This window comes from Macaca thibetana, chromosome 9 (genome assembly GCF_024542745.1).
Source record: "Macaca thibetana thibetana isolate TM-01 chromosome 9, ASM2454274v1, whole genome shotgun sequence".
Taxonomy (NCBI): Eukaryota; Metazoa; Chordata; class Mammalia; order Primates; family Cercopithecidae; genus Macaca; species Macaca thibetana.
In genome coordinates this window covers 3685239-3757327 of record NC_065586.1, presented here as the reverse complement: position 1 = coordinate 3757327, position 72089 = coordinate 3685239, and the positions used below count along the sequence as shown (strand labels likewise).

The 72089-nt window shown below is 44.2% G+C and overlaps 1 protein-coding gene and 2 long non-coding RNA genes across 3 annotated transcripts; 2 read left to right on the top strand and 1 right to left on the bottom strand.

Annotated features, from left to right (window-relative positions):
• Positions 1–24096: 24096 nt before the first annotated feature.
• Positions 24097–34669, bottom strand: LOC126963013 (uncharacterized). The gene is made up of 3 exons (XR_007728889.1): positions 33453–34669; positions 32334–32580; positions 24097–28073 (listed from the first exon to the last, which is right to left on the bottom strand). It is a non-coding gene; the product is annotated as an uncharacterized LOC126963013 (long non-coding RNA).
• A 510-nt stretch (positions 34670–35179) lies between these two features.
• KLF6 (KLF transcription factor 6) lies at positions 35180–43930 on the top strand. Its single transcript, XM_050804878.1, has 4 exons — positions 35180–35548; positions 38261–38834; positions 40250–40373; positions 40887–43930. The coding sequence occupies exons 1-4, from the start codon at positions 35447–35449 to the stop codon at positions 40936–40938; spliced, it is 852 nt and encodes a 283-aa protein (XP_050660835.1). The 5' UTR covers positions 35180–35446; the 3' UTR covers positions 40939–43930.
• An 18203-nt stretch (positions 43931–62133) lies between these two features.
• LOC126963017 (uncharacterized) lies at positions 62134–66739 on the top strand. Its single transcript, XR_007728893.1, has 3 exons — positions 62134–62217; positions 62585–62686; positions 66687–66739. It is a non-coding gene; the product is annotated as an uncharacterized LOC126963017 (long non-coding RNA).
• The last annotated feature ends 5350 nt before the right edge of the window (positions 66740–72089 follow it).

Below are 72089 nucleotides of genomic sequence, written 5' to 3'. Positions count from 1 at the left end.
ACAAGAGCTGAGAGGTAGAAGCAAGCCAAATGCCCTTCAAGAGATGAATGGATAAACAACATGTGGTACATATACACAGTGGAATATTATTTAGCCATGAAAAAAGAAAGGAAATTCTGACATATGCAACAACATGGATGAACCTTGGGGACATTCCAGTAAGTAAAATAAACCCATCACAAAAAGACAAACGCTGTATGATTCTGCTTATATGAGGTACCTAGAATAGTCAAATCATAGAGACAGAAAGCAGGATGGTGGTTGCCAGGGGAGAGGAAACGGGGCATTACTGTTTAATGATATGGAATTTCAATTTTTCAAGGTGAAAAGAGTTCAGCAGATGGAGGGTGGTGGTGGTTACACAACACTGTGAATGTATTAAATACCCCTGAACTGTACACTTAAAAACGGTAAGATCGTACATTTTGTGTCAGGTGTATGTTACCACAATAAAATATAGTATTTTTTATTTTAAAAAAAAAAAGCTTTTAAAAAAAAAACCCCAGAAACTCAAGTCAAAAACTGGACAAGTACCTGAGGCTTCAGGAATAAAATACGTATGGATGTATGCGCAAAAAGGAGTGAGGCTAGTAAATTCTACTTCAATGTTCATCTCCCAGTAGAAAAGTGACTCTAGGGCTGTCATGGAAATGTTCTCTAAAGCGAATCCATGAGACAAGTAATTTATGTTTACCGTCAAACGCCTCCTACATAAAACTGAATTGTAATTAGCAAATACTGACCCCCCCCAACCTGACACGTGTCATATCAAGAAGCAGTACCTACCAGTCCAACAGCCCCGAGTGGACAATTGCCATGGCTCATAACAACAGGCTCTGATTATTTCCGTTTTGGTATGCAGTGCTTATAGTCAGTTTCTGTACAGCAAGCGTTTGACAAAAGCTTAGGTCAAAAGTGTGCAAGGAATTCAGCTGAGTAGAAGTGGAAGTTGGTTCGCAGACAAGAGAGACCAGGCATCATGGAGCACTGGGCAGGTCATTGCACTTTTTGAGCTTCAGTGTCTGTTCGTTGGAAACAGAATAGTCTGTACAACCCTGAGTTGGAGTGAGAATCACAGAGATAACATAGTTTTCGCGTTCTTTGTAATCAATGAAGTGATATCAATGTCTCATTATTCTGTGAGCAGAATTTCGGTGGGTGGGCTGACATGAGAACACATCTCCACACACTAATGTCAAGTTGGTCACTTAAAAAAACACGTAGTTTACTTTGGAAAGTGCACAACATAATTTTCTTCACAACTGCTTAAAAAGTACCAAATTATTTGATAATTCTCCCACTGGCATATAGGGGTCTATGATTTTTTTTTGCTTTGACCCTGGCTGGATGTGTGACTGCTTCAAACAACAGACTATGTTGGATGTGACACCGTAGGACTTCCAATATGAGGTCAGAAAAAGCTGTGCAGCCCTTATCCCGCACATGATATGCTTGAGATGTTTGCTCTGGCAAAAGCTAGCAGTATATAATAAGTCCAATGACCTTGAGACCACCTTTCTGGGAGGCTGCTGTAGGTGCTCCAGTCAACAGTCCCAGCTGAGCTCCGGCCAACAGGCTGCATCAGATGCTCAGCCTGTGTCTGAGCCACTGTCCAGCCTTCGGATGACAACAGCCCTGAGAGACCCCAGCTAAGAACTATGCACTTGAGTCTTTCCCATGGTTCTGACCCACAAAATCATAAGAAAAAATAGAATTGTTGCTTTAAGTTACTAAAATTAAGGGATAACTTGTCATATGGTGTCTTTGTTTGGTCTGCTATAACAAAATATCATAAACCAGGTAGCTGATAGGCAGCAGAAATGTATTTATCCCAGTTCCAGAGGCTGAGGAGTCCAAGATGAAGACACTGGCAGGTTCTGTGTGGTGAGGGCCGAATTTCTGGTTCATACATGGTTCCTTCTCACTGTGTCCTCATATGGTGGAAGGGGTGAGGCTGTCCCCGTGACCAATGTTTCAGAAGGGCACTTATTCCATTCACAAGCACTCCACCCTCAAGTCCTCATCACCTTCCAAAGGCCCCACCTCCTAATACTATCACCTTGGAGGTTAGGATTTCAACATAAGAATTTTGGAGGGGACATAGACACTCAGGCCATACCTCAAAGCAATAGTGACTAGTATGGGTTAGCATCATAAACATAAAAAACCACAGGAGTGCAGCAAACATCTTTCCTTAACTTAGGTTTTTCCAGATGCCAGTGGGAGACGGGTACAGATACTATCCAACTTCTTGGGATTCCTTTTAAAGGATATGTGGAAATGTGGAAGAAAAAAATTAAAGGTAACAGATTCAGTGCTATTCCTAGAACGTGTTGCTATAACCCCGGCTTTAATTCCATATCCACATGTCTTAGAGCATCACCTTGGATGATGATGCCCTGAAAAAAAATAGAATAAAAAATATATATATCTTATGAATTGAACTACTTCTGGATCACCTTAGAGATCACCCGTCAAGGTGATCTGTTGAGGGGTTGGGTTTTCCTTCTTGTCACTCTGTTAGTTTTGGGCTGCATCCTGATGAAGGTGGAATAACACTAAGCCCTTTAAACTGAGTGTGTAGGAGCAGATGCCATGTCACTTACACAGCTGTGCCTTTCACCATGCATCTCGCACTGTGCTGATGTGAAGCAGCAAGAACTCAAAACACAGAGTAGTTGGTTTCAGGGAGTTGAGATCGTGCCACTGCACTCCAGCCTGGGCGACAGAAATGGACTCCATCTCTTAAAAAAAAAAAAAAAAAAAAAAACAGAGTAGTAGATTCTTTTCAAATAGCTTTGTTTTGTTTTGTTTTGTTTTGTTTTTGCTCTGTGTATTTGCATAGCCAAAAAATAAAGCAAAAGAAACACTTCTATTCACCGGTTGCACGTGTGACTATATTGCAACAATAGAAAAGATGTATAAGGGACTTCTCAGAGCACATCCCAGTATGCTAAAATATTCTACACCGAAAACCACATCAAAAAATATCCTATGGGCTGGGTGCAGTGGCTCACTCTCAGCACTTTGGGAGGCCGAGGCAGGTGGATCACTTGAGGTCAGAAGTTTGAGACCAGCCTGGTCAACAGGGTGAAACCCTGTCTCTACTAAAAATACAAAAATTATCCTGGCATGGTGGCAGATGCCTATAATCCCAGCTACTTGGGAGGCTGAGGCAGGAGAACCACCTGAACCCAGGAGGCAGGGGTTGCAGTGAGCCGAGATAACTTTGCTGCACTCCAGCCAGGGCAACAGAGCGAGACTCCATCTCCAAAAAAAAAAAAAAAGAATGAAAAGAATATGTATTATCCTATGGATTGAGCTATTTCTGGATCATCCAAGACTGTTTGCATGCAGGAGCCTCTAATGTTCTGTGCATTAAAAATGAATCTAGTCATTGTGTTTTAAGTGCTTAAGTGAATCTGGCCAACGGGACAAAGTCAAGTGGTCAGAGCTTGTGTTATTTAAGAAAAAGAAGGTGACCAAGGATCCCCCTCAAGATGCACCCCTTATGTCCTGGTGGAGCTGGAGGGGAGGGGAGGAAACCATCAGAGACAGAGACGACGGGCTGTGGAAACCAGGCCTTTGGCCTTGGGAGTCAACTCCCTGGAGCTTGAATTCTGATTTTGGACTTTACCAGCTACGTGACTTGGGGAAGATTTCCTAACTTCTCTTAAGTGTTGGTTTCCCTCACATATAAATCGGAAATAATAACAGATTAGAGAGGAACATATTTTAATTTCAACAGCAGTGATCCAACCTCATTTCTCTCCAACCTTCAGTGTCTATAATGAAGGTATGAGGCATGAGTGAATAAAATGGACACAAAACCACTGATCTAAAAGCCTCTGTTGAAAACTCTCCGGATAGTGACCTACACAATGGCCATGTGACCACACAAGAGAACCAGAGTGTTAACAAGCAGAACCCAGATACCAGTGTCCTTTGGGATCTAAGGTTATGCTGTTACCTTAACCTGCAATTTCCCTTAGAAGAGGAGTCAATGTACCTTCATTTGTATTAATAGCATTCATCAAGATACTTTGCACATTGTAAATACTTATATATTTATTGTCTAAAAAACAAAATCAGTCGCCTGCATTTTGAAGTTGCTTCAGAATTGTTCACGTCCTTTCTTGGTCTCCCTGACTTTCCACGACTGATACTCACTCAAAAATCCTCCGTACGTATTCACTGATACACCAGTATGACTGACTTTTTCTTTCCTCTCCAGCTAGGAAGAAACTGATAGGCTCACACAGGCTGAATATTGCTTATCTGAAATGCTGCGGACCAAAGGGTTTTGAATTTCAGATTTTATCAAATTTTGGAATATGTGCATTATAAAAAGGCCGTGTGAGCAACCCAAGCCTGAAAATCCACAACCTGAAATAGAGAATGGACACCTGCAAGGCCACGTGCTCTGAGCACTCACAGCGGTCATTGCATCCGCGGGTTCTGCAGATCACGTTGTCCATTAGGGAAAAGCATAATGTTTGTCTCCCCCGCCCCCGCCCCCCACCCCCAGGGAGCCTCGGCTTCACAGGAGTTCGTTCTGGCTCTCATCCCCTCGGCCAGGCGCTTTTCTCAGCGACCAGTTACATTTAGGTTGTGATTAGAGGTTAATTTGTAGGATCTTCTCTTTGTTCAGCTATATTTTCTAATTTTTCTATACCAAATAAATATCACGACCTAGTTTTTTTTTTTAATTGGGCCCTGAAATGCCCTTGTGCTATTTGTCAACCCCCGTCAGCACTGCCTCACTATCCCACAGAATCAGAGTTGTGATGTTAAGTCTGGGGTTGAGAGGGCTTGGCAAGGTCCCCTATGTGATCGCAGTCATGTGTTGCTACTGTGGGACCTGTCTGGCAAGTCGGTTGCTGTCTGTTAACGTGACCTGAACAGCACAGAATCGCGAGCTGGGTGGAAATCACCAATGGGCGGCTGCAAGCAATGAGAAAAGCAAGTCAGGAATGTACAGGACAAGTCCATTTCTTATTGACCAGGAGCATGGGCTGATCTGGATCTAAAGGAGGTGGCTCTGTCTTCCTCCAAATTCTTTCAAGCAAAAACAATACAATTTTGTTTCTTGCCTGGGTGTATGGCTAACAAGATATTAATAAATAGTCTTTTTGTCTTCAGCTACACGGGAAACAGTGTCTGGGGAAATTACCTAGACCACAAATATGCCTATCCCGCTGGAAATGTACACATGTAAAGTGACAAGATAAGATTCTGCATAGAGAGACGAGGTGGAAGAGCAGTGTCATGAGGGTGACACTCTCAGCTTTCCACGAAATGCTAATGTTAATTAATATGAGATCAACTCATGTGCAAGAATTCACCGTCAAATCAATGAGATAGCAAATTCCTGGGATTTCCATCTATGGTTCCGTATTGTGATGGCATCAGCCCTTTTCATCTGGCATAGCTACGACTGCATAACAAATTATCCCTCAATTCACTTAATGACTTAAAACAACAAATATTTATTATCTGGCAGTTTCTGTGGTTCAGGAATCGATATGCAAGTATATTTTTCTCCTATTTAACTGAAGAGAGTACAACCTTTTTTAGAGCCTTTAACAACGTAAGCGTACTCATTTGAACTGTCTGGACCTCAGATATTTTTCGGAAAGCAAGTGAATTTCAATCTGCTCCAAAACACACACACAGAAAGAAAGCTGGGTCACAGAGCCAAACCATGGTCGCAACTGAGTGTATGCTTCCTGCTGTCAATTATCTGTGACAATCTGTGGCCACCATCCCGGATGTTCGCCCTCTACCAAGAAACACGCCAGGAAGAGTTAAAGCCAGTTCAGAAAGACGGACTATGTAAGGACTTGTGAGATGCAGTGGCTACATTTAAAAGCAACATAAACTCATTTTATCACTCTGATATCCTCCTCCTTTTCTCTCGTACATGGGCTTCGAGGACTGGGGAGGCTATAAACACAGGTGGATGGGTTGTGTAGAGCAGGCCTGTAGTGCTCAGTGACAGCAGACCCCTGAAAGAGAGGCCAGAAACAATGATCAAAAAGAAGCTTCCCATGTGCAGAGTGACGGACTCCTCTTAGGCAGAGCTTGTTCTTTTTAGACATCTAGAGACATCATGATTGCCAGCACAGTTGAAACCTGGGAATTATAAAAGGCAGCAACAGGAGATAGATGTGTTTGGGGGGTACTATTCTGATGGCAGCATGATACGGTTTGGTTCCGTTTCTGCCCCAAATCTCAAGTCAAGCTGTAATCCTTATGTATCTGGAGGGAGGTGATGGAATCATGGTTTTTCCCCATGCTGTTCTGATAGTGAGCGAGTTCTCACGCAATCTGATGCTTTAAATGTGTGGCACATCAATTAAACTTCTCTTTATAAATGACCCAGTCTCAGGTAGTTCTTTATAGCCGTGTGAAAATGGACTAATACACAGCACCAATCCAAGAATAAGAGTGAAGAGCCACAGAATGAAAACCAACCCAGCACATGGGATCCTGAGTGCTTATGAAACTATCATTCTCATCTACAACAGTGAATCAATTGGCTTTCTGTAGTGCTCAGCGTAACTGCGAGGAGGGGGCAAACGAACTCAGGGGCCCAGATGACAGGTCAGCACACAAAACGTCTCTGGGCAAGATGTATCAACACAGGGCCCCTTCTGTAAATGAAGAGGTCCAGTTCTTACAACTTCTATGAAATGGAAGGAAATGTTAGTTCTTATGTATCTATAAGTTTTAGATTTATGGGAAAAGGGTTTTTAAAAATTAATTTGCACAAGTATGTTATCATTATGTGCAACAGTACTTCGTGTTCGAGGAGTCTGAAGTAATCTACATTGCAAGTGGTGTCCCAACGAGGCCAGAACTCGGGGAGGGCTGTTTTCTCAGATGAACTCTTTCTTTCCTCTCCAGCTAGAAAGAAGTTCATGTCGTTCTGCCCCATGAAGTGGTCCTTGGCCTTGGTGAAGAATTATTGCAGGAATGAGAAGTGTTACTAACGAAGATATGAGGCATGAGTGAATAAAATGAACACAGAACCACTGATCTAGAAGATTCCATTGATAAATTTCCTGGTAGTAACACAAAGGCCATGTGACCACACAAGAGAATCAGAGCATTTACAAGAGGAATCGAGTGTCTTTTGGGAGCTAAGATTATGCCATTACCTTAATCTGCAATTTCCCCAAGAAGAGGAGTCAATGTACCTTCATTCATATTAACAACATTTATCAAGATACTGTGCACATCATAAATACTTCCATATTTACTGTCTTTAAACAATCAGTTACCAAGCCAGGTGTGGTGGCTCATGCCTTTAATCTTAGCATTTTGAGAAGCCGAGACAGGAGAATCACTTGATCCCAGGGGTTCAAGTCCAGCCTGGGCAACATGGCAAGACCCAGTCTCGGAAAACAAAACAAAACAAAACAAAACCAGTTATCTGCATTTTGAGGGTGCTTCAGAATTGTTGATATCCTTTCTTGGTCTCTCTGACTTTCTACAACTTGTACTTACTCAGAAATGCTTGGTACATATTTGCTGATATATCAGTGTGGCTGACTTTTTCTTTCCTTTCCAGCTGGGAACAAATTGATAGGTGTATATAGGTTGAGCATTGCTTATCTGAAATGTTTGGCACCCAAGTGTCTCAGATTTCAGATTTTATTGGATTTTGGAATATTTACATCATAAACATACCATTCAAACATGCCAAATCTGAAAATTCAAAACCCGAAATGCTCCAATGAGCATTTCTTTTGAGCATCATGTTGGAACTCAAAACGTTTCAGACTTTGGAGCATTTTTTACTTCATAGTTTTGGATTTGAGATGCTTAATCTATACTATCTTCTAATTATTATCATAAACAGGTGAATGACGCTCTCAAAAGTCTGTCATAGATATTGACTAAGAAGGCCCAAGTCAATGGCCTTTGTGACTAGAATTTCAGCACGGGTTATTTCTACATTTCTACATTAAGGAGAAAAACTTGAATTAAGTCCTGCCTCCTTCTAGAATTTGAAGTATACAACGAGAGTTTCTTTCTTTCTTTCTTTCTTTTTTTACAAGGAAGCGTGTGGTCTGCAAGCTGCACTCTTTCAACAAGGGCTGAGCCTCAAGGAGCCCTTGGATGCATCCCACGTGATTTAGAGTAGGAAATTCATGGTGGTCTTTGGAGCAGCCACGCCTGTGAATCCCGGAGATGGGGGAAAATCACCTTTAGAGGGAGCAGCTCCCTGGCGGGCATGACCACCACAACTAGGGGAAATGTCAGCAGAGAACATGAGTTGAGGACTCAGTGGAGAACAGCTAGGGGGGAGCCAAGAAAGCTGTTGGTGGATGGCAGAGGGAAGGCTGTGGTCTTTGGGGGGCTTGGCTAAAGACTTAAATCCCCGAGATTTCCATAGGAACTATGGCCGAGCCATTTCCTCCAGTGCCTCACAATGCTGCCCGCACTGCACTTGGAAGCTTCTCCCCACTAGGCAAGCGGAGGTTGTCCTGAGTGAGAGGGTGTTGAGCTGAGTTAGGAAATTGACTTCTAAATACTCAGAGTCCACTCCTCTCTTCCACATAGGCATCTCTGAACAGATGATTTTTGACATTTGACAAAATTGATGGCAGAGAGACAGCAGCTGAGTGCTGAATGGTGCAGTGTTTCTCTGCACCCAAAATGTCACAGTATATGAGTCCCGAAATGTGTGGGCATCTCATCCGCAGGGAAACGTTCGACGTCACGGCTGCACCTATGCCTTTTATAGCACGACTTTCTACCCCAGCCCCTGCAGGTTAGCAAGCCATCTGGAAACTAACCGTGACTCAGCACCATTTTAGAGAATGTTTTTCACTTCTTAACAACAACAACAATAATAATAATAATAATAATAACTCCGCCATGGGGCCGTTCTCCGCACAGCTTTGCACGCCGAGTTCACTGACATTGTCTGGCTCTGTCACTGCTGGTCATGGTAATTTCCTGCTAGGAGTTTCGGTTTCTGTTACAGACCGCGTGTGCCTGAGGTTTGCTTCTCTTGGCTGCTCTTCCACAGTGGAATGTTCTTTTTGAAATTGATGACTTTCAAGGTGATCATTAAGTACCAGAGACCCCTGGAAGCTCCTTCAAAACACCAAACTTGGACTCTTCCCCAGCTCCTGAACTGGCTGTCAAGGGTGTAAGCTGACAGTTTAGATGACTAAGCCAACTGACAGCATGCCAGAAAATGCCACAGTTTAGAAATTCCTGTCAATGCCCACTCCTCATTCTATGAGGAAGGCCATGTGCAGTTTGCCAGAAATACTACTGAGAGGCACTAAACAGCATTGACGAGTCTCCATTAAAATGAGACAACTTGCTATACATTTCTTAACATATTTACGATTACACAGGAAAAGCAAAACCATTTGACATTAGTAAGACTTTAATTTTACTCTTTGAGCAAAGCAAGTTATGTAACTAAGCTAAGAGGAATGCAAAGACAATTTGCAAATATACAATTGCTTTAAAGAGTCAACGTAGAGAATGATGCTATTAAGCTTGTCATCAGAATTCAATTAAAATTTCACTAGTTTTTAGTTATGAAGAAAGAACACATCCAGAAGTGCTGTGCTCACCAACTGTTTAATATTAATTAGTGAAAGCAGTATTTCCTGATTTCGCCCTGAAAGTTAGTACAGCATTTCATTTCAAATAAATTTTTATTGAAAGCAAATTTTCAAACTACCTGGAGTTGTGTTCAGCAAGCCTTGGGAATTTGAACTTTTTCACATACAAAAGTTTAAACCCTTTTTTTTTTCCTGTTGTGTGCAAAAATCTCCTTTTCTTTGTCCTCCTGTGGAAATTGTTACTTTCACCCATATATTGCTCCAAAAATATAAACCGTCTTAGAGCGGCTGTTGAAATTATTCACTCTTGGCCTAGAGCTAATTGTGGCTTTTCAGTCCTAACAATATCTTATGAGAAAGTTGTAAGTGAAAATAGGGTCAAAATGCACATATGAAAGCTGTGTAGCATTCTCAGAAAAACCACACACGGAGCTGGTTTTTTTTGTTTTTTTGTTTTTTGGGGAATATCTGTTTATCAAAAAGCTGCCCGTCGTGATTCAGAGTCACATTATTCATCTGTGTGTATGTACTGGAGAACTTTGACCACGCTTGCTGATTTCAAAGCAAGGCAATATCTTTTCGATGACATCAGCTTCCACTCCCTGTACCGGGAACTCACCGTTCTCTGAACTGAAAGTTGGGAGCTGGTGCCAAAGGTTGTCTCACCTGTGAGTGCATTTCCTGTAAGCCCAGTTCACCCCGGCGTGGGCCTGGCCGATTCCGATAGTGACACACACCTCTCCAGTTCTCACAAGCAACAGCCCCAAGACTAACTCTTCAATCATCTCCAGACTATGACCGAGGCCATGGAGGGCAGCCACACCTGGAGAGAAGCCTGCCCTTGCTCTCCTGGGCTGTCCTGTCACTGGCAGTGAGAGTAGAGCTGTTTTCCCTTCAGAATCACCGATTGATCAATAAATACACTGATCCTTGTGGGCGGGAAGTGAGCCTTGTAGGTTAACATGTGCGTGCCGCAGCCAGAAGCCCCCGCGCCAGCCCCTCTTCGTGACATGGTTGGGGTTGCAGCTCCTAGGGACACACACACATGAGATTCGGGGCCACAGGAGACCCCTGCAGTGACATGACAAAATGCCTCCTTGTGCAGTTCAGGCAGCGGACACAGTGTGATAACGAAGAAATGGAAATAAAATGACTGTGGTTTTTTTTTTTCTGTCCCGTAGCAGGAGAGTAGATGCCCGCAAGGCAGTGCATTTCAGAAAGGGTGAACGACAGTGGATTAAAATTATCTCAAGGTGTTAATCCCCACATTTACATTGTGCTTATACTGTATTGACAAACTTCTTTAGTAAGTATAAGGAAAAATTCTCCCCTGGGATTCAAAGGACCAGCCTGCTCAGAAAACAGAGGAGTAGATAAAGAATTACACACAGACACAAGACACACATACACACACACACAGACCATACACACATACACACACGCAGATATGCAACAGACACACAGAGACACCTACAGAGAGACTCACACACATGCATACACACAGACACACAGACACACATACACACACACACAGACCATACACACATGCAGATATGCAGCAGACACACAGAGAGATGCCTACAGAGACACTCAGAGACACACAAACATATACAAACACACACAGAGCATACACACACACACGCAGATATGCAGGCAGTCACACAGACTCACAGACACACATGTATACATACCGACACACATATAGACATACGTGCACACAGACACACAGATACACAGACATACACATATATACACATGTACATACACAGATATACATACTTACATGCAGACATACAGGCAGACACACGGAGACACACACACACATAACATACACAGCCATAAACACATGTACACACAGACACTGGGATATATAAGTACATATAGACACTGTAGAATGATCTTAACAATTCCTCTCTTCCTCCAATAATTCACATTTCTAGGTGACTGATTTTCTTTAGCTTTAAATGAAAAGCAAAATGCTTTCTATTATACCTCTTTGTTTGAAAGTATATTTTTAAAAAGATTCTGAATGGAAGATTTTTTTTTTTCAAGTCCTCTCATCTTTTACTTTTCCGCTAGTGATATCCTCACGGAGTCCATTTGGACAAAGACTGTGGACAAGCCATTGGGCGTGACACCCGGCTTGGAGCCTGCCCTTTCAGAGCAGGTCAGCGCCAAAATAGACAGCAAAGGAGAACTAAATCCAGGTTGAACAATGCCGGCCCAAAAATAGCAACAGGGTTTATGAGCACAGCAGCAGGAAAGGCAGCTAATCACTTGCCAGGATCTTTTATTTGGATTTGTCACTATTGAGCGACACTGGGGACTTGAGGCCCCTGTTGAGCACACAAGTCCAGAATTCCAAATATGAGACTCTAATAATAATATCTGGTGCAGAACCGTCCTTCCATAGAGAACTAAGGAGCCAGCGCCTCCCGTGATCCCCAGAAGCTGGCGGGAGGGTTTCCTGAGCATCCGCTCTGCAGGGGCATCCCACCATGCTCTGGTATGAATCCTCCATTCACCCTCACAGCTCCCGTTGGGAGCTTTCAGTGCTCCATGCTACCAATGAGGAAACTGAGGCCCAGAGAGTAGGACGGCCCAAGGCCACACAGCTGGAAAGCTCTTTCTGTCACATCTCGGATCTCGAGTGTTCTGTGCAGTAGGGAAACAGTCACCTTAGACACTCTTAACTGCAGAGGGTGGTGCAGCCGAAAATGCAGATCGCAGGGTAACTCTTCAAGAGCACAGCCACGGAGTGCAGGAGGCAAGTAGAAGGGACAGAGATGCATCCCCTCAGGGACGGGTGGACGGAAGTGGCTCTCCCTGGTGGCCTGAGCTCTGTGGAAGGGAGCACCCTCAGCAAAGGCAGCCAGCAGGACAGTCAGTCCACATAACAAACAGATGCAGACCGATATGGCTGGAGCTATGGGATGCTATAGGGAGGCAGAGCTAAGTGAGCCTGGAGGGGGCTTGAGGTTTGGCAATTCACAACCAAGATTCCGAACCAAGGGATGCTGCCTGGAGGGATGAGATCTTAAAATGGGAAGTGAAAGCAGTGTGCAGGCATCGATCAATCTATGGAAGGAGGATTATTCTCCTGAAACACAGAGCAGACTGGCAGAAAGGGGGCCTGGAAAGGAGGACCAGCTGGAGACAACTGCGAAACTCAATTATCGGTCTGATTTGAACTGAAGCAGGAAATGGCCAACCCTAGTTGATATCTAGCCACAGACACTTCATGAAACCAAGCAATTCAGGAGTAGACGCTGCATTTCTTGCGGTCTTCATGGGACCCAGAGACCCTAATTGGTTCTAATTGGTAGGGAAGGATGAAGACCCTAATTGGTAGGAAGGATCAAGACCCTAATTGGTAGGAAGGATCAAGTCATTCTGAACTGATGGAAACCCCGACGTCAGCTTGGGTCCTCTCCGGCATCCTCGCATTGGGACTGACCCGTGGTTGTGGAGAAGCAGACTGCAGGCTCATTCCCTGAGGCAGGTGCTTCCTCCAATACTTGCAACTCTCTCCTTGGGAACATCAGCTTGAGCAGCAAACAGGGCATTTGGAAAGCTGTCAGTGGTCACATAGCAGGATTATCTTCAACAGGTTTATGTAATTGAGTTTCAAGTAAAGCAAGGTGACCAGGCGGGAGTGTTGGAACTACTCACAGGTCCACAGGACCGTGATGCATGAGGCCGGTGGCGATGGCTTCACTGATTCAGCTGCAGTCACACATAGTTTATAGAGAAGGCAACCCTGGGCTACGACAACAGGAAAACAGGGCCGTGCCCATCTTATTCATTCTTTATAACCAACGGCAAATATTTACTTAGCAATCATATGACGCCCATCACCAGATTAGACACTTATATAGAACTTAGAATTGTACTGAATGCAAATAAGATGTTAATTATTACAACTGAATGATGCCTTTATCGTTAAGACTCTAGATGCATTTTTAAGATACACTTGAGGGAGAAACATGGCCATAATGTCATTCATTATGAGGATTTTCAAAGAGAAATTGTTGGGACCCATATGCTTCCATATAAGCAACAGGATTTTAAAATTAGGGCAAAACCATGACTTGGTTTTGCTCTAAGATTCCTTTTCACGGCAGGAAATTCCCCTTCCTTCTGATAGGATGTTGTTTCCTTCTGGCTCTAAAGGGAATGTGACACCCAATTATTCGCCCAGTGGCTTCCTTCAGGACCCGGAAGATCCCTGAAATGCCTCTGGTTCTACTGAGAATCTGACCCAAACCACACAAACCTCAGAGACAGTGTGGGATGGTGTTTCAGAGGTGGTCAGACCGGAGGCCCCAGCCCCCTTCCTCCCAAGCTCTCCCTCCAGGTGTGTCTGCAGAGAGCCAGCTGATGTCTTCCGGCCGCTGTTACCAGGTGCAGGGTCTGGAGTCTGCAGCTGCTGAGCTGGAGCTATTTGTAAAAAATGGTAGCAACAAGACAATAGATAGACATCTTGTCCTGAAAGCAGCAGGACAATGACTCACACGGATGAATCATTTTAAATTAGTCCAGTGGGTCTCAGGGGAACCAAGTTCTAAATTCAGGAAACATCAGGCTCTGACCAAGTGAAGACTGCCAACTCAATTTCATAATCCTACAACAAGAATTAAGAGAGTTTTTCGCTAGAAGCAAGCATAGAGAACATGTTATTATTCAATGGCATAATTCTGTAGATGTGAAAACAGAAGTCCAAGATCCAAAAGTCACTTAGCAAAGCCCGACAACACTGCAGGTCTTCTGATTCTCGGCTTGGGTGTTCTCTCTGCCATGCCATTGGGGCGCACTGCTCATGCTTTGGAAAACCACTGCACAAGCGTGTGAGAGCTTTGGGGTGACATGAGCAAATTATGAATTCCCCAGAGAAAACTGAGGCATTATTTTATGTAGCCAGGCAAGCATTACCCTGCCACTGGAGAAGCATCGGTTACAGCATAATCAACGAAGCCACAGCCATAGCCAGAACTGCTCACCGAAAGTTTCTTTTTTGGTATGAAAACTATGAGTGTATTTTCCCTAAGAACTTTCTGGCAACATGTACAAATAAAGCCACATCCACAATGACAAACTGTGCTGGTTAGAGTTTAGCAGATGACACTCTTGTTATTGAAACAGGAACTGACTCAGCCTCAGCAGCTACAGATCATATATTTTATTCCGTTGTGTTGTCTCATTTGAAAAAAAACCTATCACATGGCAACACTGTTTGTTTTCTAAATAATACATTTTCTTCAGAGAAACATGTAAAAGAGAGATAAAGCCTTTGAGATTTTAATTAATGTTTTCGAGGAACCAGGAGATAGTTTCTCAGTTAATACGTCAATATTTAAATACTGCAAAATATGTTTTCACAAATATAATAAAATCAAATGAGTATTTTTCAATGAAAGTAAATACATGTTTAATGTTTTTGAAGGACATAGATTCTAGTGTTTGAATCTGACTGTAGAACCTTTTATAACACTGAATAGTAGTAGTATTGCTATTAACTAAAAATGGATTTTTTAAACACATTATAAATTTTAAAGATTTTATTAACTTCAGAAATTTTGTTCATTATGACCAGGGCTGGGCTGAAGTTTGTCCATTAAGCCTTGACATCTACACAGTGCAAACTGATAATCTAAAAAACGTATCTCAGGACAAGTGCTTAAAACACTGAAATTTTTCGGTATACACCGAAGGCAATCTGCCTGGTGAATACTGAGAATCTGTTTACAGTTCACGGGCTACTCCAGAACAATGCCTCTGCTGCTGAAAACTGCTGAAATAAATAGAAAAAGATTCTTTAAATTCTATGAGTAGATGTTCGCTAGTACACCCACCCAGACTTCAGTGATTCAAACAGAAAAGCTTTCCTGTCTCCGCAGTGAGACGTGTGACATTTCTTGCAAATCATGGGCTTCCCTGGTGAGATAAGTCTCTGCCTGACGTACCATTTATTTTGTAAGGGGGTCTCCCACTGCTGGAAACTATTGCAAGACCACAAAAGATCAGAGACCCAGGGAGGTGATGGCTGTGACCTCTACGCACAGAAGCCAAGAGGCCTCCCTGAGGCTAGACTGGGTCAGAACCAGGCCCAAACCCACGGCACATCTTCCATGCCCGCCGGCTTCTCTCTGTAAACACCAGCTCCCTTTCTGTGGCTCAGTTATCTGCAGCCATTAGAAAGACATGGACTTTTTTTTTTTCTGCTTTTCCCTCCATAAATCTCAGAATGAATAGTTTCCATCTGTAATTGTTGGTTTTATATTTTTAAATAGTGAACTAAGAAACATAATGTCTCATTATCTCTGAAATGATTCGAGCATTTGCTGCGTGCAACTCTGTCGATAACAGCACAATACAGTCATTTTACTTTGTCTGGGGGGAGGGGAGATGCTTCAAGAAAGTTCCCTTTTTTTTCCTCTACTAACTCTGTATTGCTAGTTATCTGCTGTTTCCACACTCTGCATAGATCTAATTTAGGTATTAAAAAAAAAAAAGAGATACTCCAGACATTATCCTGGATTGGCAGTTCAGAAAACACATGTGGCTTCAAGCCTCCGTTGCAGATCTGAAGCAAATTATTTCTGTAAATGTGTGAAAATCTGACTTTCCTAAAAAATGGCTTGTGGTGCATATGTGCTCAAATCTATTCAGAAAAACCACAGCGCCTGACATTTCTTCATTATTTCCCTTGAGACATGAAGAGTCTTGTATAATTTTAGTTTTGTGAAATGACAGGTTCCGTCAATTTGCTTTTTGGAGTAACATGTTTTCTTGTGCTCTGTCATGTAAGATTTTACCTGAAAGCACTGAGAAAGCAGCTATCTGCCCTGCCATCTCGGGAGGGCCTCTCGACTCATGACAGTGACTCGGGATTTCTCACCACGGAGGCTGGAGTCATTGTGGGAATGTGCTTATTTCATATAGGGCCAGTCACACCTTAACATTTTCACGGTACTATGACAACATGCTACTTTAAAGCACCTTTTTTTTCTCCCTTGGTCAGGCAGTTCTGGGATTTAACTCCTAAGCACACGCTGCATTTGAACAAGATAACCTTTTAAAATAGTGTTATAAATAGCACATCACCAAGCGGATTTTCTTTCAATCGCACGGTATCTGAGGACAGGAAATTCTAGCCAAATGTTTACTGTCTACTCAGTCCTGAAAGTTAATCGTTAAAACTTAAGACCTGGCATGTTTTTATTAATCTGTTAATCACAACAATACTTTATTTGAAAATAAGTCTAAAGCTATCAGGTTGGCGCAAAAGTATTTCAGGTTTTTGCATTAAAAGTAATGGCAAAAACCGCAGTTACTTTTGTAACAACCTGATAACTCACTCAGGATGTAATTTGCCTTCATCCAGCTGAAAAACTCCAGCGTCTCATGAACCAGTGGCCACAGTAGCCACGAGGCCCTCTTGGGTGTGAACAAGTGTGCTTGTGTTTGTGCCTGTGTCTGTGTCTGTGTCTGTGACTCTGTATGTTAGTGTGTGTGTGTGTCTGTGTGTCTCTGTGTCAATGTGTGTGTGTCTATGTATATATGTGAACATGTGTATGTGTGCCACTATGTGTATGTGTTAGTGTGTCTCTGTGTGGGTAAGTTTGTGTGTGTTGTGTCTGTTGTGTGTTGTGTCTGTGTATGTGTGTGAACATGTACATGTGTGAATCTGTGTCAGCGTGTCTGTGTGTCTCTGTGTAAGTCTGTGTATGTTGTATGTGTTGTGTCTGTTGTGTGTTGTGTCCATGTATATGAACATGCGTATGTATGCCTCTCTGTGTGTTAGTGTATGTTTCTGTGTGTGTCTGTGTAAGTTTGTGTGTGTTGTGTCTGTGTATCTGTGTAAACATGTATATGTTTGTCTCTGTGTGTGTCAGTGTGTGTGTCTTTGTGTGATTGTGTGTTGTGTCTGTTGTGGGTCTGTGTGAGTGTGTGTCTCCACTCCCAACCAAGACGTGTTCTAGGGGAGGGGGAAACCAAGCACAGAAGTCTGTGAAGATAGCCTATGTTTGAGACCAGGTGGGAAGAACAAGTGCCGAGTCAGAAGGAGGCATTGAGTGGAACTTCGGGGACACGATCCTGCTAACTGACCCCAACCCAAGACCAGGAAGTCACTGCTGTTGAGAGGGACATTTTGGTAGATCCCTGGGGCTTGTGGGCATCTCAAGGACAATATGTGACCCGGTGGATCAATAATCCAGTAGAGATAGAAATACAGAAAACAGAACCAAACCAAGTGCCCGTCCTCCAAGTACTCACCCCAGCTCTTCACCCTTATGCCACCCAAGGGAAGAAAAACCCACCGCTGTCAGCGGGTGACACCTCCACCCAGTTTCACATCTGCAGGATCTTCCAGAGGAGAATTTGTCACCATGCTGTAAGAAAGCAGCAAAAAAGCAGCATTTGTATTTAGTAGAGCTTCTATTATGATCTGACCATACATCATCTCACTTAATCCTAAACCAATCCTGTCAGGTCAGCGTGTCCTTAGAAGAAATTCAAGAGTTGGGAAGCATGTCTGCCCTTGGGCGGCTGGTCAAATGGCAAAGATCAGGCTCAAGGCCGGGCTGGTCTTCAAAAGCAGGTCCTGTTTTGATGGCACTGAATGACACTGAATAATGACATCAGTTTAATGCCTGTTATGAGAGGTGATGGATCCCAGGCCCCATAGGCGAGCTTCCAAGTTCTATAACAGTCAATAGGGAATAGCAAAAACTCCTCAAGCCCTTTACTGTCAATTATATTTCTGGGTCATGATGCCTGCAACTCTCATCTCAGGCTATCTTTCCTCCAGAGCCCTTCAAACATGTCAAGGGATCCTGGAGGTGGGAAGGAGACACATGATTCCCCATCAGCTTCAACTTTGCAACTCAAACGTCGCTTTGAGATTTGGAAATGACCATGTGGACATCAGGGTGTTCTGGGCTTTTGTGAGACCCACTGGACTCCAAACTGTGAGGGTTTCCGTGTTTGTGTCCAGTCACAATGAGACAAGGGAGGATCACGAGTGAATCAGAAAAGACCCGAGCATACACTTCCACAGAACCTGCACCAGCCTAGCTTGTGTTTGGTCCAAGCACCAGAGCTTTGGCGCCACACAGGCAAACCCTGGGGGAAGTTCTGGGAGGAGGTACTGGCCTCTCTGGAATTCTGTTTCTAGGAGAGCTTCCAACAGGACTTGGGGTGTTCTAGGCTCTTTATCTGATCAACAAAACTGTAAAACGGGGATGTTGTAGTGGCTGTAGGATTGTAAAGTATACAAGAGCTGAAGGGGCTTTTGAAGTGGTAGAAACTGCTCTGAGCAGTGGCTGACCCGCTCTCCTCCATCAGAGTCAAGTACTCTTTCAAAGCACTGGAATAGAAGGCCCTTCCCATGCACGCACGAATGCTGTGTTTTAGAAAACTTATTTCTTCCAAGAAGTTCTACATAGGTCCTCATGACCTCCTGCAGTTTATATTTGAGGCTACCTACAAACAAATGTTACCCAATAAAAAAATTGCGATGTGTACATAAAGAAATACCTCAATGGTTATAAAACCTCTAAATATCTTTTAAAATTAAGACTAAAAAAGAAACTGTTTATCATGTTGATAACTACATCCTGCACACGCTTCCTGGCAGATAACACTACACCTCACTTTCAGCCATGGCTTCACTTTTCACTTTTCATTTTTAACTAAAAAAAAAAATCTGATCGGGCCGGGCGCCGTGTCTCATGCCTGTAATCCCAGCACTTTGGGAGGCCGAGGCGGGTGGATCACGAGGTCAGGAGATCGAGACCATCCTGGCTAACATGGTGAAACCCCATTTTCTACTAAAAATACAAAAAAATTAGTTGGGTGTGGTGGCGGGCGCCTGTAGTCCCAACTATTCGGGAGGTTGAGGCAGGAGAATGGCATGAACCCGGGAGGCGGAGCTTGCAGTGAGCCGAGATTGCGCCACTGCACTCCAGCCTGGGCAACAGAGTAAGACTCCATCTCAAAAGAATAAATAAATAAAATCTGATTGACACCTAATAATTGCATATATTTGTGGGGCACACAGTGATGTTTTCATACATATGATGTAAGGTGAGCGTATCAGGATAATTCGCATAGCCATCATCTCAGACTTTTATCATGTATTTGTGTTGAGAATATTCACTGTCCTCCTCCTAGCTATTTGAAACTTTAGAATATATAGCTGTATAGTTTCAAATCCTCCTTCTAGCTATTTGAAACTAATGTGTACTTATATAGTTAACTATGTATAGTTATTATATAACAATAACTATATCATATGTGATTAACTATAGTCATCTAGGACAGAACACTAAAACTTATCTAGCTGTAATTTCATATCTTTTAACAAACCCTTCCTTGTCCTTCCCCTCCCCCTCCCTTCTCAGCTTCTAACATTCTCTTTTCTTCTTACTTCAATGAGACCAACTTTTATTTAGCTTCCACATATGAAGGAGACTATGTGGTGTTTAACTTTCTGTTTCTGGCTTATTTCACTTAACATAATGTCCTCTAGTTCCATCCATGCTGCCATGAATGACAGGATTTAATTCTTTTTTATGGTTGCATAATATTCCTTTGTGCATATGTACTACATTTTCTTTATCCACTCATCTGTTGTCAGATACCTCAGTTGATTCCATATCTTGGCTGTTATGAATATTGCTACAACAAACATAGAAGATTCAGGTGTCTCTTAGACATGCTGATTTTCTTTCCTTTAGATAAATGCCCAGTATTGGGTCATATTTCTATTTGTGTTTCTGAGGAACCTTCATACTGTTCTCCACAGTGGCTGTACTAGTTTACATTCTCATCAGTAGTGTACGAGAGTTCCCTTTTCTCTGCATCCTAGCCAGTATTTGTGATTTTTGTCTTTTTGATAATAGCCATCCTAACCAGGGTGAGATGATATGTCACTGTGGTTTTGATTCGCCTTTTCCTGATTATTAGTGATGAGCATTTTTTTTCATATATTTCTTGTTCATATGTGTTTTCCTTTGAGAAATGTCTGTTCAGGTCATTTGCTCATTTTTTAACTGGATTGTTTACTCTTTTGCTGTTGAGTTCCTTGTATATGCTGGATATTACGCCCCTAGCAGATGAATAGTTTGCAATTGTTTTCCCATTTTCTTTAGGTTGTTTTTTCACTCTGCTGATTGTTTTCTTTGCTGTGTGGAAGCTTTGTGGTTTGATGTAATCCCAGTTGTTTATTTTTGCTTTTGTTGTCAATGCTTTTGAGATTCATAAAAATCTTACGATCATAAAAATTTATAAGATCTTTCCCTAGAACAATGTCTTGAAGCATTTCCTCTGTTTTCTTCTATTAGTTTTACAGGTTTGGGTCTTACATTTAGGTCTTTGATTCACTTTGAGCTGATTTTTGTACAGGGTGAGAGGTGGGGATATAGTTTCATTCTCCAACACCTCTTCATGATAAAAACTCTCAATAAATTAATTGAAGGACAGTACCTCAACATAACAAAAACCATGTATGTCAGACCCACAGCTAATATCACACTGAACAAGAAAGAGATAAAAGCTTTTTCTCTAAGAGCTGGGAAATGACAAGGATACCCACTCTCACACTCTTATTGACCATAGTCCTGGAAGTCCTGGCCAGATCAATCAGGCAAGAGAAATTAATAAAGCAAATTCAAATTGGAAAGAGGAAAGTTAAAATCGTTTCTGTCTGCAGACGATATAATCTTACACAGAGAAAAACCTAAAGATGTCACAAAAATAAAACTGTTAGAACTGACAAATTAAATAATGTTGCAGGATACAAAATTAATACACAAAAATCTGCAGTATTTCTATATAGGAAAAATAGACTAGCTGAAAAAGAAATTAAAAAGGCAGTATCATTTGCAATAGCTACCAAAAAAATACCTATGAATAAATTTAACCAAGGAGGTAAAAGACCTCTACAAGGAGATTTATAAAACACTGCTGAAAGAAATTGAAGAGAATACAAACAAATGGAAAGACATCTTATGCTCGTGGATGAGAAGAATTAATATTGTTAAAATGCCCATATTACTCAAGCAATCAGATTCAATGTGCTCCCTATCAAAAAATACCAATGACCTTCTTCACAGAAGTAGGAAAAAAATTCTAAAATCTGTATGGAACCATGAAAGATGCCATATAACCAAAACCATCTTGAGGAACTAAAACAAACAAATGAACAAAAGAACACAAAGCTCGAGGTATCACACTACCAGACTTCAAAATAGACTACAAAGTTACAGTAATCAAATCAGCATGATACTGGCATGAAAAAAGACACACAGACCAATGGAAGAAAACTGAGAATCTAGAAATTAATCCAAGTATCTATAGCTAACTTAGATTTTACAAAACTGTCAAGAACACTCATTGGGGAAAGGAGAGTCTCTTCAATAAATGGTGCTGAGAAAACTGGATATTAATTCTTCTTTCTAGACAAATGTCACCTTATCAGGGAGGCCCTCCATAACCATCGTATTTGCTAAGTCCCCTTGCCCACCACTTTCCATCCCATCCCCTTCATAGCATTTGTCCTCACCTGAGACATTATGTGCTTACCTGTTCCTTATTTTTCCCTCCACCAGAACATGAACTGTGTGTGAGGAGGGACTTTGTTTTGATCACTGCTGCTTCCGGAAGACACAGACAATGGCCAATGCATAGTAAGTGCTCAAAACAAAATATGCATTTCTTTAAACACATTGAAGTCTTTGTAGAAGAAGAGCAAAGTATTGACTGGCCGAAAAGTGCTACCAGATGACAGATAGAGATTTCTGACTCATCTGGGTGTGCTGATGGAAATGAGAAAGTTGCATGGAAGAAGATGAGATCTTCTGCATTGATCTAAGTGGGATATCTCTTTTATTCAGGAGGGGATTTCAGTTTTCAAGAAAAGCACCACAGAAATTGGGGCCCTGTACAAATTTGTCAGAATCTCTATGTGGGTCCTCTGGTGAAAGGATTCTCATTTAGGGTTCCTCTTGAAATACTAAGAAAGGTTAGAACTTTGCCTTCTCATTTCATCCTTTCTTTCTCTCACTCTTTCTCTCATCCCTCTGTGTTTAAATGTCTTAGGCTTATCAGGCTTTGTAAAGCTCAGTACATTAAAATGGAAATAAAATATATATATATCTATTTTATATGCTAAGATAAAAGCATAACCATGAACACAAGTTTAATTAGATCATTTTGGAGTTCTTGAACTTAGTTGTTGATGACATTCAGGGCCTCTGGTTTAAGTTAAAGAACCAGGACTATAATTGTGTCCCCATTCTCTCCAGATCCCACTGAAATAAAAATATAGCATTACAAGAAGAACCATATAACAGGAATTGAATAGGGAGTCACTACCATATACAAGAATTCAACAAGGTTCTAGAAAACAGAAGGTGGGTGGCAGAGGGTTACACAAGGTTAGCAGGCCAAGAAGTCTGCAGCCTGGGGGACACCGTAAGTGGCTTTCAGAAGAGGTAGGCCTCAGTCCACCCAGGAAGCCCAGAAATTTCTGTGCTCAGATCAGCACACAGACTGGAGTATAGGAGGTGGAAAGGGCTGAAGACAGAAGGGCAATTGAAATTCTATCTGTGGGGCAATTGTACCTGTCAAAACCTCACCCTCTTTCCCATTTTCTACCCATCACTCATGATGCTCAGGCATTTATGTTCCAGCAAAACACTCCTCCCAAAAACACTCTCCCCCAAAGAAACTAGAGAAAATGTTGGAGACAATATCTTTCATTGGTTAAATTTGCAGCCTGTGGCCAGCTACCTGCACACATACTCTAAATGATTTGCCCTTTACAGAGTCCTGGATAGAATTCCTACCATGAAGAGATCAGTCAGGACAAAGCCTAGGAAACCATAGACACCCAGGTATCACCAGCATAAAAGAACCAGAAATGAGGAAAACTAACCAGAAAGCCAAGTAAAACACAAAACTGAATCTGATCACAGTGGAATTATCTTCAAAGGCCCAAGAGAAATTTATACCAAAATTTCTATATTCAGTGAAATTATTAATCAAGCGTATGAGAAGATTAAAAAAAAACTGAGAGTCAAAGACTCAGAAAGGCGACCTTCCACACATTCCTCAGGAAGTTACTACAGGATATATTCCAGAAAAACGAAGAAATAAATCTAGAAAATATGAAAATGAAATCCACAAAAAGTGGGGCACCTAGGGTCAACCTTGACACATGAGCTAAGCAAGCTTTGACTGGTTATTTGTAGTCTAGAGGCCTCTGTTCAACAGTCCAGTAGATTTTCCTTCAACTTCTTCACATGCAATGAAATACAAAATATCTGACATTTCTGAGTTGGCATATAATTTATCCCATGGATATGTATTTACTCAGGACCACATCACACATGCTGAGTTTCCTAAGTACAGACATTTAGAATGTGAAATTAAATCAGCTGTGACTTATGAAGGATAAAAGAGTCAATGTTTATTTAAATTTTTGTATGGGAACAAAAGAGAATGAAAATGAAGCAAAATCATTAATGGATTAAAAAAATTGTGTCACAACCGACAATAATTAGACAATACTTTGAAGTTCCATTTTTAACTCATGGATAAATTCTGTATTCATGCATATCGTCATTCAAGGATTCACTCACTCAGTTAAGTATTTATTGAATAGCTGGGAGAGTCCAGACATTATACTAAACACTGGTTTTAAGAAGGAATACGTACCCTCTTGTGTTCAGGCTGACAGAGGAGACAAGGACATAAAGCAATAACTAAAGCCAGAACTGCAAGAAGGTAGACACACCATGGAAATATGAGTAGGGTTCATTTGTTTATTTAAATAGTGTATTACATACTTGCAGGTGCTTCAAACCTGAAGACCATCTACCAGTTTCCCGTCCTTGTGAAATTTCCTTGGAAAATTTTTAGTGATTGCTAAGTTTTTAGAAGGCATTACTGGTAGCTCATTTTATTTAGAATACAGTTGACCAAAGTAAGATTAAAAGTATTCAGAAGCAAATATAACCATAACTTATTTAATTTACAGGGGTAAACTGTAATCTTACTTGCAATTGTCAGCTTCAATTCTTTTAACCCAGCTGTAATTTTTTTCATGTTCCCTACTTTTTTTTTTTTTTTTTTAACAACTTAATACTCAATGACGGGTTTTAGATTTATACCAAATGTATCAATCACCAATCTTTGGCAATCTTCCCTTTTCTTTTTGCCTTCTTATAAAGTCTAACAGTTCTGAATCTTAATTTCTAAAGGCTGCTTTATAGACTAATAGATAACACTAGTACTTTTTAAAACTCTTAAGGTGAGTGCTTGCTGACATTTGCAAAGGGAAGAAAGATGCTGAAGACTCAATTACTATTTCCTAGCAACTGAGTCTAGGAGGGAAGAGAAATATTCACAAACAGCTGTAATACAAGACATAAAAGACAACAGTACCCCTATAGAGAGGCAAAAACTCAGGGAGTTTACCTCCCAAGCACCGTTCTGCAGGAAGTTAAATGAGTTGCATTTCCGACTCAAGCTATCAACTCTGTCCACTTCTGCACGTCCCATAGTGGCAATGGGATGTGGAGATGGAAGTCAATCCCTTCCCTTAGAAGCTCACAGACCTAGGAGGAAGGCAGAGCAATCCACCAAGACTGCAGGATCCATAGCGCCCAGGGAGACCAGTGCAGAATCCTCAGGATCCGCAATGAGAGCACCACGTGGTTGCTGCAGAAAGTGAGGGAGGACAGCAAGGGGGGTGCTGCTCAGGGCACTGGGGAAGTCCAAGGGACAGGTGCACAGGCTCTCAGTGAATACAAGGGAAGACACACTCCTGGCTAACTTAGAAGGGCATGGAGGAAGCAGCGGCATTCGGATGAGTGACCATCCCCATAGGGGTACCACAGCACTTCCTAGTGCCAAGGGCATCTGGCCCGAGAGCACAGTGAAGCACTAAAGTGTCCTCTGCAGGACTCGCAGCCCACTGCGGCCTCCTTGGAGACAGGACCATGGCTCACCTCATCTCCCTGGTACCAAGTTCTCATGATAATCCTTGGAAACAAGTCTGCAACCTTCTCTTTCAATTCTCTTGGTTACTATTACACAGCAGTGGCTGTGCCTCAGCCTCTGGGCTCAGAATCCCGGGTTCAAATCCCTGCCCGTTACTCTGTCCAAGGCTGCAGAGCTGCCCTGTGAGCTCCTGGACTCCCTCCTCCTCTACCGGCCACCTGACAGTCAGTGACCTCTGGCATGTTAGTTCCTCTCCCCAACCTCAGTTTCCAGGTCTATACAGCAGAGATTATGGTGGCATTTATCTCAGAGGGTTGCAATGTGGAACACCCACTGAGTGTCACCTTTCCTTATGACCTTTCCTTAACAAGGCTGGGTGGCTGAGCCAGATAAATACTTCCTGTGCCTCGGTTTCCTCGTTACTCACAATGGAGGTGGTGGGGCCATCCTGAGGATTACATTAAATAATCCATATCAAGTTACTGGGAAATGCTGTAGTCTTCACACTTGTTTCCACTGAGTCTGGCTTTATGATATCAGCTTAAGATTTACTGTGATTGTCCACAGTCTTCTTACCTCTTGCCTATAATATCTTGCAATATTTAATCCATTATTCTACTGCTAAGCACTATTGAACACACGTTAATTTATATGGTTTTGTTGAGTGTGGCAGAACAAAGAGATGGCCTCCCCAAAGACATCCATGTTAAGTCACTGGAATCTGTGGACGTGGCTTGACTTGGAAAACAGATCTTTGCAGATGTAATTAAATCAGCAGGTTGACAGGGGCGTATCCTGCATTATCCAAGTGGCCCTATGTCCGATGACAAGTGTTCTTATAAGGGAAGTGAGAGATACATTTGACACCTATAGAAGGGGAGGCAGCAACATGACCAGAGGAGAGACTGCAGTAATGCGGCCACGAGAAGCTGAAAGTGGCAAGGAACCGATTCTCCTCTGGAGCCTCCAGAAAGAGCATGGTCCTGCCCATGACTCAGTGTAGATTTCTGGCCCCCAGACTCTGAGAGAATTCATTTCAGTTGTTTTGAGCCACTAAGTTTGTGGTGTTTGTTACAGCAGCCACATGAGACTAATACACTCAAGTACGAACTTTCTACTCTGACTCATTAGATGCCTTAAATCTGCATGCTATAGCTATAATTAGTTACAAAGACAGGGATTCTAAAGTTAACTCCAAAATAACCTGGCTTTAAGTCTTCCTCTCAACATCAACATAGGTTTCAACAAAATGGTTCAGTCGAAATTATGAGGCCCTGAGCATGGTGAGCAAAAATGCCAAGCCTGGAACCAAAGGTACCCCAGACAAATCCTGGCTCCTCTCTTCATCTCCCTTTCAGCTTCAGTCTCATCTGTACAGCAGGGTGTTCAATAGAAATGGCCTCCATGGTATGCTGTTAGGAGGAATAACTTAGTACCAAAGAAGGGCCTGTAGAGTGCCTAGAGAGCAGGTACAGGCAGCAGGCATAATTTTTAGCCTATCTTATAGGCTAGGAAACTGAGGTTTAGATGTGCTGGATAACTTACCCAAGTCCCATGGCTATTACGTTTCAGAATTTGGAGCCAGATCTCATTAACCAAGGTGCACTGCAGCAGGGCACCTAATGTTTCCTGCTCTAGCATATTTCCCCCCAACTTTTTATCAGAAACGTTTTCAAATATAAAGAGAAGTTTAAAGGATCAGTGAACACCCAAACACCCTCCACTGGGATTCGAAAATTACCATTTTACTATATTTGCTTTGTGGCATGTAAATCCATCCACCCATGCATCAATCACGGATCCATCCTTCAAGCCATCTGCCCCTCCCTCCTCCTCCTCCTCTTCCTTCCCCTTTTTCTCTCTCTCTCTCAATTTCTTGAAGTTTCAAAGCATACAGTATGCCTTAGCATGCTTCCCCTCTGAACACTGCAGCTTGCATGTTATTACTGTGAGTTCAATATTTGTCTATGGCTCTCTTCTTTTTGGTGGGGAAGAGGGAGGTAAATTTGCAGAAAGTTAAATGCACAAATCTTAAGTATCAGCCAATCAGTTTGGGAAAAATCTAATCTCCTGTGTAACCCAAACCTTTATCCAGACATTAAACATGCCCACCAGGTCAAGAGAGCCCCCTCATGCCCTTTCAAGTCAATCTCCACCCCTGCTCACCATGGCAACTGACATGCTGGTTCTTTTCTCTAAACATCAGTTGTGCATCTTCTAAAATGTAATCAAAATGAATCTTGCAGTAGGCATTCTTGCATTTGAGGCCAAATGTGTCTGAGACACACTCGTGTTGCTGCAGGCTCTTCTGTTGATGAGCAGCCACACATCGTACAATTCACCACATCTTCCGGTCATTGACTCCTGGACAGGCTCCAGTTTTTGACTATTGCGGATAAACTGCTATGAATGAGGTTGACCAAATCTCTTTATGGCCATATTCTTTTAATTCTTTTAGTTAAATGCCTGGAAAATGGAAGAACTGAGTCAGAGGATAGGTGAATGTTTAGTTTTATTAAAAACAGCCAGACTTTTTTCCAGAGTTGGTGGCATTTTGCCCTCCGACCAACAGTTGAGGAAAGTTCTGCTGGCTCATGACATGTCCTTGTCAACACTTGGTATTGTCGAAGTTCTTAATTTTAGCCACTCCAGTGACTTTTATTTCACATGTCCCTGAGAACAACAAATGTTGAACAGTTTTAAGTGCTTATGAGTCATCTGCATATCTTTTTTTGTGATGTGTCTGTTCAAATACTTTGCTTATTTTTAATTTTTTCAAAATATGTTTATTATTGACTTCTATATGTCATTTATATATTCTGGATACTTGTTCAATACTAGATGGATGTTTTTTGAAATTTTCTCTCAGTCTGTGACTTATTTATTCATGTTCTTAGTGTTGCCTTTTGATAAAGTTTTAAATTTGATGAAATCTAATTAATCACTTTTTAAAAATTTTTGCTTTGTGTTTCCCAAGAACCCCCCGTCATTATTTTCTCCCTTTTTTTCTTTTCTGAAACTTTTGTAGTTCTGCTTTTTTATGTACTCTATCATCTGTCTTTACTTACTTGTATGTATAATGTGAGGGGGTAGGGCTGAGTTTCTCTCTCTCTTTCCCTCCCTCCCTTCCTTTCTCCTTCCCTTCCTTTCTTCCTTTCCTTCCTCCCTCCCTTTCTCCCTCCCTCTTTCCCCCTTTCTTTTCTGTTTTCTTCTTTCTTTTCTCTCTCTTTCTTTCCTTCCTTTCTGCGTGTCTGTATGCCTCCTTTTTTCCCAGGTGTCCCAGCATCATTTGTTGAAGACTTTCCTCTCCCCATTGGATTTCTCTGGAACTCCACTTCTGATGTATGGAAAAAAGCCACAAGAGAACATTGCTTCCACCTCATTAACAAGAAAAACTCAGCTACTCTACAAAATCTTATTTTTCTTTAGCCTATTAAAGAGTAAAGGCCACAGGCACCCAAAACATGTGAAGGGAAATGGTGCCACAGATTGTTTTGCCTTTGGAAAAGTAGGAGGAGGAAGCAGCTTCCATTCTAATAATCTGTTAATGGGTAAGCCTGGGCTGGACCACAGTTTGGAATAAATGGGATCCCATTCTCACCTACAAGTTCTTCTCCACAGGCTTCTACCAGGTGCTCACGGGGAAGATCAGTAGGTAAGGCAGTAGGCCCCAGAGCCCCCACCTGCATCTCTAGAATCCTCCTCTAACAAAGACAAGCTTCTCAGTGCAGAACAGCAGGATGCTCCCTCAGGCCCAGGTCCTACATACCAAGAAGCAAGGGTCTTCTCTTCCCAGGAGAGGGGCAGGAAACTCCCTCCCACCTACCGCCTGTCCTCTGACAGATACAGACAGTTTGGCTTGGTGAAGGAGAGGAGGCAGGGACACTGAGAAAGCTCTAGCCCCAAAGCACAAAGGCACAGGGCCATCCTCAGATCAGAACTGAAAACCCACCCTGCCCTCTCCAGGAACCCATCTCCTTCCCCACACACTTCCATCACAACAGGTGTGCAGCAATGGCCAAAGCAGGTGTGCAACAGGAGCACTGAGGGGCACCCAGGCACCCCAGTCTCCATGTTAATCGCAAGGCAGCAGCAGCCCAGTGCTGGAGAGTTTTAACAAGTCTCTCACGCATGGAAAGGAACTACAATGACAAAACCAAAACCTAGCTCAACTACTGACTGACCAGGTGGACCCAATCCCTACACCAGGGATTGGCAAATTATAATCAGCCAGCCACATTTGGCTTGTCACTTGTTTTTGTAAATAAAGTTTTAACGGCAGACAACCATGGCTATTCACTTACTTGTTGTCTGTGACCAGCTTAGGGCTACACTGGCAGAATCTACAAGTTACAACAGAGACCCTGTGGGCCACAAAGCCTGAAGTATTTACTTATGTGGCCCTTTACAGACAAAAGTTTGCCAGTTCCTACTCTATAAAGACAGCTAGAGAGAAGGGATGTGCCCATTTTCAGGAGAAATTTCTACTTACGTAAGTCTCTACTATTCTGCTCAACATATGTTCAATTTAATCAAATGTTAAGAGCCACACAAAAAGCAAGGCAAACAACACATTGTTAAGAGACAATCAATAAAATTCGGCCCAGAGATTAACAAGATACCGAAACTATCAACGAAGGACTTTAAAATGGCTATGATTAAAAGATTAAAATAATCTAGTGGGGAAAATGTAGACAATAAAAAGATGGGGAACTGCAGCAGAAAGAAACTATGAGAAAGAATAAAATGGAAATATAAGCAATATAACAAAATACTATCGCATCTAAGGAATCCCTTCAACGGTCTCATCAGCAGACAGGATTCAGCATAGGAAAGAATCAGTGAATTTGAAGGCAGGTCAATAGAAATTATAAAAAAGAAACATATTCAGGAAAAAAAATGAAAAAATGAAATGGAGCATCTGAAATCTGTGGCACAATATATCCAACTGTTAAGCACATGTGCAACTGGAGTTCCAGAAGGAGAAGAGAAGCAGAATGGGACAGAAGACATATTTGAAGTTGCAGTGATCAAGAACTTTCCAAGATTTAATGAAATACAACAAACCACAGATACAAGACCTCAGTAAACCACACAGGGATTGCTTTAGTACCTTTTTGAATTTTTTTTTTAAAGTGTGTAAGAATGATGGTATTTCTGAGCTCCATATTCTGTTATATTGATTTAACTGTATCTACGCCAGTGTCACACAATCATGTTCAATTTTGCTTTAAGTCTCGAAACACATAATATAAAACCTTCAGCCTTCAGGACTGGTTTAGATATAGCTCTCTTCAGCATTTTCTATACATTTTTAAATCAGCAGGACAACTTCAACAAAAAAGCCTGCTGGGATTTTGACGGGAAGTGTGTGGAATGCACAGACCAACTTGTAAAGAATGGATATCTTAACCACACACGTGGTATAGCTTGTACCTGTGGATATTTCACAGGGAGCTCCTTCTGGAGCCACTATTGTGAGGTGAACTTTACAGCTCTCCCATTTTACAATTATATTTTTAGAGAGGGCTACTAAAACTAAGGTCTTAGATAGAAGTTCTCCCCGACCAATGCCCTAGAGGTATCCTGTCCTTGTATTTATTATCTTGCATATGTTGATAGTAAAGTTCAACATCTTTTGAAAACTATCAATAGGGCATTTTCCTTCATTATTCTCAGCACAAATTGTTAAAGAGTGAATCCACTACACCTTACACGTTATGTAGTAACCCTTTTTTTTTTAAGTAAAAAATTCATCTACCTCCTAAAAAACGCTACAGAGAGAAAAGGCAACTCACTATTTAAACAGAGCTACCTGCAAATGAGACAATTAAGAAATGAACATCATGGGGCCAGGTACAGTGGCTCATGACTGTAATCCAGCACTTTGAGAGGCCAAGGCAGCAGATCACTTGAGGTCAGGAGTTCAAGACCAGCATGGCCAACATGGTAAAACCCCATCTCCACTAAAAATACAAAAATTAGCTGGGCGTGGTGGTGCATTCCTGGAATCCCAGCTACTTGGGAGGCTGAGGAAGGAGAATTACTTGAACCCAGGAGGCAGAGCTTGCAGTGAGCCAAAATTGTGCCACTACACTCTAGCCTGGGCAACAGAGGGAGACTCCATCTCAATAAAAAAGGAACATTTTACACTTACATAGGACCTATCATGTAAACAGAAATACTTTCTTAACAATTGTATTTTGCACACCCAAAATAAACAGATGAAATAAAAGGTTAGTTTGCTCCAGAATAGGCAATATACTGATACAGGCAGACACCAAAACCAAAACAAAAAAAAAAACCAACAAAACTGGCTTCTTGCCCCAAAGTTGGAACATTCTCTGTCAGTATAATTAGGGGGCATTATTTGGAATTATCCTCAGAACAGATTTGTAAGACTTCCCCTAAGAGTCCATCTTGAATGACCTAGAGCAGGAAAATCAAATGTACTCAATACCAACATGTCATCCCATTAATTTTTAAATTACATTTAAAATTAGGTTTCAAATGTATACTTTTATTTTTGAGAGGCAGCAAAGAGAGCTTCCTGGTATGAAATAAATGAGTGCAGCCCGGAGGCGTAGGAGGAAAGGGAAAGACAGTGAAGGAGGGCAGGGACGTGTAAGCGGGGACTGAGGAAGTAACACCGGGGTGCAAGGGGGGTGAAGTGGCCCCCAGGAATGTGTAAAGGAGCCACCGACTGTCACCCAGAAGAATCTTTACCTTTTGAAGACAGTGGCAGAGACTGGAGCGGCTCAAGGTGAGCAGAGAACGAGGGTCACGCCCAAGAAATGGAGCTGACTATGTTCTCTCCAAGACTGCGAGAGTGAAAACAGAGCAAGGATCTTCAGCCAGGAGCAGGAGGAGGAAGCACCTGGGGGGTTACTGGACAACTCGAGGTCCAACTCTGTCTCTGATTTGCTTTGTGGCCTGCAAAGTTGATTTCATTTTTCTGTCTGCATTCACTCATCTGTTAAAAAAGGGGCGAGGGATTATCAAATAATTATCAAGAGCAAACTTAGAAATGGCTAAATGTTGATCAAGTAAACATTGCCTTCAATTTATTGAATGACTATTATTTGCTACCAAGCAGGGATTTTAATCCATTAATTCTTCTGATTATACCAAACTCATTCTAACGGCCATTTTAATCTCCTATTTAAATAACGTGACCAGGGACATGCGCACAGGGTGGATAACTAGAGGGTAAAGTTCATCATCTTTTTATATCCTGCCATACTTCCCCCTTCTGAATTAATCTGGCCCTCTGTGATTCTTTGTTGCTCTTCTTAAAAAAATCAGGTGCAGCTATTAGTGTTCAGATGCAATGCATATATTCTTTGTCACATCAAAGAAAATATTTTTTCACCAACTGGTTACATCCAGTTGTGGATGTAAGGTACTAGCAATAAGGACTTTTGTTTTCAAACATCTGCACTCTCCTGGCAACCTACCTGTGCCTGTTTTGTAAATTTCTGTGTACCAATACCTGGCCAGTCATAGGGTGTGACTAATATGTGTTAAATGGTTAATGAATGCAGCACGATGCCATGGGATCTATTCTATTTGAAATTTAGTGTTCATACGTACCATGTTTTTAAATCTTTTTTTTTTTTTCTGAAAATGGCAATGCCTATTGTACTGTATCTGCATTATGACTAATCAGGTTCCCTCTTGTAAAAATAAACGATATAATCTTCATACTGCCGGACAAGGTATGTTAAGAGACAAGGATGAATTTAAATTTTATACGAATGTGGATTTATTAAAAAACATTGACAATTAATAATTAATTGTCCCAAAGATAAGCTGGGACACCCGCTCACCAGGACGCCCACACACCTTGCAGAGGCAGCCATCCTGGCCTCTCTGGCCCACACAGAGCCTTCCCCTTCATCTCCGGCTCCCCCTGATCCAGGGTGCCTGGCCCTCAGCGGGGGACTTGCTCCACACTCCTGCTTACTTTGGAACTAGTGGGGCCAAGGTCACAAGCGCTAATTACTGAGCGAACCCTGCCCCCAACACAACGGCTGCCCAAACGCTCTTGGCTGCCAGTTACTGGGGCCCGGTCAGTGGGCACTTGGGTAAATCTGTAGATGGTTCAAAACAAAGCCATTTGCATTCCTGGAAACAGTTAAGGTACAGGTCCCCAAGGAGGGCTGGTCCTGGCTCTCGGTTGCTGGGGTAAATGTGATGAACACTGGCCAAGAACACTGTCAATTCACTCTGCACAACCTTCACAGCCCACATACCACAGGTACAAGACAAACCACCCTTCTCCACTCCAGACTCACTAAGGTCCCCACCTAGTCTTAAGCCACAGGCTTCTGCCGGACTCTCTAAAATTAAACATACAAAACCCTTTTTTTTTTTTTTTCCTAGTCCATTCTTTCAAAATGTTTAGTGTCCGTTAAACTCTTATTTTGAAACAAAAACTATAATACAGTTACAATTCAGTTTCCCATTTTGGATTTAAAAATGCTCTGGCTAGCGTTCTCGACATTTTTCTTAAAAATCAACATTACGGTATATTTTCGGAGATAATTTATATGGAAAAACACACACACACTAAATGTCGGCTTCCACCTAATTTAAATTGTTTACACATTCATGGGAAAACCTAGCTGTTAACCTTGGTGAGGGCTGAGATCGCCCTCTACAAGATAAACACGTTTCTCCCAATTCCAAGGGGAGGCTGCGTGCTCCCCTCCCCCACTCTGGTGGACCTGAGGACAGAGGGGAGAGAAGGGACGTAGGAATCGATGGGGACAGCGAGGGGCTCAGGGATGGAGGGGGACAGAGAGGGGAACCCCAAGGTTAGAGAAGAGAGGGGGACCGGAGGATGTAGGGGAACAGAGCGGCGTAGAAGGGGACAGTAGGGGACGGGGCGGCCCCACGCGTAGAAGGGGACAGTTGGGGACCGGGCGGCTCCGGACGTAGAAGGGGACAGTTGGGGACCGGGCGGCCCCGGGCATAGAAGGGAACAGTTGGGGACGGGGCGGCCTCGGGCACAGAGGGGAACGGGGGAACGGGGCGGCCCCGGGACCTGACGGCCGAGAGAAGCAGGACGGGGCGGCCGCCCGCGGGGTGCGCTGCCGGAACCGGGACTCGAGCGGCGACGGGGCCAGGCTTGGTGACCCGGACGGGCGCGGGGTGGCGGGACCGGGCAGCAGGGAAGGGGGACTGGGACTGGGGACGGGCGACGCGGCCCGCCCGGGCTCTCCCAGCCCCGGATCCCCCAGCCCCGGCCGCAGGCGCAGCACAGCGCTCGGCCGCGCACCTCACAGCGCGGACTCCTCCGGCGCGCCGCCGCCCGCGCCTTATATACCCTGCTAAAAATAGCCTGCGAGGCCACTCTCCAATCAGAACGAGCAGAGTTCGAATTGAACCAATGGTGCGGGCCGTGATGGAGAGTCTCGGTCACGCCAGGCGGGGCCGCTGTGTGTCGCCGCCCGCGATTGGCCGGAGCTGACATCATCGGCGCGCAGCCCCCGGGCCGGGAGCCACGGGATTGGGCCGCGCGCGGGGCGGGCACGGGGCGAGTCACGTGGGGGGAGGGGGAGTGGGGGGAGCCAGGCGGGGGCGGAGGGGGAGGCTGGCAGCGGAGCTTTGAATAGGGAAGTTTTGCAGGGGTTACGTTTGCAGTCAGTCCGGTGTTTGCAAATATTGTGTGGGCTCCGCGCGCTGCGGGCTGCGGGAGGGTCCGGCCGGGCGTCTCTGCGAGCCTGGAGTTTGCATGAAACTTTCACCTGCGCTCCGGGGAGACTTTCGGCTCCGGCTCCCACCGCGCGCCTCGCCGCCCTCGCGACCGCGGGCTCAGTCCGACCCGGCCCGACATGGACGTGCTCCCCATGTGCAGCATCTTCCAGGAGCTCCAGATCGTGCACGAGACCGGCTACTTCTCGGCGCTGCCGTCTCTGGAGGAGTACTGGCAACAGGTAAACGCAGCCGGCCGCGGTTCCCTGCGGGCGCCGGGGCAGGGGGCGCGGGCCGGGGCGGCTGTTTGGGGTTCAGACCCGGTGCTCCCTGCGGTCCGCTGGGCCCGGGCCCCGCGCTGTCACCGGGGGATCGGGCGCAGCGCCCCCTCCGATCGATTCTTCAGCCCGCGAGCAGCGTCCGCCCAGGGAAGCCCCAACTCCCGGCGCAGCCCGGCCAAGCCTCTGGCACGAGTTCGGAGCCTGTCCCTGCTCCAGACGCCACAGCTGGAGCTTGTCATGGGGACCAACTTGCTCTGCCTGCCAAGGTTTTTGTTTTTTGTTTTTTGTTTTTTTAAGATTTTGTTTTTGTTTTGCTTTTTGGTGCTTGTACATAACGGCTTTTTTTAAAATATCACATTTTGCCAGCAGAACGTAGACCAGCTCTCTCGTTTATTTTTAATTTTTTTCGTTTTTTAAAACTCTAGATCATTTCCAATGTGTTTTCCCCTCTTTGGAATGCCTAACATTTCCCCTAGATCTGCCTTATTTGTCTTACGTGCTTCTCTTGTTGACCAAGAAAAATAAAAATAAACAAAACTGTGTACACTCCAGTGACTTGTCAGTCTTGTGACAATGAGCCCGTCCGAACTGCTTCAAGTCTTAGCTTGGGAAAAAGGACCTCGGTTTCCGACGTTGTCGTAGAACTGGAATTTGGGGGCATTGGAAATTTTAAGAAACTTACCATGTCCCTGTGCTTATCGGTAGCATCGCCCGAGGGGAGAGAGACTGACACTCGTCCCATTGTCTCTCCAGCGATCGCAGGAGGGTTTACTGTTGTCTCCCTGCCCTGCTGTGCTGTTTGTTTTTCGTCACAAAGTGAATTGCCAGATCAAATAGAGGCTGTGGGTTTCCAAGCCTCGAAAGCTTTAAGGAGGATGAAATGCAGGGTGTTGCAACCTTCACACGCCTGCTTAATTGTTCACAATCTTCTCCTGCCTTTTTCCCCCTCCCCCTCTTGTTTTTTTTCTCCTCAAAGAAGCTGCTCCCTGGGACGTGATTGAAATTGATCTAAGTAGTTTCCTTCGGGCATTTGGGATTTGGGCAAACGGCCAGACCTGGCTCCTGGTCGCCTTCGGAGGCTTTTAAACTCTCCCAGAGCTTCGTTCAGGTCCCGGGTGCTCATCAGCGTAATGGAGATTTTAAATTAGCCGGATTATTAAAGTTTAACAAGATCTCCATAAATGTGCTTTTCTTTTTTCTTTGGAAAATCAATTAGATATATCGCTGCTGCCCCTCTTCAGAACGCTGTAGTGTGCATTGTAACTCAGACGCCTAGTTTCGGGGGAAAGGGGAAACCATGATTTTCCCGTGTGCTTGCTCACACTGGCTGTGTGCGAGCCTGGGGAGGGGGAGGGATTGCCTGTGGCAGGAGAGAGGCACACTGCTAAGTCAGCCTGAGCCCCCGGGGTGGGCTGTGCTCAGTATAGTCCCTGCCCGGAAAAATGATGTGCTCACCAGAGCAGAGTGGTGTAGAAACTGAAATTTGTAGAATTGCCAGTAGTATAGACAACCTTATATGGACATGCAGGCAACTGATCCTCGTGAAAATCAGGGCAGACATAATTTAATCCTAAAATGTTTCCTACCATTTTTCTTTTCCAGTGGCTAGAAAGTTTGAAATGGTGGGGAGAGGGGATGCTGATCTCGGCAGTTGTAGCTTCTTGAAAGGTTGGTTGCGGGGCTGGGGAAGGGGCGCTGTCCATGCCACACTGCATGTCCATTTGAACTGGGTCCTTATTGGGCTGCTGATCAGAATTTCAAAAGGAAGTCTCCTTTGGCATTGCGTGAAAGAAATCAGAGTGATGACTCATGCAGTTGTACTCTTGGCCAGTAGATAAAGTTCTTGTTCATTGTGGGACTCCCAGCAGGGCCGTGGAGTAATTTCCCCTTGCATCCTTCACAATAGCAGATGGCCATGCTGGAATTATTTCTGCACTCCTGTTGTTGAAGTTCCTTGTTTTTCTCTGACCACTGTAGAAGTAATTAAAGTTCTGTGTCATGCAAGGGCCTGCACTTGGGAACGGCATTCTGTGAAAACATAGGCGGTCTGGGTTGCACGGGAAATGGGTGGTTTTTCTGCAGCCCCATTCGATGCCCCTGAATACAGACAGCTGCTGTCTCCTCTCCCCCGAGTGTGGCCCTGCGTTGTCAGACGTGTCCCCAAGGGGGTCCCTCAGAACACGCTGTGTGCCGTGCAGTCTTTTTTGTCCTGTTGTGTGGGTATCTGTGGGGTGTGAAGGGTGAATGGCTGGGGCTTTCCTTAAAACACATGGTTCTTGACAATGTCAGATAATCTGGTTGAACCTGTTGGGGGGGGTATGTGTGTGGGGCCGGTTCTCTTCCTGTGGTTTCATGAGAAACATCAACACTGGTAACTACAACAAAAAAAAACCGGCTTAGTAATCATCACTCATTGTGGCCGTTGACCCAACATTGGGAAAGCCAGGAGAGGTTTCGCCCTCTGACTTTTCCTCTGAATTCTTACCATTCTAGAAACAGATTTCCTCTAACTTCCGTAAGGACATGGATGCTTAATTATGAAAGGTTTTGCCCCTGTAGTGATCGGGCAGCAATGTATCTGTCCTTCATTCTTGCATGTTTTTGGAAATTGCTTTTGCTTTTACTTTTGGTCGCCATAGCAGTCACGTGCCTTCTCTGGTTCATTTTGCACAGACCTGCCTGGAGCTGGAACGTTACCTCCAGAGTGAGCCCTGCTATGTTTCAGCCTCAGAAATCAAATTTGACAGCCAGGAAGATCTGTGGACCAAAATCATTCTGGCTCGGGAGAAAAAGGAGGAATCCGAACTGAAGATATCTTCCAGTCCTCCAGAGGACACTCTCATCAGCCCGAGCTTTTGTTACAACTTAGAGACCAACAGCCTGAACTCAGATGTCAGCAGCGAATCCTCTGACAGCTCCGAGGAACTTTCTCCCACGGCCAAGTTTACCTCTGACCCCATTGGCGAAGTTTTGGTCAGCTCGGGAAAATTGAGCTCCTCTGTCACCTCCACGCCTCCATCTTCTCCGGAACTGAGCAGGGAACCTTCTCAACTGTGGGGCTGTGTGCCTGGGGAGCTGCCCTCGCCAGGGAAGGTGCGCAGCGGGACTTCGGGGAAGCCAGGTGACAAGGGAAGTGGCGATGCTTCCCCCGACGGCAGGAGGAGGGTGCACCGGTGCCACTTCAACGGCTGCAGGAAAGTTTACACCAAAAGCTCCCACTTAAAAGCACATCAGCGGACGCACACAGGTCAGTGCCCACGCGGGCCCCGGAGGGCGGCCGCTGGTGGGCGCCACTGCACTGCACCAGCCCTGGAGGGAGCCAGGGCTGGCTCCACGGGATGTGGTCAGAGCAGACAAATCCTCACTTCCTCAGATGTTTTCCACCAAAGCATTGGGTCTTTGTGGAGCTCAGAGTAGAATCCTAAAGACTGGACTTTTGAGTTGGATAAATGCGTAACAGTTTTCAGATTAAACAAACAAGAGACTAGATCCTTTTCTCCATGGACACCCAAACCTCCACCCCCCGTAGCAGTGCCCGGGTTCCGAGGCCGCTGCCCCTTCACCGGTGCACACGCGCGAGGCTACCTCGAGTTGCCCTTGGGTTTCCTAAATGGAACTCGGGTCAGGACAGAGGGTTGCTGGGCAGCATGGAGTGTGTGGGTTTGATGCTGATGACCCAAGGCCCAGGTGGGACCGGCCTGCTCTGTTAGCAGCAGCATTGATCAGCGGGTGTTTCCTGAGAACCTCTGTGTGTCTCATGCAGCCTTTGTTTCTGATACCGCTTGAAACAATTTCTTAATGAAATGCCGTACCTTAGGTGAAAGTACTATTTGAAAATACCTTGACATATTTCTAGGATAATTGGTGAGGAATCAGAAAATTTAGAGCTGGGAAAGGTCTTAACGATCACGTGATGCAGACTCTTCTCTTATCAGTAGGAGAGCAAATTGCTGCGAGTCAGTCCCAGACAGGCTTGGTGACAGCTGAGATTGAGATCCAAGTGGCCTGAAATCCAGGCCCAGGCCTGTCTCAGCATACCCTAGGATTGGCTTGGCAACTTTGTTTTCTCAGGTAGCACTTGTAGTAAATTCATATTTATGATTTGACCAAGGAATGAAGTGAACCCGGTTGTTGGATTGCCATTTAGAGAATGATTCCAGGGCGTTGCGCTGGGGCTTTCCAGAAGCTCCTCACTGCAGCTTTGTAGAAAGGTGACTGTCCCTGAGGAAACTGCAGAGACTCATTCCATAGGGAAGTGAGTACGAAACAGAAGTGTGTTTGGGAGAAACAGTTACCATAGAGAAAGCAATAGCTCTGCCTTTGCGGGGGCCGTGGGTCCGGCAGGCTGACACCTTGTCCCGCAAGCATTTTGCTGGTCTGAGTTGTGGTCATTCTTCACGTTAACTTTGATTACAGCACCACAGGCCTTGCCGAAGCCGTGTCCCTTGGACAGCAGTGGGAGGCCTGAGACTGGGTCAGGAGAGAGCTGCTATTGTCTCTCCGAGGCTGCCAGTTGTAGTCCTTCCTTGAAGTGTGTTACCAATGCCAGAAGCCACTGGGTCCCTGACCTCGCATCCCGTCACTGCGTGTGGGGTTGAATTTCCCCCTTCTGTCTGTGGGTCAGTGAAGTCACGGGCCGCTTGTCCTGTGCTCTCTCTGCAGGAGAAAAGCCTTACAGATGCTCGTGGGAAGGGTGTGAGTGGCGTTTTGCAAGAAGTGATGAGTTAACCAGGCACTTCCGAAAGCACACCGGGGCCAAGCCTTTTAAATGCTCCCACTGTGACAGGTACGTGCTTGAGGACGGCGCTGGGCAGGGAGCGTGGGGCCTTGGGAATGTGATGACCAGGGTTATGTAGGCGTGCAGGGCACGTGGGAAGGAAGGCACACGGTTTCCCATGTGTGAACGTTTCTTTTCAAGCCTGGGACTTTTTAGAAAGTTTCTGGTGTGCTCGTTGGCCGTGGTTAGGAAGAGCTGTTCCAGGTATACCTGACACTGGAGTCCGTTTATTGATAGTGTTTGGAAATTGGCCTTTCAACAGTTTTCGTATTTGAAGAATTAGAAATGAAGTCCATTCAGATTCTCCAGAGAACCTCCGGCCACTGATGGGAGACATTCTTAATTCACATTCCTATCAGTTGGTGTCTCCTGTCCCTGAAGACACTGATGAGGCTTGGGAGGAGAATCACATCTTTCCCTGCAGGGGGTTAGGCTGGGCAGGGCAGGGAGGTGAGGGCGCTGGTCCGGAACACTGGCGAGGGTTGGAAACCTAACTTCTGTGCTTCTGATTTGCCCTTGCAGGTGTTTTTCCAGGTCTGACCACCTGGCCCTGCACATGAAGAGGCACCTCTGAGGGAGCAGAGAGGTGGATCCTGTAGGCTAAAAGGCTTCCAGGCTGAGAGCCGGCCGTGGAAGGAGGGATGCGTGTTCCAGCCAAAGCATGCCGTTCTGCACCCTACCCAGTTGCCTCCAGGGCCTCTCCTTGGAAGGTCTTTTGAGGGCTAAAACAGTCCTGTAAGAAGCGGCATAGCACCCGTGGTGCATGGTATGTGGGTGATCCTGGACTCGCCACTGGTACCCGACCTTCCAAGTGGCGCCTAAGCCTTTGCCGTGAGCATGCGCACTGAGAATGTTAATGGTTGGGTTGATTGTATGTTGAGGATCTATTACTGACTGTATGATGAGGCCAACTTTTTTTCCTTGTGGTTAGCAAGACTGCAAGAGATGGAAAAAAAGTAGTTTGAATGTTTTGTGTGTAAGGAGTATACCATGAGATGAGATGACCACCAATCATTTCCGGGGGTGGGGGGAGGGGGTGTCTGCACCTTAGAAAAAAACAAAAATCAAAAAAACAAAAAAACAAAAACAAAAAAAGGAAAATCTTGGAGGGTGGGCGTGGGAACTCAGGACCCCAGAGTGGCGAGTGGTGTGGGGAGGGAGAGCCTCTCTCCCCGTTTTCTGCGTGAGAGGAGCTCTTAGTGTCTGGTGCAGCTATTAAATGTGCAATGTGTCAAGTAGCTTGTTCTACACGCTACAACATAGCTCATTTGTAACCCATTGTATAAGCTGTGTATTTACAAATATAACACAACCATTTAACTTTTCCTTAGAATACAAAAAGTCATGCATGGTCTGGGGAACTATATGCTTTTCCATTTTTAAGTCAGGACTGCAATACTGATTCCAGTTAATGAGCAGCTAAGATCCAGTCTGTCTAATACAGTGACCCCTAGCCATCCGGGCCTGGCAATCTACAATTTTTTTCCCCTCCGAGTTTGTAACACTCCCCTTCCAGAAAGGCATTGTGCAACACAGGATTATTTTTCAATGCTTCTGAATTTGAAGTAACTTTTTGGAGAATTGTGTGATGCCCTTTGAAGAAATTGGACACGTATTAAGTGTCACAAAGCTGGGGCCGGGAATTGGTCTAATGTTTCATTAGACTAAGAACCTAAAATTTTTCTCAGTTGGGTGGATAAAACCACTAACGCTTAGAAACTGTTTTCTCATGCAGCTATGTTTCTCTTATTTATGCCTTGAGGACTAATTTCTGGTTTTCTAGCTGTTAATGCACTGTTGACCTTCATAATGGTGCCTTACGCAAGCGATCCCTTATGTGGGGGTCTCATACAGGGGTGTGGGCGATGCATGCTTAATTAAGGCTCTTTTTTCACCTGGCAGTGTACTGTATCAACATATAACACAGAAAAAAAAAATCTCTTTAAGGTCCTCCTTCACAAAAACATAGAGTGAAACTCCCTTTACATGTCAGTATTTGTTCAATACTTTAGACAACTTGACTGTCAGTGTTCAAATGGAAAACATGAAAATGGAAAAATCTGACCAATTCTGCCACCTTGAGACTTTCATATAGACCTTGCACAACAATTGTATAGATCACACACCGGCTGTGTTTAATATGTAACATTTTCACACATATTAAAGATACAGAAGTATAAAAAAATAAACCCAATGTTAATGTATTTGCTTAAAAGGCACAAGTTTCACATATCTGTCTAGCTATCTGTTGGTAATACAGAAAGTATACTACTTTTTTTAAAAGTGGGCAGAATTCTTGTGTATGTATATTTGTGTGTATAGTATGTGTGTGTGTGTGTGTATATATATATATTATATATATAGATAATATATAAATATTTTTTTTAAGGAGAAACTAGAATGTTTAGCTAGAAAATTCCACAGCCTGTGAAGAAGTATTTCAAAATGGCCATAAAGGAGGTAAAAATGAAAACTATAACCTAACTTTTATAGAGGCTTTATCTTTAATTTAACGATGTACGGAGGACTTTCTTGCTTGAATCTGTTCCGGGCTGTCCGCTCTGTCCATCAAATGGGCAGGTCTGGAATGGGGCACCTTTGGCCGTTCAGAAGGGGCCTGAACAGAATGCTGGAACCCAGGCTGGACTCGGACACACTAAGGTTTTGATTTTGAATTTCAGCCTTATTAGATGATGTAACCTAAGAGTGAGCTAACCACAGGGATTCTTTTGTAGAACACTTTTTATGCAGATGAAGCTATTTTTTCCAGCATGTAGATTCTTCCAGTTTTGCCGAGGAGTAATTTCCCCGAATTGGCATACCACAGCGTGGACAGCTGATATTTCACCCAGCTGCAGGCTTGTGGGTGTGGCTCTTTGCTTTATATATATATACACACATGTGAGTCTGGCTGGGCTGGTATTTTGTTTGATCTTCCTGGAAATGAGCAATGACTAACGCTCACATAACTGGTTTTTTTTGTTTTTTGTTTTTTTAAATCTGAGCTGATGAATACATTTACCTGAGGAACTCATTTCATTTTGCTTAGAGGGGAAGTGCAGTTTTCTTTCAGCAGTTCGGAATCCAAGCACTTGATTTGCTGGGTTTGGAAAACTCCTTTTTTGGCCTTCTGTGTGCTTAGCCATAACAATTCCATTAAGCAAGAAGGTAAACAAAAGACAAAAAAAAAAACTTGCACTGGCTTGTCTCACTTATGAAACACGTCGGAGCCGTTTGCCTGGGTGGGGCTGGGTACCGTACCTGTCAATGCCTGTGATTTTCATAATTAGCACGTACATAAAGAAGTACATTCTGTTCAGGTGATAACTGAGCCTCAATCAAGCAGAAACTTTTTGCTTGAAATTAAAAAAAAAAAAATTTCTATTAGTGAAATTTCTTTTTTTTTTTTTTTTTTTGGAAGCACCCTGTTATCTAAAGAATCTTTGTAAGATTTTTGTAAAATTTTGTTTTACAAGATTTTATTTGAAATTGTTTTTTGCAAGATTGTTATATTTCTGTATGAATGTATTTTTTATTGGAATAACATAAAAGAATTCTTATCAGCATCTTGAGTCTGGTTGTTTTTTGGGGGAAGGGGGTTGTTGGAACAGATTCCTGCTGCATTAATCACCCTGGGTTCCTCCTCAAATCTCCATCGTGCAACCCTGAGAACCACTCACCTACCTCAGCCCCTTCCTCTCACTTTCCAAAGCCTGTCCTGGGAGCTGGAGAGGATGTCGGGCGAGCCTGACGTTGCCCTCCCTGAATGCATCGAAGAGTGTTCTCCAAGGACTGACAAAAACAGCCCCCAGGATGTGGGCACACTAGAGAAACAGGCCGGGTTTTATCTTCCATTGCTCAAGCCAGGGAATGCATTGCAGAGGCATCTGCGCGATGACAAACTTGAGTGGTTCCCTGCCACTTCTGTGCCCCCGCAGCCTGCTCCAGTTCTGCAGCTAGAGCTGGGCCTGCCTTCCGCAGCCAGACCTGCCGCGCACCTGGCTGAGGCATGTCTGGGAGGGGTGGAGGAGACAGGGACTCCAGGCCAGAGGGCCGTTCTCACGACCTCAGCCCACTGGCAGTGAAGGAAGGCAGAAAGTAAAAGATGGTATCATTGCCAAATGAGTTCATCTCTTTTTTTTTTTTTTTTTTTTAGGCCAATGAGATATATTAAATGTAGAGTTTGTTTGAAAATAGGCAGCCTTTAGTTATGTAGAGCAATGTTTAGCAAGTAGCCTCAGCTTTGCTTTACTGTGTGGACCAGGACAATTCGATCCTTGTAGGAGTCCATTTTCAGATTACACCAAGCCAGCCAGTAGCAACGGGGTAAATCAATGTGTTTCTTTCCGTGGGAACCAGCTTCTTAGTGTGACAACAAGGATACTCTGGGTGGCTTAAGTGCTCACTCCTCTTCATAGCTCTTCATTTTGCTAAACGCGGGGAGTTTACAGTGGTTGCTTTTAATTTTATAATTAGAGAGGGGATGTTAAGATGTGTGCCCAGATTAGGAATTTTAATTAATTCTCTTTCTATAACTGTGGTAAAAATGTCAGCAGTTTGGAGGGAGCTGTGGTAGGGCAGGACGTGGGGAGCAGACGACAGTATTGCCAGGATTCATGGGTGTGTTCTACCCTGAAGCACATGTCAACATGACTCACCGTTGGAGTGCCCCGACTGTACAGTCTAAATAAAGTCCTGATAGTCATTCTCGGCTACTATTAAGACTTGACCACTTTGTCATGGAAAGACTATGCGGGACAGCTAGGTTATGTTCAAATAAGGCTGTTAGGAGCGCTGCCATGCAAGGAGTCGGCTGCAACCCTAGGGTATTTATAGAAGTATAAAAAATTTCAGTCTGCTTAACAAATTTTTTGAAACCTAGCTAAAAGAAAGGAAATGTTCTAGCTTGAACGAGCTGTGTGCTTTGGACAACTTGCTGAGCTACACCGACCCTCAGTTTGCTTATTGCTAAAATAGTTAGGGCTAGGTCACATGTATCCAGCATTCTCTACAGCACTACAATTCTGTGGTCTGTAAGTACAGGGTGCACTTCAAATTACACGTTCGCCATCTTCAGAGTGCTGGCCTCAGCTCGAGAAAGCTTTCTCTTGTGCTACATGAAAGAACTGTTGAGGAAAACTGTGCTCACATGGAAAATAGGACTTTCTCAAATTGCCCTTTGCCCCTCTAATTACAGTTAAGTTATTCAGACAGTCGTTGCGTTACAGCATACCATTTATTAAATTAAAATCACCATTTTTGAAAAGTGCTATTGTAGCCATAAATGAACCCAAAGTCTCGCGTTTCCCCACTTTACCAGCTCCATTCCCTATCCAAGCTGACCTGAGTGCTCAAAGGACAGCAGAAGCACTTGGAGGAGAGTGCCTTCCTTTTGTGCTGTAATTGCTATGGAGAAAGAACACAGCTTTCACACCTAACTCCCCTCTTTTCTGTTAATATTGTGCCACCAGGAGCTACTTTTAAACAACCATCCTTGCCAAACGGAATTACTTTCCTAGCAAAATTTCATGATGATGCAGATAATGATATCTGCGTCCTACTTCTTGTGCTGTAGATTGCGGATCCCCAACTGCCAGGCCAAGGATCGATACTGTTCCAAATCATTGGTGGCATTAGCTTCTTAAAGGAGCATGAACCCTACTGTGAACTGTGCATGTGAGGCATCTAGGTTGCATGCTCCTTCTGGGAATTTAACGGCCTAATGCCTGATGATCTAAGGTGAAACAGTTTTATTCCCAAACTGTCTCCCACCCCCATCTATCCCTACCCTTCTCCACCCCCACATCCCACCATCCCTGGTCGGAGGAAAAACTGTCTTCCATGAAACCAATTCCTTGTGCCAAAAGGGCTGGGGACTGCTGCAGTAGATGTTATATCCATTTCACAGATGAGGAAAACTGAGGCCCTAAGAGACAACACAACTTTCCTGAGGTCACAGCTAGGAAGCAGCAGGCTCAGCATACTGGTGCAGGTCTCTTAGATGCCAAAGACCGTGCTTATTGTCACCATCTCACACTGCGGTGTCGCCCAACCCTTGCTGTTCGATCTGCAGGAGCCACCATAATATGACATTACATGCATGAAATGCAGACAGGGCTTTCTCACAATTCAGAAGCACTCAGCTATAAATTGTGCTGTAATCCTGAGAAAACAAAAGTATCCATTTTGAATTGCTTTCAAAATATGAGACAGATGGCACGTATTTATTTTTAATGTTTAAGAAGATAGAGAAAGCAATTGGAGATGTGACATCCTGCATTAATTGGCATGAATCACCTAATGCACACAGTTAAGATACAGAGAGACGAAAATGAGGCCCATGCATCACGCAAATGAGGCAACACAACAAAGTGTGTTTAACTAGATTTATTTTATAACAAGGTCTTTCTGTTTCTAAGTAATTTTAACGAGAATTCTCTAAACGTCTGTGGATGAAAAGAGACAAAGAGGAGAGCAAATATGGGTTCCACATGTCCTGAGAGAAGCCACACTGGGCAGCACGGTCACCACAGAATCTTAAAAGACAGATTTAACCAGAATGCCCATTGTCCTACAAGTCCCTTTCAGCTCCAGTTGCTAAGTTGCATTTGCTTTCCTTTACATGATCTGTACAAAAAACTGTGTGTGTGTATTTGTATTTAAATATATGTGTATGTGTATATATAAAATGTACATACATACCCACATGTGTATTTGTGTGTATGCATGTACATTTTATATATACATACACAAAAAATATATATATATACACCTCAATCATCACATGATCTCTAGAATTATTTTTTAAACTACTTTCCATTACATGATCTGTACAAAAAACTGTAAGTGTGTGTGTATTTGTATTTAAATATATGTGTACATGTATACATAAAATGTACATACACACGTGTATTTGTGTATGCATGTACATTTTATATATACATATACAAAAAATATATATATACCTCAATCATCACATGATCTCTAGAATTATTTTTTAAACTAATTACTTTCCTTTGCATGATCTGTACAAAAAACTGTAAGTGTGTGTGTGTATTTGTATTTAAATATATGTGTATGTGTAGATATAAAATGTACATACATACACACATGTGTATTTGTGTGTATGCATGTGCATTTTATATATACATATACAAAAATGTATATATATGTACACCTCAATCATCACATAATCTCTAGAATTATTTTTTAAACTAAGAGCCCCTGATTCAGATCCGCTATGAACAAACAATGAGCTTCTTTCAAAGCTCCAGGGCTTGGCTAACGGGTAACGGAACACAGGGTTGCACGCCATTTTTCCAAGATTTGCCCTTTGTTGACGACAAGCACATTTATGGGTGACTTGCATGTCTCAGCCAAGTGCAGCTCTGTTCCCCTTGATTTCTTAAGTTTCGCTTTACCACATGTCATTTGGTTGTGCAAGATCTGCTTCCAGATGTGCGAGATAGTTAATGACATGCGCTGACATCAGTTAACTCACTCTAGAGCCAGGCAGCGTGACCCAGGTGGCATTTTTCTGTTGCTGAGGAGACAAGAAAGCGGGGTGGTTGGGGCTGCAGTGGAATGCAGCCTTCCAAATCCTCTTTCAGATGGAAATGGGAGAATCCTTCACTGCCACCCCCGCCCTCCCTGTGCAACGTACTATCCTCCCCAAACAGGTGATTTATTCACAAGTTCAGAAGCTAGAGCAAGTGGGCTCACCATGACACATATGTGTGTTTGCTGGGTTTTATTTATTTTGTTTTAAATCTAACTCCTCATGGTAAATTGCCTTTGAGCAACATTCAAATATGTAAATAATTGCGTTCATGTAAATTAAAGAGAACTTAAGGGTGAGCTACTGATTTAAAACAGTCAGCTTAGGATCCAAACTTCAAAGCCGTGCATTCAAAGGTCATCGTGCCCTGTCATAAGGCAGAGACAGGAGACAGGAGCTGCCCCAGGATGCGTAGGGCAAGACACCACTAGAAAGTCCCCCATTTCTGAGGCGGCTCCCAACAAGTGCCCCTAGAGCTGATGGGAGGTACAGTAAGATCAACGGATGCTGAACAGAGCCTCCGCTGCGTAGAACAGTAACGTCCACAGATGGTACCAAAGAATGTGGCACAGACCTTCCGGCCTTCTTCGCTGTGTAAGCAGCTCCTTCTCAAGGCTCAAGGATGGCAAGGGGAGGGAGCTGTGGGAACAGGGCCAGTCCCATTCTCCACCCTATGAGAAAGGTTTATGCGGTTTAAGAGGGGAAGGCATGCCCGCAGCTCTTAGGTCACCGTTAATCAATTGTACCCACTGAGCTCCCTGCACTTAGGGAATCAGAAACCTTGCCTTTTAAGGAGGCATAGGCTTAGCAACTGGATCATGAAATAATCCATACAACAAACCCCCGAGACAGGAGTGTACCTGTGTAACAAACCTGCCCCGGAACCGAAAATCAAACTTCTAAAACCAAGACAAGGCATAAACAAACAAAACAAATCAAAAACTTTAAAGATGACATTCAAATAACTTGGGTTTATCCATTTAAAATATTACAATATTTGCAACTCTGTAACTTGAAAACAAAAAAAAAAGGGTGGATGTATCTTCATGACCAGCCTAGGGTAACACCTGGAAGAGAGGCTCCTGGATAAGAAAGTGGGGAAGCTCTTACCCAGGTACCCCGCGGCCATTTCTTTAAGCTTGTGAGTTTCCTTAAAACCTTTCAGCAGTACTGCAATCTAGGAGTTACTGTTTTTAAGGAATTGCTAAGAATGACATTTGCAAAGAGTTGACATTTACCCTGTTGTGTTCTGAGCAAGCAATGAGGAGTCTTCCTTCATGGAACCTACAAGTGAAGATTGCAACAATTTCTGGCTTTGGGATTGTTACTCAGAACCTTAGAGCTGTGTTTTTCTTACCTCTAAAATGGGGGTAATGGGAACCCGTCCAGGATTATTGCAGGATGAGAGGTAAGGTACGCAGAGGACCGAGTCCATGGCCCCAGACGTGATAAATAAGCCGTAGCGGATCACAATTATTACGGAGTGGTGGATATTTACTTCTTAAGAAAATAATTTTTGTTTTCCCATTGAATTCAGATGAAAATGAATTTTGTTTTTAATTTGCAATACGAAAGATTCATTTGCATTTAGGTTTCACAACATAATTTTCCAGTAAATTCAGGGAAGGACAAGCAAAGAACACGATGCTGGGTTTGTATGATTTATAAGGTAGTTTCCTTTTGCAATGCTTGCCGCGCTTCTGAAATCTTGCAGGAAGGAAGTTCTGCAAGTCTTTGAGTAAAACTCTCCGTCAAAAGCCGAGTCATACTGACCAATGGTGGAATTGAATTGATCAACAGATTCAGTGAGTTGAATTCCCTGTGATTTTGACAAAAGACAAGGAACCCAGATGTCCCAAGAGTTAGTGCAGTTTTCATGAGTGGCTGTAAATCCAGAGATTCACTGCAGTTTTCATGAGTGGCCGTAAATCCAGAGACTGGTCTAATTCTTCTGAATCGGGGCATTCTGCTTAAGTCACTGCCAAATAGATGTCTCACCATGATCCTCTGTAATAATTGCATTATTTGTTACATTCTTTGCAACTAAATGAATTATGTGGGTAGAACACCGCTTACATCACAAAGTATCAGTCTGTGTGCTAGAAGCCAATTTGATTTGGCAAAGGTTTGTCCAATGACAATTATTACGCTTACATTCAGATACGCTGGTTGGCTCATTTAATTTTTTCCTGTTTTGATTAATTGAATTTTGTTTATTTGTTGGTTTATTATTTTCATCACCTTTTTCCCTGTGTACATAACTCCCACAAACATGCCTTCTACGCCATCATTATCCTTAGTGGAAATGAAATCCCAAGTATTTGTGGAGGGATTTATGTTGTAGTTATTGTTGCTTTCAGTTGCTATTCTTCACTTGTTTGTAAAATAGTCTCACTGGCTGTCTTCTGGCTTTTTGTTTTTTGGTTTTTTTGGACTAATAAGTGCTTCCTCGGGGCTTGATGCACGCGGCCCATCTGAGTAACAAGAGTGCTTGCTATGAACCTGGGAATAGCTCTCGCCTGAGATGACCCAGGGTTGCACAGGGCAGTCATCATTTTTCTCCTTGGGCAGGGGTGAACCCGAGACACAGCCAATTAACCCACACAACCCTGCAAGAAAGAGTTGGAGTTATAACCAACTCACCTTTTCAACTGCCATAATATACGCTGTTTAGCCATTTTATCAATTTCTCAAATTATGTGCTACAGAAGTCACAGGTACACCTTGATAAAATATGTGGCCGAACCACATCTATGTCGTACTGTCTTCCAGTGGAGCCCATACTCACTCTTTCACCTCTGAGCAACGGAACACTGTGCCAGCCAGCGATGGACGATTCTGGAGCCAAGTACGCATTTCCTTCATTCACCCGTGCAGTAAGTATTGGTTGTCTCCATGTGTCAGGCACCATGCTGGGAGCCCCTCTGTCTCTTCTTGCACATTGGCTACCTGTGGAGTGTGAGCCCAAGTGTGAGACGCCTTTCGGCTTTTATGTATTGTTGACAATGCATGACGAAGGACCTGGTCGTTTTGAAGCAAATGCTGTGTGTGTGTGGCCTCAGCCCAACATCACAGTCTTCATACAGAACTGGGCTCAGTAGCTGCTTTCTCACAGTGGTGACCATGATGGTCAGTGTGCCCATTCCATGTCCGTCTGTGGTTCCTTCGCCGCTGCCTTCACAGCCCCTTCTGACTGGTGTGGGATCAGTTGAGTGAGAAGTCACCAGGGCCATTCATTCTGGCCCCAGATCACAACTTCCCTGCTCAGGAATGACACCTGCGAGAGAAAGAGGCAGCGCAATGTCCACACTTCTGGGCAAGGGTTGAAGTTTCTCCCACAGAATACTCAGGGTAGAGCTGAACAAGGTACAAAGAGCACTTGTTTTCGTTTCTGCTGCGTGGCCATTGAGCAGTAGTGAGTGTCTGGCACAATCTCACTGAAGCATAATGACATTCCAGAAATGGACCGAATGTCCTGGGAGAGCCGGTGGCCACCTCTGCTCTGAGCATCTTCACCCTTCTCCCTTCCTACCTGGAGGATGAGTCCTTTGGATAAGGAATTGTGCATACGGTTATCCCCCTTATCCCAGGGGAACATGTTTCAAGACCCCCGGTGGATGCCTGAAAGCATGGACAGCATGAAATCCTATATATATACTATGTTTTCTTCCTATACATAATACCTGTGATGCGGTCTCTATCTTTCTCTCTCTCTCTCTCTCTCTCAATTTCTTCTTGTACTCACCTATTTTGAGACCTCACCTATTTTGGGACATCAGTTGACCACAGGCAACTGGAACTGCTGAAGGCAAATCCACAGATAAGAGAGGATTACTGGATAAAATTTAATGCCTCTTGACTCCTCAGGCCCTAGAAATGCTCAAAGAATGAATGAATGAATGAACAATGAGCCTGATGTTGTCACTACTTTGCTCTCTTCTCCAACAGCATGGAGACATAAATTCTAAGCTGGATCTCTAAGTAAAACCCAGCAACTCATTTGATCCAAAATATTAGACCTCCTCTGGTTCCTGTTTTGCCTAGAAGGGTTTACATAAGACCAATCACACATTTTCCATTTCATTGTCTTCCTTCTCCCCTTTCTAGATGGAAAGGCTGTGGGAAAGACGACATGGTTAGACATCAGAAGAAAACGACCAGGGACGTCCACACACCTGTCAATTGCGTTCTCAATAGTACAACACCAGCAAGAACCCCCACCTGGGAGAGAAAGGACCTTTGAGCGTCCTTTATTTTGACTTCATATTAATTGAAAGGATACACCTCAAACCGACAAATGCATTTAATGCTCCTAGAAGATTCACAGGCCCCTGAACACAGCTGCTCAGGGAAATGAAAGTGAAATCTTATTAAAGTAGGTTTCTTGTTTGTCATTAAATTTTAAACAATTGGGTGTTTCAATACATCACTTCTACGCTAAATGCAAAACCTTTGAAATTCCGGATGTGAGTCTTTTACACACAAGACACCCGTTGGGTTTTCCCAGATGACTCATTAAAACGTCTACAAATCCCAAACCTCCTTTTTCACAAAGTGCTGCCTTTCCCTGCTTTTTACTTGCAAGCCACTTGATGTTTATTTGACTACATTAAAACAGAATGGTCGTCTTTTTTTTCTTCAAGGTCAAGCAGACAGTTAAGCCGTCACTGTTCATCATGTATCCGTCTTAACGCAGAACATTGCAAAGTGCATGTTGTCTTTTTCCAGCTAGAGGTAATGTGTGATGCAGTCAGGGTCGGAGACGGAAAAAGGGACATTGAATCCCTTTCGGGTGATCTGCATCCCATCCCAGCGCAGGCTGGGTCTGCTCCTCCTCCGCCAGTGCGGTTCCCTGGGAGGGGCTGTGGGTAGTGACTGAGGAGGGCAGGGCCGTGTCCAATACAGCCCTGACGAGCCCCTGACCTCACTCCACTTTTACCCCAATGGCTAACTTAGAGGCACGTTGTTTTGTTTGAAGTCCCATGTCCACCATTCCTTTTAGTAACTCTTTTCCATTTCATCAAGCTTTTGTAATCAGTCACAAGGAAATATTCAGATCTCAGCAACAAATTAAATGCACCAAAGCTCGAAGGCCTGGGTCCCAGACCCCAGCTCCCTCCTAGCTCTCTGATGTGGGCCAACACACTACTTATCTGAAGGAGAAATTCTCATCTTCCTAAATTCCCAAGTTGGTGTGGAGCTCTCAAGAGCAAATGCATGGAAAAGCAACTTTAATGGCGAGAATTGTGTTCAAATAAGACGCGGCTGCTTCATCATCTCCCTCTGCTTCAGTTTTCTCATTTCTAAAACTGGGGTTGAGGATAGCAAATGTGCTGGATAGTTGCCAGAATTAAAAACTGTATCTGCAAGGAGCTTAGCCCCGGTCCTGGCACAAAGGTGGGTGATGTATGTCACAGCCCCATGGGATCCAGATTATAATGGTAAATTCTTCTTTGTAAAACACGGAAAATGATTTAAAAAACTACCCTCCTACCCTTGTTGCAGGTGTACAGGACTCAAAAACAGAAAGACTTTGGGTGGGTGGGAAGCAGACACATGCACGCTGTTGGCATTCTCAGGATGTCTTGAGCCCTTCACTGTTTCTAGAAGGTGCCTGTGCTTTGCCGTCCCTGCCACCTGTTCCGTCTCTTCCAGCAAGTTACCCGAAAAATATGACAGGCAGAAACGAGGACTGCTGCCTTTGGCCATGAAAACATCCGCCCGCTTCCGGCTCGCAGGGAATAACTTGTGGTTTCCTCTGCTGCACATGCAAGTCATGAAGACGATTTTCATCTTTGCTTCATCATCAGTCATAGCTCTTACGATCTGCCTACTTCTGAAAACCCTTTTCTTAGAGAGGGACAGGTACTGCTGGCAGAGGAGGAGCTCTCAGCGAAGAAAATGGCATTACTAAGCATTAGTTGAATTTTGCAGTGACCTCCTTGTTTTGAAATGACCAAATCAATCCTTATTTGTGTCACTCAGGAGTGCACAGTGAATTGCCCACACGCTGTCACTGTGAGGGTCCATGCTTGCTGTGGTTGAGGGATGAAGAAAACTTTGGATATCAAGTGGCTTCAGGGCAACAGAACAGTTTTTCAAAGACACTGTCGCCTTTCCCTAGCCAATGACAACAACAGTGGCAGCTACAAGGCAAATACGGAAATGATCTTTGGTGTGCACAGATCAGAAAGTTTGCAGCTGCACAATCAGCCGGTTACGAATTTGGAGAAATTCCTCTCTTGCATTCCGACTGTTCTTTCTTAACCCACTACCTGTGTGGTGGCCCACGCCAGCAGCCTCTTCTGTCCTCTTTCTACAAGCACAGGGACGTTACCGACAAGCCCAGTCTTACACCCTGTATGGGGAAGTGCCTAGCACACGGCTTAAATGAGAAGACAGATGTGCTTCAGAGTCCAACAGACCTTCTCTCAAATGCCAGCTCCAGAAGTTTCTAACCATGAGAACTGATTAACACATGGGAGCTTTAACCTTCCTGTTTCTAAAGTGGGCATGGGGATGTCTACTGCTCAGGTCTACTGAGAGGGTGGATGCAATTCTGTACTTGCCGTTCAAATCCAGGACAGCCCCGAGGCTGCTGCCCCAGATCCCAGGAGCTCAGGGTACCTCTGTCTGCAGAGGCTGGAGAAAAGTTTACCTCTTGGCAGACTCAGCACTCAGCGAACATAGTATTCTGCTTCAGTTTCCAGTTCAATCTTGAGTTCTAGTATCTTAAAGACAGAGACCTGAGACTGTTCAGATATTGTGTCTAACTCCTGTAGAACTTAGAATCATAAAGAGATCCTACACAACAGGTTCTGTTCAGTCCCTTGGCCAATTTCAGCATGGTGACTTTTTCTCTGGCTACTCATCTAAAATACGATTGTTATTTAATCTTATGTAATAAGATCACAGTGTCAGCATCAGAGCTGAGAGGAGAACTCAGGATTCTGGCTCCCAGTTCTGCTTGCTTCCTACTGAATCATGTTCATCACAGTTTCTGTGACCTCAGAAACCTCAGGCAACTCATGTATGGGGAATGAAGAACCGATTGCAACAATGTCAGCTCTTACCCTATCTACCTGAATTTTTGACTTCCATTGTTACTTCATGTTTATACCTTTATTTCCCCTACCATCATCCCTTCCCAAATCAAAGAGCCTTTACCTTGTATTTTATGTATATCCCAAACATAAGCTAGCCTGGCTTCTAGAAAAATAGTGGCTGTGTACAAACCATCCTTCTGCGTGGCTTTCAAACTAACTAGGGAATCCTCTGTTCGGCTACTAGATTTTTGACTTGATCATAGAACATTTGAGATCTTCAATAAATGAATGGGTGTTACTTGAATTTTCTATGTTTAAATTTCTTTTTACACCGAGAAGCTGACTTCAAGCAAGACGTTCACGTGCTAACTATCGGGTGCAGTGGCAGGCACCGCGAAGAGAAGCAGCAATTCTCCTTCAGGTACTGGGGCATGAACAGAAAAAATAGTCATTTGCTTAGTTGATTTTCTACATTAGGGTTTGGGTATCTGCTGCTACACCTCTTTGTCCAAACAGCAATTTTGATTTATCTTTATAATCTCTGATTTCTCTTTATAATCTATAATCAGAGGCAGATTTTTAGCTTTCGGTGGCCAGGAACAGTGCTGGAAGCTTCTTTCTGCCGGTGCCTACCGCACCATTGAAAACGGTCATCAGTTTCAGCTCCCGAAGGTGAAGAACTGGGCCCACAAGCTGCCCAGACAATGGCTTGAGGTAGTGCTTTCTGCCTCACCCTCCAGAGGCACCAAGCCGTGAGATTTCTCTTTCGGGATAAGATTACAGGCTCTATTTTTTGCTGGGCCATCGTATTGTTGGGCTCGCCATATTCACGTTAGCGAAAAGAAATGCCACCGTGATGGTACAATGGCAAGGTCCCCAGAGACCCACCCACTAGCCACCCGAGTGAATTTCAAAAAGCCAGCAAAAGAGAAGCAAGTGGTCATGGGGTGGGTTTAGCAAACATTCTTGTCTTGTGAAACAAAAACCTTGAAGATGTCAGTGACATCTGTGCCTTTTTGTCCCCAGTGGGCAAATCCAAGGAGCCCCTTCTCGGGTTAACGTGTTTTTACGAAGCATGCCAAGGTGCACGGAGCCCACGCTCCTGGGCTCCTAATAGAGGTTTTGAAGAGGGGATGGGAAGATGTTAAGAGGATCCTGAGTGGTTAATGGTTTAAAACAAAAGAAATCAACTCTGAATAACATCAGATAAACAAACAACAGCAGTGAAAGCTAACCTCACTGTTCCACAGGCTGCCCAGATGGTTCATTTCTAGTGTTTCTGGTTCTTGGTCATGCTACTTCATTGACCATCTCTACATATCAAATACTGTCTTGCTTTTTCCTTCCCAAATCCTGTGAGGGCAGTAACTATTGGCCGCATGTTAAGATAGAGTTCCCCAGTGCTCAAACATGCTAGTATCACCAAACTAGGAGCCAGACCATCATCCAGATCTTTATTTGGGTTACATGTCTGTGACTCTGCAGATCGCAGATGACCAGGATTTTAGTCTCACTGAAAGCAGTGGAGTTGCTTTCATCCTGGAGCAACTTTTGGGGCCCAGGAGCTGACCTCTGCAGGGGGATTGAGCAAGGCTGCAGTGACTCACCTCCCTGCACTGGCACCCACAGATGGTCCTGAGTCAGAAGCCTGGCACCTGGGTCGGGCTGTCGGGTAAGAGTGTGCACTTTCATGGCCTATTCATCCTCGTCCTGGGAAAATCTTCCAGCCTGGGAAATGGCAGCCTGACACGTTTCACCAGGACTCAACTTCCTGAGCAAGCACAGAGAACCCCACACCCTTCACCTTTATCGAACAAGGAGGGAGCCCGATGAGACTTGCCGAAGAAACGCGGGGAGTGTCCCGCACAACCGGATGGGTGTGGGAGGCAGCACGGGGGAGTAGAGTGGCCTGGGGTGGAGGAGGTGCCTGAATTTGCGGGGCTCCAGCGGCTCAAACCATCCGAGTCTTCAGTGCAGTATCTGTGAAAAAGAGAAAACCTTTGTGGACATTCTCTGAAATCAGCACTGAGCAGATACCCATTTCCTTTCCTTTCGCATGTGCAGAATTCAGTTTTTCTAGGGTTGCAGAAAGAATTGGTTGGGAAAAGGTTGTTAAGGAAGGAGGTAAGTAGACAGAGACGGGGTTTGCTGGAAATAATGAGGAACAAGCTCGGGGCCACTCATGAACCTGCTGTCACGATTCAGCTGGACCTTCCGAACGGCACAGACCCGAAGGACAGCCGTGCTGTGTGCGCCCTACGAATGACCATTTGCTAGAATAATGTATTTCTGGAATAATTTGTTTAGGGCCAATTTGGTATGTGTGTACATAATATTCACAAATGTTTTATCTCCACAGTTAATTCAATGAAGGAACTGTTAGCCCTTTTTTACCCCAGAGAATTTGAGACGGACCTAAGGACTCTCCGGCCTCCACTCCTATTGCCACACAAGCTTCTGCTGAGGCAGGAACCACCGGCTTTCCAGTGACCTCCAGTCAAAATCAACGAGGTCTGCAAATAATTTCAACTGTAGTATTGTAGGCCCAATAAATAAAGAGCGCTTATTAAAACATACTGACTCGAGAAATATTTGACGTGGTGTGTTTGTAACAGGAGAACGGGAGCTCAGGCCTTTCTTCTCATTGAAAATACCTCCACTCACCTTGTTCTCTACAGGGAGAAAAACAAATGAACAACAAACAGATCGTGAAGCCACTGTCCTTTCTAACAGGCAGGTCGGTGGGAGGATCCTATGCAAACTGCAGGTACAAACCCCACCCCTACTTTGCAGGACTAACCTCAGGGCCCAGAGTCATTCTTCAGGAATTCCAGCTCAATTATTAGCGTGAAAGAGAGCACTGAAGGCTGGAAATGGTCAGCTCCTTCTTTTCCAAACTGCACAAAAGCATACACCTTTGACCTCCTAATGCTTTACAGAATGGGTGTGAATCAAAAGGTCGACATCCAAGGAATTTCAACGTTGTTTGTGTGTGTGTCCTGCATTTTCTAACCACGCTGGCTCAGCAAGTCAGGGGTAAGAACCGAAGGATAAAAAGCTTAGCCAGCTGGGCAGGGATCTCTCACAGATTACCTCGGCTTCCAATCTTTTGTTCAACCCATTTAGCCTTGAATTTTTAATGCACTTGTCAAAATTTTTTTTTCCTACCATTTCTTTCAACAGAGTCAATGATGACTTTATCTTGGTGTACTTTTTTTTTAAAAAGCCCCAAAGTGTTTGGCCTAGAAATGGCACAAAATGTTAAGGTTTAAGGTGCTTTTTGCTTTCTAAAATGTGCCAGAATATCAAGCTAAGTAACTTCAAACTAAGGTGATGTCAGGTGAAGAGCCCCGGAAGTGGGACATTTTGTACAGGAATATCTTCCTGGTGAGTCCATTACATGCAAAGCAGAGGAATGAGGTGTTTTTTGCTTTTAGAGTCAATTCTACATCAAGAGATAGAAACCAAGATGACTCAAGAACTCTTGGAAAAAAAAAAAACAAAAAACCGTCTCTTAGAGAACTGCTTGGTTGTCTTACTGCCTGTGTGGAGGGAAAGCTGTGATGAAGGACCTGTAATTTTTATTTGCAGACTTTCACTTCTGCTCTCATTTGGTTGCAACCATTGGTTCCGTCTTTCATTTCCTATACCAAGTGCATCACTGAGGCCAGCTTCTGGGTATTTATTTGTAGTCCTGGTTGGCTGGGGTTCTGATGCACGAGGCCCTGCCATCTTCTGTGTGAGAAGTGTGGGATGGTTTCTGGATGGAGGACTCAAGCTCATTTTAAAGGGCTCTCTTAGAGGTAGGGGTGAGTGCTCCAAGGGTGGAACATGCGTGAGGAATCGGGTTGCTCTCCCTCAGCTCTGTGCATAACCAAAGGTTTGATACCAAATGCAGAAGTTGCCAATGGAAGAAAATGCCACTTCAACTGCATATGGAACTGTGGTTTTGAACCCAAGTGAAAATCAGAAGATTCTGGGGAACTTGAAAGTTACCCGATGGGTTTGGCTCAGGGATTAAAAATTCAACTTCTCTTCATTCTAAATGCAATACAGAGTCTGACTCCTGCACAGGCTAAAGAAAGCAAGAAAGAGAGAGAGAGGAAGGATGGAAGGAAGGAAGGAAGGAAGGAAGGAAGGAAGGAAGGAAGGAAGGAAGGAAGGAAGGAAGGAAGAAGTGGGGGAGGGAGGGAGGGAGGGAAGGCGGGAGGAAGGAGGGAAGGAAGGAAGGAGGAAGGGAGGGAGGGAAGTCAGAGTCTGACTCCTGCACAGGCTAAAGAAAGCAAGAAAGAGAGAGAAAGAGAGAGAGAGGAAGGAAGGAAGGAAGGAAGGAAGGAAGGAAGGAAGGAAGGAAGGAAGGAAGGAAATGTATGTTTTTCTGCACCTTGAAGAATAAAATGCTGGCCACTATTAGCCTCCACTATTCTCCTTAATGCTAATAATTAAGCACAGATTCCTTAGTTAAGCATAAAATGGTTGGAAAAAATAAGTGCTGGGAGCTCAGAGGTGGGGATGATGATCTCAAAAGTTCTCTGGACTGTGCATCGCGCTCTCACAGCCTTTCATTAACCATCTCCCTCTCAGCTTCAACAGGTCTGAGAGGTACGAGAACACATGCTGTTTCTCGGGTATTTCTGAGAATTGTCTAGGCATATTTGTAAAAGAAAACAAAAAGCCCCTTTTATGCTTACAGTGATCCATTATCTCCAGTGTCTAATTTGGGAGCGGGACCAGGAGTAAAGTTCATGAAATCTTAGCTGGGCCAGAGGCCACTGAGCCATCCTCTGCCTGACAAGGGCATCCTGAAACTGCCTCATGCCACGCGCTGCATCCGGGTTCTTGTCCTGGGAAAAGAAACAAAAAGGGACTCGAGAATAGGTGGCAGTGTCAGCCAATGACGCTGGCCCCGGGCACCCAGAGGCCTCCAGAGTAGCTCAGTCTAGGGACCTCCTCTTATCCAGATGGTGGGACCGTGATGCTCAGAAACCACTCTGCTCCAGAAGGACCCAGGAGCACTGGGAGCCGGGCATCCAGAACGTGGGGTTTGCACAGATTCTCCCCTTACTTCTCAGTCACATCTAGGGCTAAAAACTCTTGTCAAAAGGAACCAACCTGGGGACTACTGCAAGGAGGCACCTTTTCATCTTTGACTCTGTTGTCCTTAAACCACAGACCTCCCACTTTCCCTTCTGGCTCTCAAAGTCACTTGGTCCTGCCTCCACCCCTTCAGATTCTGCTAAGGATTGTTTCCTACAGAGCCTGAAAATCGCACAGGACAGAAACCCTTGGACTCACCTCTCAGAGCCTCCTTCTTAAGAGATGGGCCATGTCCCTGATTCGCTTTTGTGGAAATCTCCTTTTATCCCACAGTTAGAGGAGACAGAGAAGGTTCTCTGGGCACAACTGGTCCTTCTAGGTGGAGACAAAATCTGTTTTGCTAAATCAACTTTCTCAGCACTCTTCCCTCCCTCTTCTTCCCTGTCCTTCCTTTTTCTTCCTTTCCTGCCTTCCTCTCCCTCCTTCTGCTCTCCATGCTTTGCTTTTGTCTTTTACTTCATTTCTCTCCCACCTATCCTCCCTCTCTTTTCTCCTTTCCTGTTCTCCTTCATTTTCCTTTCTTTCTTGCCTTCCTTCCTTCCTCTCTTTCCTTCCTTTCTTCACTTTTTGACTTCCTTCCTTTTGCTTCCTTTCTCTCCCTCCCTCTTTCCTCCTTTCCTGTTTTCCTTCCTTTTTCTCTTTCTTCCTCCCTACCCTTCTCCCTCCCTCCCTAGTAGCATGTGCACGGCTGACAGATTGCCTGGACTTGAATCTCAACCCCGTCACTTACTGCATGCATGAGCTTGGGCAATTTGCTGAAGAGCGTACGTCTCTCTTTCTTCATCTGTAAAATGGGTTAACCATTGTGTTCACCTCACGCAAGAGAAGGCCTTAGAAGAATGTGTGGTCCATGAGAAGCTCTCCATAGAGGGTGGCTATTACTATTAGCTTTTTATTCAGCCCCATCCTGGGCATATCTGTCTGCAAGGTGTGAGATGAACACAGTGGTTTCAAACTTTTGTTTGTTTGTTTGTTTGTTTTTGACACAGAGTCTCATGCTGTAGCCCAGGCTGGAGTGCAGTGGCGTGATCTCGGCTCACTGCAGCCTCCACCTCCCAGGTTCAAGTGATTCTCCTGCCTCAGCCTCCTGAGTAGCTGGGATTACAGGCATATGCTGCCACATTCGGCTAATTTTTGTATTTTTAGTAGAGAGAGGGTTTCATCATGTTGGCCAGAGTGGTCGCAAACTCCTGACCTCAAGTGATCGGCCCGCCTTGGCCTCCCAAAGTGCTGGGATTACAGGTGTGAGCCATCGTGCCTGGCCGAGATGAACACAGTGGGATGATGGCCTGGCCTTGCTCCCTGGTGAATGATCTGGGAGGTGTGAGCAGGCATCCTCCATCCCACCCCTCATCCCAGCATCACTCCATCAGGAGGCAGGGGACTCTGTCATCCGAGGACAATCCCAAAGTCTCTGAAGGAGGAGGCAGAGGAAAGGGAACCTTGCCAGGCTGCAGGAGCATTCTGTTCCTTTCAAGGTGTGTTGAGTTGGATGGGAGAGGGCAGGGAGCAGTGTCCCTGATAGGCTGTGCCTGAGTGTCAGCACAGGTGTTCCTCAGACAGTGAGACCAGTTTTGACTGGAGAAGAAAGTTTGCTGGGACAGAGTGGGACAGGATGCAGTGAGACCTGACCCATCAAGGTCCCTGGGCTCCTACTTGGGGAGATTTTCAGTCACCCAGGGATTTCCTTTCTTTATCTGCAAAATGATGTCTGGTAATACTGAGCTCTTTGCTGCCGGTGGCACGTTAGCTTTGTCCTGATAGAAATGGAGGGATTGGGGAGGGCTCTCGGTGTTCCTGAGTTGGAGGAAAACACTGACAAAACAGGTATTTTAGACACATGTGTCCATCTGTGGTATACAAGGTACACACAGGGAAAGAAACAAAATAGGCACTTATTTCACTTATGAAACCTGTGAAAATCCCCTGAAGGGAGGTGAGATTAGTCACAGCTTGCACATAGAGAAAACAAGCTGCAGAGAAGTAAGGAGATGGGGCTGAGGCCACCGGCTTGCAAGGGACCCTGCCTGCAGCTTCCACAGCCCAGCAGCTGGGCCATGCGGGGAGGAATGGACTGGCTGGGACCTGGCATGGGTCCAGTCCTGCCACCACTTTGCTCCTGGACAGGGTCATCTGTGCCTCTTTTCATCCGGTGATTATTGCACTTATCTAATAAAAATTAGATGAGACGCTCTAAATAGAAGTTCTGGATGCGGTAGGCCCCCATAGGCATCAGCTCTGATTTAAACCACATGGCAATGGCATGACTTCTAGGAAGAGGGAGGCAGTGGCGAGGCTGTTCTGGGGCAAGATGAGCTCTGAGCCAGGCCCAGACAGGTTGCCCGTTAAGGCAGGAAAGGTGAGTCATCTTGTTCTCGAAGATTCCGAGAAGATGTCCTTAGGGTGATTTTTACAATGTTTCTTTGAATCACTTTTTTCTGCTAATGATGACAAACTACACTTTTAGAGATAATTTGGGTGTATTCCCTTCACTTAATAATCCAATTTGTTGTTTTCAGGGCAAATAAGATCGGACGATGCAGGAATCTCTAGGACTTTGCTCCTAGGACTGCCAGGGAATCTTGACCCATCGCTAAGTAAGATCACCTTTAAGAACACAGGTGAATTTCCTGTTTGTAGGGTTGTCTTGGCAAGACATGGTTCCATGAGGACCAGTTTGCCCAGGTGCAGATCTGTGGTTCACACACATAAGTGACATCTATCAGACCATGATATTGCTCAGAAGCACTGTGGGGATGGCTGAAATTAAGCAGCCACAGGGAGACTTTTAGCTTCTTAGAGAAGTCCAAATAACATAAGAGAGACTGGTGTTGACCTTAGGTGACAAGGCCGAGAGAACTGAGCCAGTATCTCTGCAGCACAAGCCAGCAAGGCCACGGAGAAGAGGAGTCTGTTGATGCTACTGCTGCTATTGTTCTTTTGCCTGAAAAACACAATGTTCTCTGTTCTTCATCTCCCTTTACTTATTTATTGAATTTTCTACATTATTCCATTTGCTTAAAGTTCCAGAGAGTACACATAATAACACCATTGATTGAAATAATTAAAACAGATAGCTTCAATAACAGCAAAACTGAACAGCAATGCAGCAGCTGATTTCTCTTTTGCCATTCTCTTGGGGTGTGGGTTGTGAAAAGCCAACTTGACTCCAAAGTTTTTCAATATGCTTTGCTGTTGGAAATGGCTATGCCTTAAGGAAGTCAAGACCAGCTTTGTTCTCCTTAGACTAAGAGACCTGAGAAAGGCACCTCACTGGCCCTCACCTGTGAAGGGGACCCGGCTGCTCCTGGGACTGTTATGAGAGTTTGCATCCTAGAAGTGAGGTGCATAGCACCATGCTGGATGTGGTGTTTGCTTTTTAGTAAATAGGTGTTCTTTTGTTCACGCAAGATGTTAGAGAAATCTGTTTTCATTTTTTAGGGGAACCTCTGAAAGGAACAAAAAGTCCTTATTTACTCAACCTGGGACTTCAACTTTATGGAAGAAGAAGAGGAAGAAGAAGAAGAAGAGGAAGAAGAAGAAGAAGAAGAAGAAGAAGAAGAAGAAGAAGAAGAAGAAGAAGAAGAAGAAGAAGAAAAAGAAGAAGAAGAAGAAGAAGAAGAAAGGGGAGGAGGAGGAGAAGGGGAGGATGAGAAGAGGAAGAAGAAGGAGGAGGAGGAGGAGAAGAAGAAGGAGGAGGAGGAGAAGAAGAAGAAGGAGGGGGAGGAGGAGGAAGAGAAGGAGGAGGAGAAGAGGAAGAAGAAGGAGGAAGAGCAGGAGAAGATGAAGAGGAAGAAGAAGAGGAGGAGGAGGAAGAAGAAGAGAAGAGGAAGAAGAAGAAGAAGAAGAAGAAGAAGAAGAAGAAGAAGAAGAAAAGGAGGAGGAGGAGGAGGAGGAGGAGGAGGAGGGGGAGGAATGCATTCACCTTCTGTATGGAAAAGAACTTTCCCTAGGCAAAGCTAAGATACACAGCTGCAGGCCTGACCGAGGACAGCTGTCCATTTCAGGTCCCACTCACGGAAATAATGACCCGGGCACAGGCAGCAATTGTAGCAGATGCTATTCCTTTTTTCCGTGTGTGCATCATTTTTGTTTGGTTTGTTTCTTACTCTTTGGTGGGAATTTCTGCTCGATGCTCCCACAGGACCTCAGTTCAGCCCGATCAGTGGAAAACCTGTACAGCTTGTCCCTTTATAAAAACTCCTGGTTACAGTTTTTCTTTGATATTTACTTTGGAATACCTAGAGACTCTTGCCACCCACATCCCCCTTTCCAAAACTTGGCTGTGTTGGAAACAAAATTCGGGAATCCAGAACACTGTGACTATGGGAAGAAATGTGGTCGTTTAGGAACCCGGGACTCCTTCTTCCCAGCGCTCCAGACCCTGCAAAGAGCTGTTGACAAGAGCCTTAGATGAAGGCCCTGAGCCATAGCCTAGAGCAATTCTCCTTTGCCTATCTAAAGAGCAGGACAGGCAGGATTAGCGAGGTAAACAAAACTTGAAGGACTTCTTAGTAGCCAGACATCTGAGGCCCTTCAGAACCACTTTGAAGATCGGGGGTGATACTGGCTGAGGCTCCAGGTTTATCATTTGATTTGTGACTTTCAGTTCAGGCAGGAGACAGACAGGAGAGTTCACCAGAGACAGGTCACTTCTGTTGCATGAGTCACCATTGCCACACAGCTGCTTGTTCCGGAGCAGCTATGATGGGGACATTGTCTAGGATCCCAGGAAAAGTGAAAACAGTGACCTGAATGTTTTCAGCACAATGAATGTGATAACAGAGAATGAATAAGTGGAAACAGCTCCAACACAGTCAAGGAGATGTTGCTTTATGAGAGCTGACTTTCCCCAGAGCAGTGTGCTCCCATCACAGGGAGGATTAATTCATACATTTCAAGGCCTAAATGATAGACGATAAATGTGTGTAATTATGTAAATGAGCCCATTGTGTTGGTACGCATAGGTGACCACTTTTCCTGCATCAGATATCGGCCCTCTTCCATGTCAAAATTCAGAGTGACAGCAGCCAATCTCACCCCAGCATCCTCATCTGCTAACCAGGTATCTGTACTCACTCAGCGTGCTTGCTCGGTGAATCTCAGCTGAGTCAGTTACAACAGGTCCCCTTTCAGACAGGTGATGATTAGAAGGTTTGTGACTCAAAGAGCATGACGTGTTCCCTTTCCTCTGCAGCAGGAAGATACTCCCTGATATCGTAGCTAGTGACTCAGCCTGCCAAGACAATCCGTTTCATTCTTGTATCATCCTTGCATAAATCACGGCGCAGAAAGCTTGGCGAGATAATTTTTAAATTTTAAACTCGATCAAGAGAACTGTTGAGAAAATAAGACTTCACGTTTAAGTATGTTTCCTCTCCTTGGAAGCTTTCAAGAGGCGATGCTGTGTGAAGGTTACTCCATGGTAAATAAATGATACTGTACTTCGTAGTAAATAGGAGCTCAGTGCTGATTCAGCCGGTCGCAGGCCATTCCTTCCTGAAGAACTCAAAAGCTGTTAGTATGTAAGGTGGGTTCTTCCACAAGGTGACAGGTCAATCAAACTCTACCATCTCCCAAACCTCTTTGAGACAGAGTTCTATCAACACATACCCTCTTTGTTCACTTTCCAGTTTGGGGGGTGAGGAGAAGGGCAAGAAAAATAACTCTCATTGGAAATAATATTTCATGTTTTAAACTAGCTCAAAAGATCTTGTGTTAATATATTCTCTTCGTGAATCGTTCTGAATTTAGATTCATTTCCGTGTAATAATTCAGATACAAAGCTAAAAATTGCAAAAATGATAGCAAATACTCATTGAGGGTTTATTATGCACAAAACACCGAGATATGTGTTTTGTATTATTTAATCCTCTTGGAAACGGAAGCAGATACTGTTATTATCACACTGTCACCGATGAGCAAACTGAGGCCAGGAGAGGCATCCGAGGTTATGCAGAACCCAGCCCACTGATACGCGGCTGCACTCTTTCCCTGCGAGTCACGAAGTTCAGTTTTATAACCCAGGACTGCCTTTCTTTTCACTCTGACCAGAGAAAAACAGTTCCAACACAGCCAGGACAATGCTGTTTTACGAGACTGGACTGACCCCAGAGCGGTGGGCTCCCATTATGAGAAGGACATATTTAAAAGCCTAAAATTATAGTTCTATAAATTCATATCCTTTTATTATGTATTTATCTGAACTTTTATTTTATTGTTATTTATTTACTTTTGAGATGGAGTAGCATTCTGTCACCCGGGCTGAGATCGCTGCAGTGAGCGACCTCAGCTCACTGCAACCTCTACCTCCTGGTTCAAGCGATTATCTTGCCTCAGCCTCCCAAGTAGCTGGGATTACAGGCAACCACCACCACACCTGGTTAATTTTTGTATTTTTAGTAGAGGTAGAGTTTCACCATGTTGGCCAGGCTGGTGTTGATCTCCTGACCTCAGGTGATCTGCCCGCCTTGGTGAACATTTTCTATATATGTAAAATATTGTTATATAATTTACATTTTAGTTTAATATATCAGAGTCATTTCTTTGCTTTGTGTCTTTGCCATTTGAGCTGCTATAACAGCAATACACATGGCTTAAACAAGCATTCATTTCTCACAGTTCTGGAGGCTGAAACTCCAAGATTACGATGCTGGTAGAATCGGTGTCTGGTGGGAGCCTGTTTCCTGTCTCGTTGAGGGCGCCTTCTCCTTGGGTCCTCATCGGTGAAAGAGGGGAGGGAGCTCTCTCTGGTCATTTTTTCTAAGGGCCCTAATCCCATCCTTAAGGACACCATCCTCATGACCTCATCACGTCCCAAAGATGATGTCTCCTTATACCTAACCTAAGAGGTCAGAATTTCGACATGAATTTTGAAGGAACACAAACATTCAGTCCATAGCACCTTGCAGAGAGTTTAGAGTATGTGTTCCCAGCCTCAGCTCTGTTGATATTCTGACAGAAACAGTTCTTTGTGGTAGGAGACTGTCCTGTACACGGCATGTTCAACAGCACCCCTGGCCCTCACCCACTAGATGCCAGGGGCATATCTGCCACTTGTGACAAGCAAACTTACCTCCAGACATTGCCATGTGTCCCCTGCTTGGGTGGGATGTGGGAAGTCAAGTCAACCCCAGGAGAGAGAGCCACCGATGGAGACGTTTCAGGGCAATCTTATTCCTGAAGTCCTGTGTCTTAGTTAGAAACATAAAATATGTGAGTGACAAACACCCCAAGACTTCCTTGCTGAACAGCAGGAAATCAGTCCCCTGTACCCCACTCCTCACCTCCACTGGGCGTGACTAACCTTTTCAGTCCTCAGCGGGTTTTCTTTCCTCTTCCTTGGGACTGTGTAAGGATTCCTGACGTATCCACCAGTCCCTAGCCTGACACCTGCTCCTCATGGCTCAGGACGCTGCCCCTCAAAGGTCTGGCCCAAAACAGGAGCTGATAATCTGGCATGACTTCTTGTAATAAGCCTTCCGTTTCTCTCTGATTAGATTTATTTTCTTCTTCTCCTTGGGATGGGAACCATTCAGAGTTTGACTCTTGATTTACCCACCACCCCAGGGTTGTGTCCCACATGGCTTCTCTGGGGTATTTAGAAGAAAAATCCTCCTAGTAAATCAACAGTGAGGGCCAGGAGCAGTGGCTCACACCTGCAAATCTCAAAACTTTGGGAGGCCAAGGAGGGCAGATCACTTAAGGTCAGGAGTTCAAGACCAACCTGGCCAACATGGTGAAACCCGTCTGTACTAAAAATACAAATATTGGCTGGGCATGGTGGCACACACCTGTAATCTCAGCCACTTGGGGGGCTGAGGCAGGAGAATCACTTGAACCTGGGAGGCAGAGGTTGTGGTGAGCTGAGATTTGGCCACTGCACTCCAGCCTGTGTGACAGAGCCAGATTATGTCTCAAAAAAAAAAAAAAAAACCAAAAAACAAAAAACGAAAAACTGTGATAGAGTATGGTTTTCTCTAGTCCTCAAAATGTTTTTTATGAAATAGACCCCATCAAATGAGACCTGCTGCATTCATGATGTCAGAATCATCACACAGAGGTGCACACTGGTGTATTTAAACTTGGGATATGACATGCTTGCCACTGTGCAGAGTGTACATGCCGCCTTCCACTCTCTACGGGGTCACTCTGAGGCCACCAGGGGCTACGCTGACAACACTCAGCCCTGCAGGAAGCAGAGCTCCTCCTGGCCTCCCCAACACCCTTGGGGCAGAACGGGAACTTCTCCAAACACCTGTCCTCCTTCTACTGTAATTTCTCCTTCACCTCCAGAAATTGTCTTTATATAATGTAAAGCCTGAGTTCAAGGGCTTGTCTCCAGAATGGTGCCTTATGACATACAATTTTCTGGGAAAATTTTTACCTCTTTCCCATTAAAACCATGTCTGTGTCCATAGTGACACGTTCCTGAGAACGCTGCGGACAGAAGACGCAAATGTGTCATACCTGAACGTAGCCCACGTGGCTCCTCTGTGTTTACTGTGTTTTTGTTAGAATCGGGATGTGTTCATTCTAAGTGTAAAAAGAACTCAAATTAAACAGGATATAAGATATATAACTAAAACCTTTTAAAACTAATATTTATCTGAAATAAGACATTCTGTGTTATTTTTAGGTGAGGTGAGAAAAACGTCCTATTATAAGATATATAGTTGCTTATAATGGAAAGAAACATACATATTTCCCATTAAATAACCTCTAAAATTATTTTAACATTTCCACCAAATTTATTAATGATAAATAGAAGTCAAGAAATAGTGCCATTGAGAATATCCTATATTAAAGAATCTTGTTTTATAAAGCATCTTCCCATACAATGATAATCAGTTACTGTAATATCTTTTCGAGTCATACCACTCAGAAATATTTTAAATATTATACAACTTTGTGTGTGTATATATATATTTATGCATATTTTCTTTAGTCAATAATGTGATGCTTTACACAAGTCAAATATGATGTTCATAATCTTAGAAAAGATCTCATAAAGAACTTGATAACTAACTTAGAGTGTATGTGAGACTCTTTTAGGACACTCTTAAGAAATCACTTTGGTATTGTATTGTCTGCTTGAGTATAACTTGATCATACGAGTCTAGTCTGTGTTTCCATGTTTCTGCATTTGAATGAAACTAAACTGAAATGTTTGGAACCAGTGTGTTTCTTCTCTGAAGGCTCTGCAGCATGGGCCATGTGACTGACCTCAGATGTTAAAGGAAGCCCAACTCCAGGAATCGGACCTCACTCAACTGAGCAAAACACGTATCACCAGCCTATGTCTCCACTCACCCTTGAAAGAATGGAGGGAAAAGCTTCTCCTGCTGGGCTGTGTCCTGCAGCCGGGAATTCTGGCGGGAGGCAGAGGCCGCTGATGCACTTCCGATGGGTGGGTGGGTGGTCCGTGTGTGCGTATGTGCGTGGGCGTGTGTGTGTGTGTGTGTGTGTGAGAGATAGGAATGTGTCTTCCTTATCAGAAGCCGTTTCCTGTGTTCAAACGTGATTTCTCTATTTATCTACAATCTCAACTAGAAGCATAGAAAGCATTCTCACTCATGTTTAGGAGGAAAGAAGTCCAGCTGTGTCTATGAAAGCATTAATATTATTTCTCCCCCATCCCTTCAATATCTTGCCCAAAGCATTAGACATTCACGTATGTTTAGGCTAAATACTTTATTCTATTTAGCTGAGCATTTCCAATATGTTAATAGGAATATGAGAGAAGCCATATGCTTGAAAACATCACAGTTAAGTCCTCTGTTGCAAGATAGAGTGATTGATTGATAGATGATGGATAGCTAGACATAGGCAGATAGATGGATAGAGAAGCATAATAACTTAAGTGGAAAATGGTCAGAAGTAGCAAAGGTTAAGAGGAAAATTGCCTTGAATTTCCCCACTGAGCTACCTTTGGCAGTGTCTAGGAGCCCCAGGAAGCACTCAGCACACATGTATTAATCAAGCATGCCTTAAACATTCAAGCCTGGACACACAAAGCAATTTCAGTTTTTTTGTGAAATAAATATCAGCTATTAAAAACATACTTGGACACAGAACTGTTTTCAGTCTTCAGACAAAGGCCAAATAATCTGAGACGTGCGCTGGGGGAGAAAAAAGGCGGGCTTTCAGTTTCCTTTGGCATGAATTCAATTTGTGCAAAGTGCTGAGCCTCCACATCCTGGGAGAAGCCTCAGCCTAAAGCGCCCCTGGGGCCATGCTGGTTCCCTTCCCTGGTGGCTGGACCTGGGTCCTCTCAGGGGCTCCCCAGCCGGCCTGCAGGGTCAGCTGTCAGCCCTAAGTGGGCCCTTTGCTTCAATTGTCTCTGATGTCGCTAAGCTGCTGCAGGACTGGAGATGGATACAATGTCAGACTCCATCTTAAACCCCAAGGACTGTGTCAGGGCCACTGTCATTTCATTCCTCTCTTTCAAATGTCTTCACAAATGTAATTAATGCGGGATCAGCTGTCAAATCCATCTTTTAACAATCAAATCTTAGGTGGCCAGATTCGATTTTGCTTTGGGTTTCCTGATGGTTCAGAATGTATTCCACGCAGCTTCCCCTCCTTCTCAGCCAGTTCCCCGACCAGCTCGGGAACAACTATTTTTAGATCCAGGCAAGCCCCAGAGCGTCAGACGGTGAATTATTAGCTGTGACTTTAAAAATAGTCATGGAGACACTTTCGAAACCTCTGATTTCTCCATAGCATGTGGACTTGAATTTACATCCCGCCTTTACAGCCCACATTCCTGCGGTGTAGAAAGAGGCAGGCCATCAATGCAGTCCACATCTGATGTTCCTGTTTTTCTCTTTTTTTTTTTTAATTGAGGTGGAGTCTCGCTCTGTCTCCCAGGCTGGAGGGTAGTTGCATGATCTTGGCTCACTGCAACCTCCACCTCCCAGGTTCAACTGATTCTCCTGCCTCAGCCTCCTAAGTAGCTGGGATTACAGGTACTCACCACCACACCCAACTAATTTTTGTATTTTTAGTAGAGACAGGGTTTCACCATATTGGTCAGGCTGGTCTTGAACTCCTGACCTCAGGTGATCCACCCACCTTGGCCTCCCAAAGTTCTGGGATGACAGGTGTGAGCCACCGAGCCCAACCTAGGCCTTATCAAAGCTCTGAAACTACTCATGGGATCACACTGGCAATGCACAGTGTCCTTGGATCACGTGCCTGCGTTCAGGAGCAGCCCCTGTGCTCTGCACACCCCACTGGGGACTTTCACAGATGCTTCGCCCGACACACACAGCCAAGGACAGGGCAGAGCTCAGAGCTACTCCACCAAGCCAGAAACCTACTTGCTCTACCTTGTGCTCTTTCCTTTATATATATTTTTTTCATAATGTGGAGGTCAGAGGGAGGCAGCATATTAAATCTTAGCACTAGCCTGAATGCTCTACTGGAGCAGGGTCTAGGAAAGCAAGGTCTTCTGTAAAACGCCTGCTGGCGATTGTTGAATATGATGTTTCATAAAACTGGAGAATATCAACACAGTGTCATTCCCAACTCCTTATTTTATAGAAAATAAATGGAGGCCTGGAGATGCTAAAGGACTTTCAGCAGGATTATGACAAAACCATAACCCTGATGATGCCTGAAGTGTCCAGACTCCCAAATTCATGTGGTTTGGAGAACTTTCTGCCTGACAGCAGCAGGGCATTGTAAGCAGCGTTCAGCACCACCCAGAAACGCTTGTGTGTCGGATCACCCCTTCCACAGAGGGCTCTGCAGAGATGAAAGCAGACACGATGGCGAGGAAAAGGTTAAACGCTTCCATTCTCTAGGACTGCCTGGCATAATTCTTTGCACTCACGGATCTCATCTTCAAGATTCGCGACTGTGGGCAGGAATGTGCAGGTGGGGGAGTCAGCACCAGTGACATCCTATTAATTCATGCCAGCCAGTCACTTCTGCTTTCAGGAAAAGACTCAGATTTCCCCCAGTCTTAGGAACATTTCAAGAAAAAAAAAAAAAAAGAAGAAACAGCTTTCGGTTTGG

Excerpts from the sequence above, each read along its gene's own strand:
- KLF6 (XM_050804878.1), top strand. The coding sequence starts at position 35,447 with ATGGACGTGCTCCCCATGTGCAGCATCTTCCAGGAGCTCCAGATCGTG. Across the intron at positions 38,835-40,249 it reads ACATCAGCGGACGCACACAG|GAGAAAAGCCTTACAGATGC; the intron begins GTCAGTGCCCAC and ends CTCTCTCTGCAG. Across the intron at positions 40,374-40,886 it reads AAATGCTCCCACTGTGACAG|GTGTTTTTCCAGGTCTGACC; the intron begins GTACGTGCTTGA and ends TTGCCCTTGCAG.